We start from the raw sequence: 72,089 nt of genomic DNA, 5'->3' as shown, positions 1-72,089 counted from the left end.
TCTCCCTCTTATTTTCAGTTCTTCTTCCAAGATCTACACCATGATAGCCGTCACAACAACCCCTTTCTTCTGGTGGTGTAAAAACAGAGGGCAGATTGCAAAGCTGTTCCAATTTCTGTAGTCCTGGTAAAGCAAAATTATTCAATCCTGCTGTTTGTCAAAATTCTACACAATGGAACTGGGAAGTTCTGCCTAACACTTGCAACTTGACCTTCTAAAGACCTACATATCAAGCACCTGACAACTAGTTCCTCAACATTATCAAAGCCACAATACGTGGATATTTTTGCCTTTCATTATGCATGTTTGCTATAAAATGGCCAGTTGAAAGCAGCCCTCCTGTACAGGGGTATAGCTATAATTGGGTGGATGGGTTCAAAGAACCTGGGCCGCCAAGCTCCTGAAAACCCTCCAGCTCCACCCCTCCCTAATTTCTTCATTGTCTCCCTCACTCCAAGGGGCCTCCAGAGAGAGGGGCAAACACAGGACTCTTTTTGCCTAGCTATGCCCCTGCTCCTGTAAAATTATTTTGCTGTATGATTCTATATACCAAGTAAAATGAATGGATATTATTATGAATACAACTGGAGGTCTTCAGGGTCATTTTCTTGGGCATCATTTACTGGGGAACAAACCACAAGCAATCTCTCTTCTGTTATGTCTGCTGCAAAGATACTTTTATTTACTAAAGCTTTGAAGTGCAGGGAATCTAACATGGCTTGCCATCACTTCTTAGTCAGAATAGCAATAGCAATAGCAATAGCACTTACATTTATATACCGCTCTATAGCCGGAGCTCTCTAAGCGGTTTTACAATGATTTAGCATATTGCCCCCCAACATTCTGGGTACTCATTTTACCGACCTCAGAAGGATGGAAGGCTGAGCCAACCTTGAGCCCCTGGTTAGGATCGAACTTGTAACCTTGTGGTTACAGAGCGGCAGTTTTACCACTGCGCCACCAGGGGCTCTTATATGCAAATAAAATAATTTCAGCAGGTACAGAGGTTGCAGAACAAATCTGTCTATTCTCATATTGACTATAAATTAAGAAATCTGATCAGCTACTAACCAGATTAGTTTCTGTTTATAGACTGAATGATAGGATGGGAGGGCACAGTCCTTTTTGTTGTGCATTTCATGGATTTTTATTTCAGTCTTCCACAAGATAAATCTTTCATGGAATGGACTTTACTGAAATAATGTAATATACATTACACATGTTTGAATGAATGACCAGAACAAATTGAAAAAAAAGGAAGGCTTTTGCCCTTGAAGGAATACACTGAAACACATGGAAGAATTGTATTTTTCAAATAAGCATTTTCATGCACAGCATCTTTTTGAGGACTTGCATCCCCCTTTTCTGGCTTTAAGAAAAACCCTATTCAGATATTTTGTTGCACCTGCATATAGGTCCCTCAAATGCATGGCATAGATATGAGGTTTACTGATAGCTATGGCTGTGCTCAACATAACATGTGGATAACTGTACCTGCATACCTACGTACACTCGACATAAATGGTGCAAACACTGAACATACATGTGAATAGGGATTTCAGTGTTTCAGTCATCATAATAAAGAGTTGGAAAAAGCAATATACAAATGAGATGTTGGTTGAGTAACATAGATTTACAGTGCATCCACCTTCACATGATGGTCTCCTTCACCAGCTTTCTGATTTGATGTGTGTATTTCTCTCCTATTGAAATCAATGGGATTTAAAAGTAGCTGAATCATCTCCCAAGTCAAATGTGTAACTAGCCCTAAATATTAATGGTTCCTTGGAAATCTATTTCTTCACCACATATTGGGGCCATTCACACAACTGGGAGGGCAGGGGAGCGGGCGGGCAGTGGGGAAAGCTGGTCCAACTCACTTTCCCCCCTGATGAGCACCTGATTGTTGCTGGGAGTGCAGACCAGACTCCCAGACAATCCACACTGTGTGGTGCAGCATGGATCTCCGGAGGCCACAATGATGCATCCTGGCCTCCGGATACCTCACAATGCACAACGTGCAAAGTGCATTAGGGGATTCCCTTAGGGAATGGGTGCTCTATGCACCCATCTCTGTGTCTGCTGGGGCTGAACATAGTAGCCCCAGCAAACACACAAGGGGTCTCAAAGCTGGGCTAGGTGGCACAGCCCTGCTGGGATCAGGTCCGATCGCGCCCATTCTCACGCCCAGCCTAACCCAGGCTAGGTTATGGTATGCATGAGAACAGCCACATTAAATCATTGTATTATATAATATAAATATATCATTTATATTATTTTTTCATGAATGTCATTATTTTTCTATCTTTAGTAATAATATTCATCTTATATCAGCAGGTTACCTCTTAAGATATTTGGAGACAAAGCACAGTGTGGGATTAATGAATGCCTGTTACTTTGCATATAATTTCCTTGAATAGTCCCACTGAATTCAGTGGGTTTACACATATACATAGTATTGCAACCACTGTATACGTTTCTTCTTACTACACTTCCCAATAATTGTGCTCAAATAATGTTTAGACAGGTTGTACAGAGAAAATTATTAACTATAGATTCATTTGTTTATGCAGCTGAAGCAAAACCAAAACAGAGTTGTTATAGTTGCATGTGTTTTCCATCTCAATCAAGATAGGAAATGACTGGTTATTTTCCAAAATGGTTTGCACATCAATGCCCAAATTCGCATTTCACATAGAAGACTGACAGAGAAGACATGTTTTGATTTTGTTTTTTAAAGGGCCTGGCTTATTAAAAAGCCCTTGCTTGCTACTGCAGGGGAGGAAAAGGTTTGACATTTCACATTGATTCAAATAGTCTCCAATACAGCCAGATGTCAGAACTGCAAAAGGCTCACACAGAGTACTGCAGCTCCACTGCCTCAGACAGCATGTCAGCATCAGCTGCTGAGAGTAAAGCCTTCTTTCCAATTGACACTGTGTGGAGGAGTGCAGCACAAAGGTAGCTGTACAAACAGTTCTGTCATACCTGTAAGAGTTCTTGGTTTTAGGGCTGTCTCCTCAGATTGAGAGACCCAAAAAGCCATTCTGTAGGTGACTTAGAAGTGAATAATAGACCCACCTAGCAGAAGCATAACACGTGGGCCCCAGAACAGGAAGCAAAGATGCCCCCCTTGGCCCTCTGCATTCTTTTCCTCTCCCTTCTGGTGCCTTTGCTGAAGGAGAACTGTAAGGACACAGTGAAAAACAACACATTCTTGGCATGCCCTGCCTCTCACTTCTATGCCTATAAGCTCATACACTCCTCATGCATGCAGATGCTTTCACACACTTGCACACACATTCCCTTGGCTCAGAAACACCTGTGAACATAGATGCCTACTACAATCACCTAATATAGTCATACAACATCAGTGAAGGGTGGGTTGTCATCCAGCTGGTGGGCTCCCCTCCCTCAGGATGAGGACTCCAGGAACATTCTCCCCTCCCTGCCTGTTCAATTAGAGCTACCTCCCTGCCATGCAGCATTTATGTTTTCCTCCTCTCTTATTTGCTTTCCTAAAAAGATATTCAAAAAAAGCAGAATGCTAATGGTCAAAGTGCATCCCAAGGAGCCAATGGAATCTGATGGAAATGGGGTTCCAGAGTACTTATATAGCCTGAGATTAAATGTTCCTATTCAAAGGGCATGATATTGCCAGGCTCAGTGCAACAACCACACAGAGCACAGCTGTATGCTTTTTTAAAAATCAAATGTTTAAGCTGCATTCAGTTTACTGCATTCCTGCTGATGGCTGACAAAACGTGGCTGACGTTAGAGTATCATCCCACCCTGCCCAGACATTTTTAAGCAATAAGTACTAAATAACTGTTAGAGGGGGAAAGTTTGGCTAACCCCAGTTAAAACAGAGTCGTATGAGTAGTAAAGGTTGAGTCCATTGAACATAAGCTTGAGACATGTCTTCATGACACCCTTCATGACTACACTTTGCTTGAAGTGGGGAAAATTAGATTGAAATGGGTGCAGACTAGCCAACAGCTGTATTACCCTTACTTTGGGAAAGTTGGTCACAGCGTGAACATGTTAGAAAGGACAAAAGAGAGTTGACATGTGCCTTGAAAACAGAGAGTTGCTTTATTGAGGGGCAATAGGAGTACAGAATGTGAAAAGAGGGTGATTAACCCTGAAGGACACTCACCCACTCATAGTGCTGGGAAGGGGGGCAGAGATTTGAGGGTGAAAGACAGAAAAAGAGAAAAGCTGTTTTTCATAGCTACCTTCTCTAGCTGGGGTCTTCTCCCCAGTTGGCTCAAGCACATGGGGATCGGGCGCAGCATGCACTTATGCAGTGTGGGGTGCAGAGTTCAGTGGTAAGGTGCAAATGCAAGGGTATGAGCTCGCAAGTTGGCAAGAGTATATAATGCAAGAGACTGATGCCTTCCTTGAGCAGGGGAGGGTTATAGGCAAAAATATACCCTGGGGCATGACTGAAGAGTTTTGTGTAAGTCTGAAATGTTTCACAAAGGATTTCTAAAAGCAGTCACCTGAATAGAGATGGAAGGGGGACATATTGTGCTTTCTGGCATTACTCGTTAACAGCTGGGAGGAAACAAGGTGATAAGTTCAATTTAGCCTTGGGACTTCTTATCAATGTATATGGGAGGAAGAGAGCTAGCATTCGTTTGCTTCTTTCTCCTTTATTCTTCTAATTTGGTCTGCCCAAATCTCTCTGTATATGCTCAGATGCAATGAGAGGGGCATTTCCTTTGGTCCACTACAGTCTTGGAATGTCCTGAAGGCACCATAGGGAAATACCTTATCAGAACAACCTGGCATTTTTGGAATTCAGCCAGTTACAGTTTCTCATCCAAACAGGCTAGAAAAATGGTGAAGTTTCTCTTATTTGAGGGGTGCATCGAAGCATCCCGAAGAGAGGAGAGGAGAGCTGGTCTTGTGGTAGCAAGCATGACTTGTCCCCATAGCTAAGCAGGGTCTGCCCTGGTTGCATATGAATGGGAGACTTGATGTGTGAGCACTGCAAGATATTCCCATAAGGGGATGAAGCTGCTCTGGGAAGAGCAGAAGGTTTCAAGTTCCCTCCCTGGCTTCTCCAAGATAGGGCTGAGAGAGATTCCTTCCTGCAACCTTGGAGAAGCTGCTGCCTGTCTGTGAAGACAATACTGAGCTAGATAGACCAATGGTCTGACTCAGTATATGGCAGCTTCCTATGAAATGGCATAACGACCGGGGCTTGTAACAAGCATATTGGAAACAAGGAATAACCTGCATCTTTGTTTCTGTAACCCAGCTAAGCAGGGTCATTCAGAAAAGCTATTCTCACACACAGTGGAAACCAGGCTAAGGGAGCCCAGCCTGGTTTCCACTGCACGTGTGAACCGCCGGGAGCCATGCAGCTTCCGGTGGCAAGCCCACTTAATTGCACTCCCCAACAAGGTTTGCAGAGCACATGCTTCGCTAACCCTGTTGGTTTGATCGTGTGTCAGCACAGCGCAGCTCCACATCACTGTGGCTCACAAGTGTTCCCCCAACCAGGAGGCTACAACAAGCATTGGAGGGCTCCCCAAAAATGCCCCATGCACTTGCACAGGAAATGCTGGGACTTCCAATGGCTGAGAGGCCCCTGATCCCCACCACCCCAACCGGCTCCATGAAAGAACTGGTGATCATGTGGGTGGCTGATCCAGCCACCCAAGGAAAGCTGCCTGCTTGTCGGCGGGGAAAGCAAGTCAAGCCTGCTTTCTCCGAACCCTCTTAGGTTCTCCACACTGCTAGTGTGGCGGAGAGCCTCAGAGCATAGCAGAAAAAATATATATAATCACCTTTCTTTTCCTCTGATTGCACACTCTCTTTCTTTGTACTTTCTGACAGCTGTACAGGTACCTCATGCCATGATTCTTAACACTGATAGATTATAAATGCCTTTTAAACCTCATTTAGCATTTAGCAACACAGGTTTTTCAGGTTTTACATGAATCAATTACAATGGAATGTGAGACATTCCAGCCTGGGAGACCCACTGGAGCAGAGAGAAAGTAAATCTAAGCAGGCCAGATTCTCTCCTTGCCATCCCTGTGAACTGTTACCAGAATACTTAGGTAATGCCTGGCTCCTAACCACAGAAAGCATAATTCAGGTTTTTGAATACTTAAAGACAATAAGAGCTCAACACAATTACCTTTAATCACTCCACCCTTCCACTTAAGCTCATTTTGATGGAGGGGGCATCATCTCTCTCATAATTACAACGTAAGAACTACCAATATTTTTAACGACTACACTACTATAACCACTACTACCAGAAAAAGTTGGAAGCAAAACTGTTCCTTCTGAAAATGACCTTGATGATAATGTCTCCAGGGGAATGAGATTAGACTTCAGTAAACAACCAGCAAATGACTCTGCTAAACTCAACCAGACTCAGCAAACCAACCCTTTATGGCCTGGAAAGACTGAAAGTCATAAATCCATAAACTTGGGTCTTGCAGAACTGAAAAAACTACTCACGGCTGTTCAAGTCCGGACACAGTCACTGAAAACACTCTTCTTCCGCACAGATTCTGAACTAACAGACAGTGATAATGAAATGGTTACATATCCTCTTCAGGCCACACCAGAAGGACTCAATAGCACAACCAATCCAAATGCAAAGATTGCAACCCCACCCAGATCAAGGAGGAAACTGTCATTTTACTTCTCTGACCATAATTCTAACTCCAACTCTGATTCAGAGGTCAATGACAGTGGTATTACTGAGGCCACTCCCTCAACACTAGCCACCCTGAGGAGTGGGGTTACCTCTGTCCTTGCCCAGCCCCCACTTACAACACCTTCATGCTTGCTTCCTTCTGATGCTGAAAAGCCACAGGCAGGCCATACAGAGACAGCCTCTCCAAAGGAAGGGGCACCCACACCACCTGCAACACCTCAAGAGCCACAGTTTCCTCACTCAAGTCCTGAGGATCTGAGAAAGGAGATGCATGCCCATCATCAACTTCACTTCCTCAAGACACAGATATAGCTACTCCCTACAAAGGTAGGGACCCCTATATCATCCATTCAATCTCAAGAGCCCCAGTTGCCACACATATCCCCTGCGGGCCCTATGGAATCATCTACATGAGCAGCAGCCACCCGATACACGCCCTGGAGTTTTATAGGAACCACACGAGCAGCAGTTGGCCATTGTGCCCTCCAAAGAATCATCAGAGCTGACTGCATCAGAAACCTCCCAAGAGACTTTCACTCTGATGCAGTCAAATTACCATTCCTCAAGACACCCCACTGGGAACCTCTACAAAGATCCCTGCTAATGTAACCACAGACTGATGCTCAAAAGACTAGCATAAGGTCTCTCTCCTGACTTGGAATGTGGCAGGTTGGCACTCCAGCTGCAGGGATGTCTCCTTTATAGATGTCCTCTCCATTATTCCATGATATGATGTCATAATGGGGCAGGAAACCTGGACATCTGAGGACTTCACACTCAATGGCTTCAGCTCATACTCAATGGGAGCAGTAGCCAGTCCAGGAAGGGGGAAATCTAAAGGTGGACTAGGAGTATTAGTCTCTACTACCCTGTGTGAAATATCAGTAAGACCCTCCTCATTTAAGCAATACACTATGGCTGTAACAACCAGCCATACACTTCAGACACTGTACACTATGGCTGTAACAATCAGCCAAACACTTCAGACACTGTACCTTGCTAGTAATCAACATCTACCTACCTCCACTGAGGTGGAAATCCCTGGTCAGGTAACTGTGGTCTGATCTGGAAAGCTACCTAACTGACCTTTCTACTTTCCTCAGTGTGTAAACAGTAGTAGGCAGCAATCTTAATGCCAGACTAGGCCCATATTTAATAGGGTAGAATGTGAGGGTAGAATGATGCCACTGAGTACCAGTTGCAGGGGATTAACAGCAGGAGGGAGGGCATGCCCTCAACTCCTGCCTGTAGGCTTCCTGTGGCATCTGGTGGGCCATTGTGTGAAACAGGATGTTAGACTAGATGGTCCTTGGGCCTGATCCAGCAAGGCTGTTCTTATGTTCTTAAGAATCCCACCACTCATTGAGATCATCAGGAGAAGTCTGTCTGTAGTGTCATCGGCTTATCTGGTGGCAACTCGAGGATGGGCTTTCTCAGCTGCTGCCCCAAAGCTTTGGAATGCACTCTTTGATGAAATAAGAGCCTCCCCATCCCTGACAACTTTTAAATTTTTTAAAAGACACATCTGTTCTCCCAGCCTTTTAATTAAATACTGTTTTAATAGTTTAAACATTGTTTGAAAATTTTGAATTGTAATGTTTTAACTTTTTCTGTTATTTATTTTGTTTTATTGTAAACCGCACAGAGATGTAAGTTTTGGGCAGTATAACATATGATAAATAAATAAATATGATGATACTCTATATGCATACTATCAGTGCTACCCACCCAGCCCCGTACTACATTTACTCCTCTTCACACACCACTCGAAGGACAGGACTCTGCCTCACTTCAAACAGTACCTGTGCCTCTCCAAACCATGGTTTGACTCTGAATGTGTTGAAGCAAAAAAACAATGAACACCTCTTTGCCATCTACGACACCTACAAAGCCAATGTAGGACCTTCATCTGCACATGACCTCCTTAAGCACAAGAGGCAATATAAACAACTTCTCAAACACAAGAAATGAAATGACATGGAAGAAACCTGGTCAGGTGTCCTCCAAGCAGTTAGAACCAATGTTTCATTCCTATTCTGGCGCATCACTGTGGATCACCCCGGCAATGACCTGATGCATTTGGACAGCTTCATTACACCAGAGGTCTAGGAAAGACACTTTAGCGAACTGTACAGAAATGAAATAGGCAACCACAGATGCCCTCAGTGCGACATAGCAGACCTGCCTTGCTGGCTGCTGGTGACATCCGCAGAGGTCAAGTATCTGAACTCTCATCTTAGATCTGAGAAGGCTCCTGGAGTTGACCTAATCCCTCCTGAGCTAATAAAAATGACTCAGCATGGTGGGCTCCCATTCTGGCCTCACTGTTCATATGATTGACAAGCACAGACTCGTCCCTAGGGACTAGGGGCTAGCAGTTATTGTTCCCATCTTCAGAAAAAAGGTGGGAGATGACCGAGAAAACTAGAGACCCATCAGCCTGCTCAGCACAATCAGCAAGCTCTACACCAGACACCTATATTGGAACTGAGAGACTGGCTGGAACAAGAAAGCCTCCTAGCGGAGGAGCAGGGCAGATTCAGAGAGGAGCAGGGTGGATACACCATTGACCAGTGCTTAGTACTTCAGCACCTAATTGAGAAATACTCCACCCACAACACAGTCTCTGTGTATGCTGCCTTCATAGACCTCAAGTCTGCATTTGACTCCATCTCGCAAGCTAAATTGTGCGATAAACTGGAAGCCTCTTCGATTGATCAGTGCCTGTTATCTCTCATTCACATTAAGCAAGGTTGCATAGTTGCCCTGCTTCTATTCAACGTCTACATAAACACCATAGTGGGCAACTTAAATAACCTGGGCTTTAATCCCCGCAAGCTGGCAGAGAAACACATCTCCATCCTGCTTTAGGCAGATGACACAGCAATTCTCCCTAGGACCCCCACATAGGTCTCAGGAGAACACTGTGCTCTTGCGTGATATTGTAAATAGGACTATCTGGAAACAAACTACCATAAAAGTAAAATCATGGCCTTTGCTAGGAGCTCAAAGACACCCTTCTGGCACATAAATGGGAACACAATCGAGCAAGTCTTATGCTTAAAATACTTGGGGGTGGTTTTTCACACATCTAGCACCAGGAAGGCTCACAGCATCTACATTACCCCAAACAGTCAGAGGAGCACTGGTGCCATCTTAAAAAAAAATTCTGGTCAAAAAGAGGCCACTATATACCTGCAGCCCTCAAACTATTTGAAGCTAACTCACTGGTGTAACTCCTCTATGGAGCGTAACTGGGCCCTTTCTCCAACTTTGGCCCTCCGTTGCTTGTCCAGTCCAAATTCCCAGGAGCATTAATCCAGGTATCCCGCTGTGTCTCCAATGCTCGCTTATGACTGTCGGCAGGCCTGGAGAAAGTGGAGGAGAGAATATGGCTATCCATACTTAATTTTTGGATAAGACTATCCTTCTCAATGGGCCTAGCCCTCTTAATGCTGAGGATGGATACCAATCCACCTGGAAGCAAACCTTGCTGGTGAAACTAACATCTTGGGATCCCCCCACCCCCGCACTACTTTCCCTGTGTTATGAGTAGGCCAGGACACTTCTCAAACAGCGCATAATGGATGTAGAATGCCAAACTGACCTAGGCAGGTGCCCAAACCTCTCTATCGCTGAAACTCTTCGGTACATAGTGGCACTTGCTGCATATCTAACACAGCTAGAGGCCTCTAAACACAGAAGAGCTTTCAGCTTAGCTTGTTGCAGCACCCACCCATCAGCTGGGTTAGATGGAAGATTCAAGAAGATCCCCTTCTTGGAATGTCTGTGCCCCTGCGACACTGGACAAGTTGAAACCACTGAGCACATCCTCCTACACTGCCTATTTTACAGAGACATCTTCAGCACCCTCATCCTCCCTCCACTTACAAGTTTACCAGGCTGCACAAGCCAGCTCTATGTCTCCTTACTACATTCTAATTACAACCATTTTATAATTCCTAGAAAATCAAGCCATTTGATTTTCTAGGAATACAAAATGTTTTTCATAATGTCACCAGTGTTTTATGTCCTCATTCCATGAAATGTATTCACACTTGACTTTTTTTTTCTAAAGCAAATGCTTTTCGATGAGAAAGTCACACCATCTTTGTCAAAAGGAAAAGTGCTGAGGAGCAAAGACCTGCAGACTTTACAAGAATGCTGCCAGAATCTGGAGTGGAAAAGGACCCTGAAATTCTAGCATATTGGTGAAATTCAAATATACTTCCTAGACAGTCTATTCTCTGGCATGACTAGAACACACACTGGTTAATGGCCGTATCCTGAAGTGCTTTTGGCAGGGACACTATAGCTAGATCCTTCTAATGGCTAGTTCATTTGAATGAATATTACAGTGAATATTTTGGCAAGTTCTCTCCTCACTCTGCTTTTCATCTCTTTTCCATGAACACAGCATCAAGAATAAGCTGTCCTCAAGACACTGTTTGTTGATTATGACTTTTCTGTTTTGATATATTGCCAGTAGTTTGAGCTTGATCCTAGCAGGCTTGTGTATATCCATCTAAAATGATAGAAGCGCTATCACTCATGATACCAGTCTGATACCAGGCTCCAGATACCAGTCTGGCTGCCACATTCTGCACCATCCGTAGTTTCCTAATGTTTTCAAGGGCATGATTATATGCATTCAGTAATCCAAATGTATCATGACTAAGGCATGGGTGACAAACAGAATTCTTAAGGAAGGGATGTAGCTGGCGCAACAAATGAAGCTGTGAAAGGCACTCCTGGCTGCCACCACTTGATTTTTCCAGGAATAGCACCAGATACTGGAGGCTCCCCAACTTGAATTCTGCCAGTGGTGGTGATTTTTCATTAAATGTAGCTCACCATTACACCTGTTCCAAGTAATTCAATGCTGCTAGGTGATGACTGGCAGGGAGGGGGGCAGGGCAAGGGGAGAGACTGCCATTGCCACTGTTGGTGGAGAAGCGGTTGGAGAGCTGCATGACAATGCAGTTCTGAGTCAAGGCCAACAGGGTCCCATTCAGGTTGTTATTACCTAGTGCCTGACATGTTGAGCTGTGCAGTTCAGGTTATACTGATCCATCCGCACCACTGCAGGCTCACAGCGGATCTACCCACACGGCTGTGGGCTCACAGTGAAGCCCCAGTGGTCTTACAAATATTTCAGGTAGTGTGTTTGCACTCCAGAAGCATTCTTTATATTGGAAACATACCACTGAGAGTCAAGTGGTGTGTTTCTGATCTAACTAGCACCTCTGGTTGGATAAGGGACTACCCATGTTATACTGCTCAATATGTCAGCTTGTGTTCATGAAGCACCATACTGTCCCCCTTTCCCAGCAATGCTTAGCACTAACCTCTCCTATGCAGATGGTCCCCTTCTCCTCCTGTCCAACAAAAAGGTGGCAGCAGTGCAATGCATACTGAGCAGCATCCAAATTTGTAAGAGCTGCCCTCCAGGTCCCATTATGTGTGTTGAATGCCACTCTGTGATTAGAGACAGGAATGATGAAGGTGTAGGCTAGAGTATGGCTGGCCACCCTTATCTGTGGGGTTAAATGAGCCCTCCTTCCTTATGGACTGCCCCCGCTGACTCTAGAGAACTCCTTCCTATCTTCTTGGAAAAGGTGTATCCAGACCAAAATGTCAAGCTTGGGACAATCCCTTGCCCTTCTACTGCCACACCCTCCACCAGCTGTTCTAGAAGGCAGGTTCCGGAAGATTCCACCTGCAGAGAGACTATGTCCTTGTGACACAGGGCAGGTCGAAACCACTGTGCATGTTCTCCTCTTTTGCCCCTTTTGCAGAGATAGTCACGCCAACCTTATTCTGCCAGTACTTTCCAAGTATCCTGGTCGGTCAAGTAAATTTTATATCTTGCTGCTGCTCTTGGATGAAGACACCACCATCACACACAACACTGTAAAGTTCTGTGCCACAGCATGCAGAATCCGCAGGGCCATGACAGCTCCTGCCTAGAGGGACTGTGGACTGAGCCTACAAAATTCAGCTTTAGCCTATTGTAACCTGTAAAGCTATTGTAATTGCATACTTTTAAATTTTTCTCTGTAATTTTAAACACTCTTAACTATTTTTAAGTATTCTTAAATACCTTTCAGGCCCATTGTTTACTAGGATGTAGACTTCCCTCTCGTAGACAGTGTCAGTTCTATTTTAAATTTTATATCTTAAACTTTTTTAAAAAAATTGTCAACCTTATTACTACCCCATACTTTTATAGTTTCACCACAGTAGTTTTATATTGTATCTCCCATCCTCTGCTTGCATCTCATGTATTTTATTGTTTTTATGCTGGTCTAAGACCAAATAAAGGTGGTTGATTTATTGATATTGAGCCGCAGTGCTATGCACTACACATCCTTGTCTGTACTGGAGATACAGTTGAATGTGCATCAACACTTCTATCCTATTGACCACGAGGGGCATTGGGAATAGAGATAGTAAGCCTCTATTCTCTTTGTTTCCCCACTCTCTTGTTGTTTGTGTCTCTCTCTGCTCTGGCTTCGGAATGGTTGACTAATACTCTCATGTTTCCCCTCTCCCCTTTGTACCAGTTTGCTGCATGTTTACCTTTCCTTCCTTCCTTGTTCCGCACATAAAGCTTTATATCCAAGTAGGTAACTTCCTTAATAAACCTTTACAAGTATTTGGACCTTAAATGTCTATCTCAAGATACTCTTAATGGGCTTGGTTCTTCTTCTTGCTTTGTTATAATTGGGATCACTGAAATCCCTTCCCTACAACAGTCTATACGTGCCACAGCTGAAATAATGGTATCGCCTCACTTGCTCCATTTCCTTAGTCTGTGAGGCTAACATTATTGCAAAGATTCTGAGTCACTTTTTTAGGCATTCTTCCAAAATCTGCTGTAGTATGTATCAATGATTTCTCTATCCCTGCTTTCATCTCTTATTGAATAATGCTCCTTTAGGACCCACACCTGAAAGGAAATATTGGGCCAGATTTATTCAGATCACTATGCATGACTGTAATTATAACTCGCCAGGACTAATCACATTATTTTGTTATTTCCTACAGAAATGTGATTAATGGGTGGAAAGCAACATTCACCTAAAGGCAGTAAGTATGAAAAAGAACACCAAACTATGGATATTAACTTCAATTCAATGAGGCGGGGGGGGGGACCCATGTTCCCTAGTTATTAAAAATGTAAAATCTTGTTAGGAAGAAGTAGAAAACTTTTCCAATCTTGGATCACGGAGACATATTTAAAATGTATTTATAGGAAAACTGCTGGAGATTCCTCTCTTTTTAACCTCTTGATGCCTGGACCTGCAAATGGGAACCCAGAGTTCTGATAGGCACTAAGGTGGGTCAGAATAGTAGAGCCATAGAGAGTTCCAAGTCAGCGAGTTGCTCCAAGGGCCAGAGTTGGACTAAGACCTTAAATCCCTCCAGGATCAGAATATCTCCTCCAAGCTCCACCTCCCTGTCTGGAGATTGGAGATTGATTTAAAGAGGCACTCCTGTGGCCTGGATTTCCCTGTGGAAGAGACGCTTGATAGGGGTTTGGAGAAAAGCCCAAAAGTTACAATGAGTTTAAAAGGGGCAATCAACTTTCAGTGCTTGAGAAATATTGACAAACTATCTTAAGGCTCAGTCCTCTGAACTGCTGCAGTGATGCAGGGACTCAACCGCAGCTCAAGCACAGATACAGCAGCAAGAGCAGTTGGCTGCACTTCTGATGCAGCATTATTGTTTCATATTTCCTGCATGCCCCTATCTTTTTTAGGGCATGGATGGGGATAGGTATAGGTCAGTTATAGACCTTAAGCAGTAAATTGTTGTTTTTATTTCTAATTGTATCCTGCTTTTCCACAAAAATGTATGCCCAAAGGGACTTACAGAAAGACAAGAAAAAGTAATCAATAAAATGTATTAAAAAGACACTGTCAAATTCTCTGGGATCCTCTATTCATCACAGCAAAGTAATCCTATGTCACAGTTCCCTATTAATAAGGAGGCTTTGTGCCAAATATAGATGTTACTTCTAACTTTACAATAAAGAATTTACACTTTTGGAATGTAAATTTGTCTCTCTGCTTTGAAGATGAAGATCAATTCATAACAAGGTTGGGTTTCTCATTATATGGAAATCAATGGGACAAAATTGAAAGCACATTAGTTTAGGTGGCAAAAGTTGGGACAACTGAATAGATTTGGAATTGTTCACCTTCAGATGCAAGAAAGCAATTATCTTGGTACATTTTGAAGCTATTCCCACGATCAGTAGAAAGTGGGCTAAGGGAACCTAACCCACTTTCTACTGGTTGTCGGAACCACCGGGCTCGTAGGTGAGCCTGGTGGTTCCAAGGTGGCTAGCCCGCCTAACCCTGCGAGTGCTCCATTAACTCATTGTTTTGCTCATGTGCTGCTGTGCTATGACACATAAGTAGACCCCCAACCGGGAGGCTGCAGCCAGCCTCCCGGCCTTGGGGGTATCTCCAGACTGCCCCCCGCACTCACTGAAACTTCCAGAAGTCCTGAAACTTCTGGGGGCCGAGCAGATCCCAATCCCCACAGCCTCCAACGGCTCAGTGACAGAGCCAGCAGTCATGTGGGTGGCCGATCCGGCCACCCAGGGCTTGGGGCTGCTTGTCTCTCCCCATAGACCCCACAGCTAAGCCTGCTCTCCCCACAGACCCTCCAGAAGCTCTTCTCACTAATTGTGAGAAGAGCTTCTCTGAGTTCCAGCCATAACCAATATCCCTATTTCATTTATTGTTACTGCATTTTAAAAATAAACAAAACTTTTTTGGTGGGAAGCATAGAATACGGGGTGAACCAGCAGCCCAGATGGATAACATGTTGAAGGGTGGGTTTTATTTAAATGATCTTGTACATCTTATCTGACAGTGAAACCTTTCTCATGCTCAACAGTGAGCAATTACATTACTGCTGATTTTGTCCCAACAGCGAGTTTTCATACTAATTCTAGAATTAATCTATACAGCTACTGGCAAGTGCCCCATCATTTGTCTTAAATACACACTTCTATCTCATTAATGCTTGTGCTTATTAAATCTCCATCTTTGCATGCAATCATGGGGGGAAAAACCCTGTGAATATTTACACCATTAAGCCCAAAATAAAGTTCTCGATGTCTTATTGATGCCTCTGTTTCAAACTCTGTATGGCAGACAAAACATTTATTTATTATTTATTTGATTTGTATACCGCCCTTCCAAAATGGCTCAGGGCGGTTTACAATTAAAACATACCACTGAAACAGTAAAGAGCTAAAAGGAATTTAAAAACAATATAACAATTAACAATTTAAAAACATTTTAAAACAACAATTAAATAATTACAGTGATTAAACATCCCGAAATCAGGTTTTGAATTTTAAAATAAACCAGAAATTAAAACCCCCACAATTTAGGAAGCTGAGAAAGCTTGGGTGAAAAGAAGGGTTTTCGGGTGTTTTTTGAAAATTGCCAGAGATGGGGAGGATCGTATCTCAGCAGGGAGCACATTCCATAATCTCGGGGCAGCAGCCGAGAAGGCCCATCTCTGTGTAACCACCAAACAAGTTGGTGGTAACTGGAGACGGACCTCCTCAAGTGACCTCAATGGGCGGTAGGGCTCATAACGAAGAAGACGCTCTCTTAAAAGCCCAGGGCCTACGCCATTTAGGGCTTTATAAGTTATAACTAGCACTTTGTATTTTGTCCGAAAACCTTTTGACAGCCAGTGTAACTCCATCAGTAAAGGAGTAACATGGTCTCTCCAAGATGACCCAGAGACCAACCTGGCAGCTGCGTTCTGAACCAACTGAAGTTTCCGGACTACGTACAAAGGCAGCCCCATATAGAGCGCATTACAAAAGTCAAGTCTGCAGGTTACCAGCAGATGTACCACAGTTTTGAGGTCATTGATCTCGAGAAACAGGCGCAGCTGGCAAATCAGCCGGAGCTGATAGAAAGCACACCTGGCCACCGCCTCAACCTGAGAAACCAGAGAGAGGTGTGAATCCAGAAGTACTCCCAGACTGCGAACCTGTTCCTTTTGGGGAAGTGTGACCTCATCTAGAACAGGCAGATCAAAATTGTCTCTAGAGTTCTGACCCCGCACAATAAGTAGCTCCGTCTTATCTGGATTCAGCTTCAGTTTATTCTCCCGCATCTAGCCCATTACTGCTTCCAGACAGGCATTTAGGGAGAATATGTCATCTCCTGAAGAAGTTGACATGGAGAAGTAGATCTGGGTGTCATCAGCATACTGGTAACACCCAGCTCCAAATCCCCTGATGATCTCTCCCAGCGGTTTCATGTAGATGTTAAAAAGCATTGGAGAAAGCACGGAGGCTTGAGGGACACCATACTTAAACTCAGATTTTGAAGAGCAGCAGTCTCCAATCGACACCATCTGGAATATATCCAAGAGGTAGGAGCGGAGCCACTGTAAAACAGTGTCCCCCCAACACCCTCAGACGTTCCAGAAGGATACTATGGTCAATAGTATCAAAAGCTGCCGAGAGATCCAAAAGGTCCAACAGAGTCACACTTCCTCTGTCAATTGCCAATTGGAGATGCCCAATGATGTCCAAAATATTGACATCCATCAATTTCAACCAATATTCAATCTATTTTTCTAGAATGGTGAACATACAATCCCTCTTGGCTGAAGTATTTTCCATGGTATATTAATAGGAAACAGGCAGCTATTAGGAGAAGTCCTTTACCTGCAACTGCTCATTTCAGTTTCTTTAATGAAAAAGTTTGAATTTTTATTACCTGTCAAACCTTGACAAGGAAGTGCTAATGTGAGTTACTAAAATAGCACTCAGTATCTTATAATTTTCCAACTGTCATTTCTTATTTTTAAATATTCCAAACTTATAACAGATTGTCAACTTGGTAAATCTTTCACATCAAGCAGATCCACAAGCAAGAAGAGATATACTAAGAGGTGGGAGTCTCAAAGAGTTAATGTAATAATATTTCACCCTAGAGACCAAGGCTGAAACATGTCTTAAATCACTATTCATAAAGTTAATGTGACTCAGCCTATGCTACTGAACACCAGTTAAAGTTTTATAGTCACCACACAATGCATGACCCTCAACAACCTCTACACTGCAAAGATGTAGAGCGAAACCTACAGGTAATAGCACAGGTCAAAGGTACTGTGTTTCTCCAGCTGACAGACCTGTTAAAAATAATTTGGGTTAAGCAGAATGCTTTGAGTGCTACAAAGAACTGAGTAGTACTTCCTTTGCTCTCTCAACAGTTCCGATCGTGATTACACTGAACTATAATCACCAGGACAGTGGGTATAGTTCAGCTATGTCAACAAATACCGTCACCAACCATCTGCTAGACCTTATTTTTAAAATCTAAAACATAATATATAGTTGTTTTAAATTGTGTACGCCACCTAGAGATACACATATCAAGCAGTTTATAATGATAGATAGATAGATAGATAGATAGATAGATAGATAGATAGATAGATAGATAGATAGATTATAAAGCTGAATATAAAAGAGAGCTGGGGAGTATGTCAGGGGGTGAAACAATGGACATATATAAAGCAGGGACAGTTTCCCATTCAGTTCCAGCTCCAATTCAGCTGCAACTGTTCCAGTTTGGTTCCATTACAGGCCAATAAATGTTCAGTAACCGGTTTTGCACACCTAAGCAGACAGTTCTGTTCCAGTTCACATGAGAACATTTATATAAGGCACACTGTTTAGAATTATCATTTACACAGTGGGCTGGAGTAAGTGAATAGGTCTAAAACTGTTGCAACTAAAGCCCTATCCAGATGCTATGTTCAACACTTGTATGAGTGCATACAGTGTACACAGATGCAGATCTGTACAGGCACACTTATTCACATGATTTTTGAACACAGGGACAGCAGTACACTTCATATCTGTACCATGCATTTGCGGAACCTGTACCCAGGTTTACTTTTAAAATGAATGCAGGTGCAACCATTCACACAAACACATATAAAAGTGTGCCAACATCTGTACACTCATACAACAGAATATCTAAACAGGGCTTTAGTGTCAGTAATAATTGCTATGAAGCATTCAATGAATAAAGATAAACTAGCTGACCCGCACAGAGCATCTGTGAGCTCTTTGGGGCTGGAGGGTTACCTCTCCCCGCCCCCGCCTCTGCCCCAGTCTCTGCTTCCTGACCATGGCCAGCCCATTCCGGGCCCAGCCACCAATCCTCCCCACCGCCACGTCTTGCCCCCACACTTCCTTTCCCCCATCCTGGGCCTTGCCTCCGTGGCCGGGCCGGGCTCACCACTGCATCTGGCCTCTGCAGCCAGGCCTGCCGCCACGGCAACCAATCCTCCTGGGTGTGCTTCAGCCAATCAGGCGCCTCTACCACCCAGCCAATCAGTTGGGCACCAGGACGCACATTTTAAGGCGCACCCAGGAGAATTAATTAAAGATAAATTTGAAGTACTTAAGAAATAAATGCTTATTTTATTTGTGGTGTTCAGTTTTAATTGTACAATCAGAGGTTGGCTGAGCACTATAGTATGGAGGAGGTACTCTGCAGTTCACAGCCGTGATGTCCTTCCTGCCTCCTTTATGTCCTGCAAGACAACTTGGGGCACCGTTGCTGGTGCCAGGCATTCCATCTTCTCCATCTTAATTTGGGCCTCAAAGGTCAAGGAAAAGTGTGCATTCCAACTTGCATGCTAGGCAAGTTGGAAGCAAACACAATTTGTGACATTACACAACATCATTGGTGATCTTGTGGCATGTCCAGTGGTGCAACTAGGTAATTTTGGAGCCTGGACCTAAAGGCCTTCGGAGCCCCCCACCCCACCCTGCAGCAAGTTAAGCATCATTCCCCTGCACGCGCACACACACACACACACACACACACACACACACACACACACAACGTGGCAGCAACTGAACTCACAAGAATGTAATAATATAAAACAAGCATATTCATGCAAATATGCATTAGCAGAAACATTTCAACACACAGCTTAACATATTCCCATCCTGCATAATTCGTTACCCACTCCCCACCCCCGTCCCTAAAGGATCCAATATTTAAACAATTGAATTTGCAAGCATATAAAGATGTAAAAAAATATGCGAATGACTTGTTTGGGGGGGGGTTGAGATGGGGAGACCTTGGAATTTTTGTTATTTTTTAATGCAATTTGGGGGCTGGGTGGGAAAGAGGACCCACCATTCGGAAAAGCAGACAAGAAGTTAGATTTGCCTAGCTGCTTCCTTGCGCCTCTCTCTCCTTGCACTCTTTCCCTCTGCATAGCTGAGTGCTTGCAGGGAAGGCATTCCCCCGCCCTCTCCCAGCTTCCCTCCTGCTTTTGCTTTTTCGGGACTTTTGCAGAGTTCAGGAGTTTTGCAAGCACAGAGAGCAGACACCGGTACAAAAAATGAAACATAAACAGACAGACTTGATCTCCACAAGGGTGCTCCATGCTCCACACACCCCCACACACGAAACTCTTCCCCTTCCCCCTTTGTCTACAGGAATCCAAGCCCAAGTGCTTCTGTCTCCAAGGTCTCCACAATTTGCAAAAAAAAAAAAAAAAGGTGGGGGGATGGGGGGACTTGCTTTTTCATGTCTTTTTTGTGATATCTCCTACCTACTCCCACCTCCTGGTGCAATCTTGGGAGATAGAAGGGAGATACAACCACCCCCCTCCTCCAAGCTGGTTCTGGTTCTGATGGAGCCAGGGAGAGTACCACATCTGGTGTCCTGTCTGGTTGAAACCTTATTCTGGAATGGTAACCTAAATATTCTTTAGCATTTCTGTTCCACTAGTTCAAGTTCTGTTCAGTTCAGGGTGGGGGGGGGATCATGTATCATTTTAATTTTTGGTTCAGGTTCAGTTTGACTACCTGATAAAAAGGGAGTCAAAGTCTCTTTTAAGTTGCACAAAGGGAGTTAGGAACATAGGAAGCTGCCATATACTGAGTCAGACCATAGGTCCATATAGCTTAGTATTGTCTTCACTGACTAGCAGTGGCTTCTCCAAGGTTGCAGGCAGGAATCTCTCTCAGCCCTATCTTGGAGATGCCAGGGAGGGAACTTGGAACCTAGATGCTCTTCCCAGAGTGGCTTCATTCCCTGAGGAGAAGACCTTACAGTGCTCATGGTGTAGGCCTGAACCAGACCAAATCTGCAGATAATCAGACTCTGTAGAGGGGGGCTAGGGGATTCCTAAGAAGGAGTTGTTTTTCTGTGCCAAGGAGGGCCAGGAGACACTAGATAAGAAGAAGTTTTGTGTATTGACTTAGGTACATGCACAGAAGTTAGCTGGAAATTTACAGAAAGTAGCAGAAAGTACAGACAAAGAAGATGGGCAGTACCTATGTACATGACTCCTAGGCCATAAATACATCCTGCTTGTGTATGTTTGGGGTCTTGGATTTGAGCGATAGCTGGCCAAGACCATTTGCTACTATAGAGCAAATAAAGCCTTTTAAAACCTTCTCGACTGGTGATGTGTTTGGCTCGCTAACCCAGAAAAGAATCTCTCTTTGTTGGGGTACAACACTCACACATGCTGTCTCCCATTCATATGCGACCAGGTCAGACACTGCTTAGCTAAGAGGACAAGTCATGCTTGCTACCACAAGACCAGTTTTCCTCCGTTTAATAACTCCCTTTGTGATTAAACATAATCTGATTGCACAGATTTTTAGAAATGATACATCTATCAGGTACGAGTGCCTCTGTCTATGATATATGTGTCAGTCTCCCAGGGGACAAGGTGGGCTCCTAGCCCTTCTTGAACTCCAGAATGACTGGAGCACCGCCAAAAAGGTCAGCCTCAGGAACAGCCAGGTTTTTTTTTCTGATTTTAAATTTTTATTGGTTTTTACAATAGCTTTTACATTTCAAATTACATTCATTTATTTAATTCTACATAAGTATTATTGACTTCCCACTTGCCTATCTGCGCAGTTCACAATAACTATACATATAAACCGTTGCTATAATAATTCAAAACATACATACTCACAATGCTACTCGATTTTACCCAACCCAACCTGCTGTTATTACTATATTTCAAACCCTACTGAAAAGTCCATATTAGAAAAATAATTCTTTAAGTAAAGCAAAAATAGTTCCCAATCTTCTTTAAAACATTTCAAATTTTTGTCTCTTATAAGTGTTGTAAGCTTTGCCATCTCAGCATATTCCAAAATTTTTATCAACCAGTCTTCTATTGAGGGCATTTTAGTGTCTTTCCATTTCTGCGCATATACTATTCTAGCTGCCGTGGTTGCATACATTAAAAATGGTAAATTTCTGCTGGAGAACTCTCCTTGAGTTATTCCCAGCAGGAAGAATTCTGGCCTCTTAGGAAATATCTCTTTAAACATTTTCTTCAACTCATTATATACCATATCCCCAAAAGCCTTTGCCTTCCCGCATGACCACCACATATGGAAAAAAGTTCCTTCACATTGTCCACATTTCCAACATCTGTTTGAAACATTTTTATACATTAATGCTAATTTTTTCGGTGTCAGATACCACCTATATACATCATCTTATAATAATTTTCTTTTAAAATATAACATGCAGTGAACTTTAAATCAGTTTTCCATAATTTTTCCCAAGCAGCCATATCTATATTATGACCCACATCTTGAGCCCATTTTATCATAGCCGTTTTAACCACGTCATCTTGTCTCCTCCAAAAGTACAACTTATACATCTTAGAGACTCATCTTTTATCATTTTCACACAGCTCCTTATCAAATCTCGACATTTGATCCACAAACCCAACCTTGAGATCCTTTTTATAAATTTCATTTAGCTGATGATACTGAAACCAATTACTAACCAAGTTTTGTACTTCAGTTAATTTTTTAAATGTACAGCCCTTCTCTTGAAAACATAACAAAGGACTATAAGTACCCCATTCAGATTGCATATTTGTCTCTTTACGTGCCAGAGCCTCAATCAGGGATACCCATAGTGGAGTTTTACACTCCAACCATTTTTTTTATATTTTACCCATATGCCCATTAGACTCCTTCTTACATAGTGATTAAGAAAGTCTTTATGCACTTTGCTTTTATCACACCACAAATATGAGTGCCAGCCAGACCTTCTATTGAATCCTTCCAAATCAAGTATTCTGGGATTTTTTTAATGTTATTCATTCCTTCAACCATGTCAAACAGCATCAAAATATAACCTTAAATCAGGCAGGGTAAGACCACCTCTTTCTTTCGCATCTGTTAAACTTTTAAATTTAATTCTTGGTCTTTTTCCTGACCAAACAAACTTAGTTATGTCCTTTTGCCATTGCTTGAAACAGGTTAGTGTATTAATTATAGGAATAGTCTGAAAAAGAAACAACATTTTAGGTAAAACATTCATCTTCACAACTGAGATTCTTCCCATTAAGGATAAGTTCATTCTAGTCCATCTTTGCAAATAAATTCGTACTGTATTCCATATTTTAATATAATTATTTGATAACAACAAAGAGTTTTTATTTGTTAACCAGACGCCCAAATATTTGATTTTTCTTCTCCACTTTCAATTCACTTATCTCATAAAGTCTATCATTTGATTTCTGATCCATATTTTTTGTCAACACCTTCGTTTTACTCTTTCCCCCCCACCTTTCCAAATTCATTTTTTATTAATTTTAACAATAGCAATATTGTCATTCATTACAAATACACACATAAAAGATGGACTTCCCGCTCACATTTCTTCGTGAATCATCAACTATAAGATTTTCCCTTGCTATAATAATAATTCAAAACATAAGTTCAAGCCCTTACGAACATAATTAAACTAACCAACCTGCGATTTATACTAAATTTCAAACCCTGCTGTCAAGTCCATAGTAGGGAAGTAATTTTTTAAATACAACAAAAACGGTTTCCAATCTTCTTTAAAACATTCCAAGTTTTGATCTCTTAATAGTGCTGTAAGTTTTGCCATCTCCGCATATTCCAGATTTTTTATCAGCCAGTCTTCTTTTGAAGGCAGTTCACTAGACTTCCATTTCTGTGCATATATAATTCTAGCTGCCGTAGAGGCATACATAAAAAATGTTAAATTGGTTGTAGAAATAGCTCCTTGTGTTATTCCCAGCAGGAAGGATTCTGGCTTCTTAGGAAATGTCATTTTAAATATTTTCTTTAGTTTATTATATATCATATCGTTTTACTCTTATTAATATAAAACCCGGCCAATTGGCCAAATTGTTCTATTTTTTCCAAGAGCCTTCCAACCTTTCCTAATGGATTTTCTAGAAAAGACACCAGCCAGGGGATGTGGTTAGCTGGTCACCTGAGTCCTCGTCCTGGCTTGCTGCATTCAGCCAGTTCCCTCTCCTGGAGAACTCCTGGTCTCCATACTCAGAAGCAGCTCCTCATCGTCAGCTGCCTTGTCTTTAAATACCCCAGCGCAGAGCTTACAGGGCTTAAAGCCTACTTCCAGCCCCGCCCCCTTCCTGACCTTGCTTCCTGTTTCCTGCCATACCCAACCTAGTTATCTCCCTAGAGCTGTTTCCTGCAGCTCTCCCTGCCTTGCTCTCTCAACCCTACTGCCCCCTGAACAAACGCCTCAGAGGAGGGATGCCACGCCCTTCTTCAAACTCCACAGGGCCACACAAGTGACCAAGTATGGCAGTGAGAGGAATAGGATGAGGGCAGACACTCAAGGGAACTTAGAATGGAAACACTGGGAATAAAGAGTGAACAAATGGGTATGAAAGTGTACATGCTGATTCTTTTGGGTGTGACATTATGTCAACATACTGAGGCACTTCACACAGAAGCTTAGCCCACTCTGCCCGCACACGAGCAGTCACTCATTGCTGGGCAGCTGGATTTGCCGCCCGGATACGCGGCAGCTCCGGTCAGGTGCTCCCACGCCCAGCTGCCGCTCCGTCGGGGAGCTCTGGTGGTTGGGGGAAGGGGAGCGCCACCGTGCAGCACCCCGAACCCCAGGAAGGCACTGTACAAGTGTGCAATGCCTTCCTGGGGTCTCCCCTCCACTCTCCTCCCCACCGCTAGTGTGTGGCAACCAGGCAACCGCGGCTGACACACGATCAAAAGGATAAGGTTAATGGAGCACTCACTCTGATAATCTCCTTTAGGGGTAGGGGTTTTTAGGCAGGCTAGCCACCGTGGAACCACCAGGCTCACCTGTGAGCCCTGTGGTTCTGATGATCACTGAAAACCAAGCTGGGCTCCCCTTGCCTGTTTTTCAGTGATCGTCAGAATAGCTTCACTGTTTATGAGCATGTCCTATTTGATTCCAGGTGTCTCTATTCAATTTTTAAAATTATTTTGTTATGTGTTGTGATGATTTCAGTTTGGAAGCTCAAGGCAAAGTACAGTACTGGTATAATCTCTAGTGACCAAATTGATCATAAGCCAAGACAGCATCAGTGTATGCCCAAGCCAGGAACCAGGTTGCTGCTAACATTCTCTAGAATTTTTATCAATGCAGTTCCCACAGCTGATGTCAAGTTTTAAAAGTAATTTGTCCAATGGGTGTGGAAACTGGAAGTGAAGGAAACTACTGCGAATGCTGGCAATGCATTTGTGCTTGTTTGTGTGAGTGTGGTTTTCTCACAGATATGTAAAAGACTCCTTTCCACAACCAGCTTTAGTTTAAAATTTAAACAATTGTTTACTTCAAGGTTTCGTTCTCTGCCTTTTCCCAGAACCATTTTTCTTTGTAGTATTTGTAGCGATACATTCCATGTTGACAGTATGACTTTTGGCATCTGAAGATCTGAAGAATGACATGCATCACAGTGTCCAGTCTTTATTAACAGTGAGTCCAGTAGTTCGTTTCCTGATTACAATACCTCCTTGTGGAACAATCCTTAATAGAAAAAATATTTGATTGTGTTCATTCACTTTGGTTTACAAAAAATAAAGTTTATAGTACACAGATGAGTTGGCAACAGTAGAAAAAACACACAATTAGTAATTAGGTTAAACTGCAGAGAATGGAAGATATTTATGTAATAATTTAAGACTATGTATGCTTTGATCATACCAATATATATTACAAAATGAAAACATCATGTAAACTAATATAATTAAGCAAAAAGCAACACAAAAGATCACTCCCTGGGAGATTCAGAAATAATATTTGGAGGGGAAAAAGTAATTATGGTAAACAGATCTGAGGGCAACAAATCAATATCGCACAATTACAAGTTGCAATGAAGTGACATATACACATCATACTGAGTTATTTCAGAGCCTTATGGCCCCGTCTTTTGTTTGGGATGACTAGAAAATAAGATGTGCCTAACAGTCACCTCCATGGGCTTGAGTGGCCCACAAAGCTCACTAAGGGGAGGCATGATAGAGGTTTATAAAATTATGCATGGTGTGGAAATAGTGGATAGGGAGAAGTTCTTCTCCCTCTCTCACAGCACTAGGACCAAGATTCATCCCATGAAACTGAATGCCAGGAAATTTAGGACAGACAAGAAGTACTTCTTCATACAGCGCATACTTAATCTATGGAATTCTCTGCCATGGGATATAGTGATGGTCACCAGCTCGGATAGTTTTAAGCGGGACTTAGACAAATGGAGGATGAGTATCAATGGCTATTAGTCTTGATGATTATAGGCTACCTAATCTTGATGGCTATCTCCAGGTTCAGAGGCAAGATGCCTCTGAACATCAGCTTCAGGGGAGCAACAACAGGAGAGGGGGCATCCTTTCATCTCCTGCTTGTGGGCTTCCCAGAGGCATCTGGTGGGCCACTGTAGGAAACAGGGTGATGGACTAGATGGGGCTTGGGCCTAATCCAGCAGGGCTATTCTTATGTTCTTATGAGGGGAGCAAGGTTCTTCTTAAGTAACAGCTAAGAAGTGAGTGCAGATAAGGTGAAGGCTCATGATAGAACACAGTGACAGTAACAATGCTCAAGTCCTTAAAGCACCTTAGGGAAACAATGGGATCATAATGTCTATTATTTTGAGTTATTTACATATTTTCATTATGCAGATTCAATTATTAGTTATCTGACAGCAATATTTATAACTTAAGTTAGTCATTTATTCTTCTGGGACTGAGCTGCTAAATGATTACTTGCTGAAATTATCGACTCTAAATTAAGCTTAATTATGAGTAAGGATTATTATTCTTTTAATAAAAGTGTTAAAGAGTTGATTCCATGAATTTGGTCTTGGTTGGAAGCAATGCTGGGAGACTTGGATGACTCAAAGAGGGAATGGAGAAGCAGGTTGATGTCTGAAATGTAATATCTCCATTCATGGTTTCTTTCTTTTGAAGGATCAACATGAAATGCTACCACACATTTATATATAATTTGTTTCATGTCAATATGTTACATTCTTCAAAGAATGGATGAAAGGATAAAAGAGACATAGGAAGTAGCCTGCAGAGACAAAATACTGCAGAGTTGGCTCCTGGAAGATTAAACAGAAAGAACTGGTTGCAAATAATGCTAGGAACAAGTGGAATGGGTGAAATGATTCAACAGGGACAACTGAAGCAGAGATGAAGTAAAATGACAGGCTTGGTACAGGGTGAGTAGCAGCAAAAGGCCACAGTCTACTTCCTGAAAGATAGGCAAATCTAAATAAAAAATAAAAAAATGTTTTGTTCAAAATAGCAAAAATAAAACAAAGAGGTTGAACACACAACCTTACAGAAGGGTGGAGAGGACACACCGGAGAAGGATTTATTTATTTATTTGGTTTTTTAAAAATTAAAATATTTATACCCCGCCCCTCCAGTACACTACTGCTCAGGGCAGTTCACAACAGTTATGATACAATGTAAATCAAGACTAATAAAATTAACTAACACAAGATAGATACCAGCAACAGTCACTGGAAGTACTGTGCTGGGGGTGGATAGGGCCAGTTACTCTCCCACTGCTAAATAAAGAGAATCACTACGTTAAAAGGTCAGGTGCCTTTTGCCAAGTTAGCAGTCTTTCCTTCTTCTCTCCCTGGCTGCCACCCGTCCCTGTTACCTTAGGCCCTCTCATCACTCCGTCCTCGTCCTCGGAGGTAAGGATAGCCGGCCTCACTGGGACACTTCCATTCATATGCAGCTTTTCTGTGAGGCTCCTGCTGGGTAGGAGGGATCCAACAGCAGTTGTACCCAGCTGTTTAATGAGGTAGGAGCCCTCATACCCCGCACAAGCCTCACAGAGTATCACATCCCCCACTCCTATCTTTTTTTTAAAGCACAAAAAGGGAGTATGCACAACTCTCAAATTTGGGTAGGATACTTATCCTACACTATTAAAGATCATGTAAACTAGCCTTATGTCTCCTTGTTTTCATATGCTGCTGCAATTAAAGCATGGCTATTCTTGGTTTAAAGAGATGCAGCACAAATTTGTGCATTTATAGACTACCATTTTATTCAAAATAAAAGGTTCTGAGATTTACTGAGTACAGTTTTCATAGGTGTGCAAGATAAGAAGACAAGCCATCATTTAGGTGAAGAGAGCCTGTTCCCCCCCCCCCCACTTGTCTTGCACTTTGAGTCATCCCTGAACCTATGTAAATGCAGAGAGATAGCACTGGGGATTGTGAAAGTGAATATATCTCTCTGTCATAAAGCTATTCATTCCTGCAGGTTAAATGTAGTAATTCTACTGGAACTATTGAGAGATTTTGCAGTGTAGGGTATAGGGATGGGATGCTGCATTTAGAAGAGTCATTAAAGGAAATGATATTATAGCCAAAAAAAAAAAAAATCTTATCAGATCTTTACTTATCTGCAACTCCTTGTTATCCAAATTTATTGTGGTTTTCCTTTGTGTTTCACCCTATCAATCCAACCCAATGCAAACAGTAATTTCCTTTCATAAACAGGACCTTCTTGAATACTTACGTTTGACTAACCTGTGTCAGGGGTGGTCAACTTGAGGACCTCCAGCTGTTGTTGGAGTACAACTTCCATCAATAAATGGCAGCTAGAGATGATAGGAGCGGTAGTCTGGAGAACCTCAAGTTGGCTACTCCTGACCTGCCATGAGAAAGTTAGAGCTTATCTGCAGGAAGTGCTAGGGCAGTGCTTTTCACTCTCAGAATTGTGAGTGTGTGGGTATTTTATAGCCATGCTGTTTCCCTCTCCCTTTCTGAAATATTGATAGCTCAGAGGTATTTAGCAGGGAACACTGGCAAGCATGCTGTCTCTCCCATTTGTTGCCATAGGATGGGTTGGGGTGCTCTTGAGTGTGCTGCAGCCGCTGTGGTTCCAGTGTCAATGTTTCCACCAGTGTGCAAAGGCAAAAGCAGATACCATTTGTCTTCAAGAGAAGCACCACTCAACTTTGCCAGAAGCAAATTATCACATAACGTCAAGATCATCACATTAAATATTCTGTCCGTAGAATACTAGTCACTCCACATTTGCTACTCAGGTAAGAATAGCCAATTACAAAAGATATGTCTTCACTTAACTTTGTTAATGCTCTTTTTGCAGTCAAAGTGTGATTCATCCATTCCCACATGTGGTTCTCAGAAACAAGAAGAAAATATGCATACTTAACTTTACAATCTTTTCCCCTTACGTTTCTAAGACAGCAAATATATTTGATCTTAGGCTTTTCATTCCTCCCCCCCCCCCCCGACAGATGAGGGAGAAAGAGATGACTCAAGCCAGCTAAAACTCAAGGATTTCTTTTTCTTCATGTTGAGGAATGGACATATTTATTTGCCACTCTTGAGAGCTGGTTGGCTTGCTTTATCCCTGTGGCTTTTCCTGCCATTTTGCAGATGTTCCTAATTGCTATAAAAGAAGATTCAAAATAATCTCATTTCTATGCAAGCTCAGTTCTGGTTTTCTCTCAAGGAGGAACCTGCTGATACTATGAAATTATTTTCTTATGACTTTGTGAAGTGCTGTCCCTAAAGGGCCAAGATAATATCACTAAACTAATTTCTCTTCGTTTTTGACTCTCCTGAGTTATAGAGCTTTTGTCCCCAACTGCAAAAGTCATAACATATTTGAACATTATTTCAGGTGTCAGTGCACTCTGCTAATTATATAAGTTCCAGTTCATAGGTTATAATTCTAGAAATCTAAGCAATGGAGAGAGAGGAGTTGTGTGTCAAAGATTAAAAGAAGACTACCAAACACTCCTGCTGCAGTCTAGCAGTGATAAGTCATTACAAAGCAACTGAATCAGTCCTACCATCTGCTCTAACCTGTCACTTCACTGAATTTAACCAAGCTATTTTATTCACAGCAAAAGTTGCAAAACCATTAGTGTTTTACTGAGGTTACCCAAACTTGTCTGTAGAACTTTTGTAACACAAGTGATTAGTTGGAATATATAGTTAAGTACACATTCTCCTCACAAGATAAAGCAGAGATACTGGGAGCATGCTAGGTCCAAAGTGAATTTTCTTGCCCATAACACATACACACACCCCTGGGAAGAGTGCTCCAAAGCAATGGCACTGGCACTGAAAAAGCTCTGCTCCTCATAACCACTAACCCCTGCTAACTTGGCAAAGAGGCACCTTTAATGTGGTGATTCTCTTTATTAAGCAGGGGGGAGTAACTGGCCCTGTCCACCCCCAGCACAGTACCTCCAGTGACTGTTGCTCGTATCTATCTTGTGTTTCTTTTTAGATTGTGAGCCCTTTGGGGACAGGGCTCCATCTTATTTGTTTGTTAATTCTCTGTGTAAACCACCCTGAATCATTTTTGGAAGGGTGGTTTAGAAATAGAATTAATCATCATCTTCATCATCATCATCATCCCCCAGTGAGGCACTACCTTGGCGTGGTTGTGGGGCTTGTGTGCTCTGAGAAAGGTGAGAACTATGCCAGAGGTCCAACCATACTGGACAGGTCTCACCAGAGGAGCCAGATGAAGAGTGCCTCTCCCATCAACAATATGGTGAGATGTAACTTTAATAAATCAATACTGAATTGGTCATCGCCTGGGTCAACAAGGACCGTGCCAGGTGCTGGAGTCCCTGGACATCTGGTGGCAAGTGGGCTACAGGACTCAAGATCTTCAGTTGAGCAACCAGGGCTGGAGACTGCAAGGTTACTGGAAGAAACGTCTCTTAACCAGAAAAAATATACGAAAAATGACAACAAGGAAATAATGATCTGCTATTACAAGTCCAGTCCAACTAGAAGAGGTTATTTAAAAAGAATGTTACAAATTTGGAAAGAGACGCATCCAGATACAGAAATAACAGAACAAAGGCTAGCAGACCAGAGAAGATTCATAATAAGAAATAAAGTATTCACAGAAGTTGAGCTGGAAGAACTGCAAAGAGCAACACAGGCTCAAGATATGGAAGAAGAATTACCACCAACTGAAGAAGTTGCTCAGGCGCAGGTGGAGGAGGTGTTGGAAATCGAGGATGCCATTGGTGCTGAACTGTTTCAAAATCAAAACCAGGCAACTTCCCCTTTGACTTCACCTCAAAAACTCAAATGCCGTTTAACAAAAAAGCAACAAGAACTAAAGCAAAATATAACTGAGCACATGAACCAAACAACCACCAGGGTTCGACTTCCAGCTCTAAAAACAGTTGCCAAAAAACAACTTGCTCAGGCATTAAGATGTCAATGCTGCACTTGCAGAAATAACAACCAATAACTTGCAAGAAAAAAACCAACTAATGTACAGTGCGGCAACAATAACAACACAAGAGCTCGGATATAAGATCAGTGGACCTGTCAAAAAAGAAAGTAGTACATCACCTAAATGGCAGATTAGGTTAGAAAATAAAATCGCCAGGCTTAGATCAGATGCTAGTAAATTGAAAGATACGAAAGACAAGAAGCTGAAGAATGAAAACACCAAACAGTATCTGATCCAAAAATACCACCTAGATTCAAGGAAAATTAGAGAAGTCCTGGAAATAATAAAATAGCAAATAACAACAATGTCAAAGAAGATTACCAGATACGAAGCCAGAATTACACAACACAGGCAGAATCTCCAATTCCAATCGAATCAGAGACGTTTCTACCAAAGCATAGAAGGAGAAACTACAAGAAACATAGAAACACCAAATAAAAAAGAAACAGTGCAATTCTGGGGGAAATTATGGGACAATCCAATAGACTATAATAAAAAAGCAGGTTGGGTGAAAGAGGTCAAAAAAATGTAACCAACAAATGCAAGATCTAATAATAACACCAGAATTAATAAGTGAAAGAGCAAAGAAAATTAAAAATTGGACTGCTCCAGGCGACGATGAACTGCATGGCTTTTGGCTTAAACACCTAACAAGCCTTCATAAACAACTATCAAAACAGTTCAATCACATTTTGCAAGGAGGTGATATTGAACAATGGCTAACAACTGGGAAAATTCATCTCATCATGAAAGACCCAGCAAAAGGTGCAGTTCCAAGTAATTATAGACCGATAACCTCTCTGCCAACCATGTTCAAATTATTAACTGGAATAATGGCAGATGAAGTCATGCAACACTTATTAACTAACAAACAGCTTCCAGTTGAACAGAAAGGAAATTGCCCGAACACCAGAGGCACAAAAGACCAGCTGCTCATTGACAAAATGATTTTAGAAAATTGCAAGAGAAGAAAAACTAATCTAAGTGTTGCATGGATTGACTACAAGAAAGCCTTTGACTCATGGCCTCACACATGGATACTAAAATGTTTAGAAACAACTGGTGTCAGAAAAAACATTCAGATATTTATTTTAAAAAAGCAATGAGCATGTGGAGTACACAGTTAACAATCAATGGCGAGACACTTGGACAAGTTAGCATTAGAAGAGGCATTTTCCAAGGGGGCTCACTATCCCCTCTATTTTTTGTAATCATCATGACTCCACATTCACAAATACTAAACAAAACAGGCCTCGGATACCAAACATCTAAAACATCAAGTAAAATCAACCATCTGCTGTACATGGACGATCTGAAGTTGTATGGAAAGACCCAGTCAGAAATCGAATCACTGCTAAACACTGTCCGTATATTCAGTAGCGATATAGCAATGGCGTTTGGACTAGACAAGTGTGCTACATTAATAATGAACAGAGGGAAAATAAGAAAAACAGAAGGAATAGAACTGCCCAATGGAAGCAAGATCAAGAACCTGGAAGAGAAAGAACCTTACAAATACTTGGGCATTCTCCAGGCTGATAACATTGCACACACTGAAGTTAAAAGAAAAATGGGAAGTGAATACATCAGGAGAGTTAGAAAAATCCTCAAGTCCAAACTCAATGGCGGGAACACCATACAAGCCATAAACACCTGGGCTGTACCTGTTATCAGATACACTGCAGGAATAATAGACTGGACCCAGGCAGAGCTAGAGACGCTAGATCGTAAGACCAGGAAAATAATGATCATCAATCATGCTCTGCACCCCCACAGTGATGTTGATAGGCTATACCTCCCTCGCAGCTCAGGTGGAAGAGGAATGCTGCAAGTCCATCAAACAGTAGAGAAAAAGAAAAGAGGCCTTGAAGAATATATCAAGGACAGTGAAGAAGATGCACTTCAAATGGTCAATAACAAGAAACTATTCAACACCAATGAAACAAAGCAGGCCTACAAGAAAGAACAAGTTAAGAACTGAGCAGAAAAATGGAGAAATAAGTCATTGCATGGTCAATATTTGCACAATATAAGTGGAAAAGCAGACATCACCAAGACCTGGCAATGGCTTAAGAATGGCAACTTGAAAAAAGAAACAGAGGGTTTAATACTGGCTGCACAAGAACAGGCACTAAGAACAAATGCAATAAGAGCAAAAGTAGAAAAGTCAACAACAACAAGCAAGTGCCACCTTTGTAAAGAAGCAGATGAAACAGTGGACCACCTAATCAGCTGTTGTAAAAAGATCGCACAGACTGACTACAAACAAAGGCATGACAAGGTAGCAAGGATGATACACTGGAACATCTGCAAAAAATACAAGCTACCTGTAGCCAAACATTGGTGGGACCATAACATTGAAAAAGTTGAAGCAAATGAAGATGTAAAAATATTATGGGACTTCCGACTACAAACAGACAAACATCTGCCACACAATACACCAGATATAACTGTAGTCGAGAAGAAAGAAAAACAAGTGAAAATAATCGACATAGCAATACCAGGGGATAGCAGATTAGAAGAAAAAGAAATAGAAAAAAACCACCAAATACAAAGATCTACAAATTGAAATTGAAAGGCTGTGGCAGAAAAAGACCCAAATAATCCCAGTGGTCATTGGCGCCCTGGGAGCAGTTCCAAAAGACCTTGAAGAGCACCTCAACACCATAGGGGCCACAGAAATCACCATCAGCCAATTACAAAAAGCAGCTTTACTGGGAACAGCCTATATTCTGCGACGATATCTATAACAACTGCAACAACATTGACAATAAAATTCTGGCATCCCAGGTCCTTGGGAAGGACTCGATGTCTGGATAAAACAAACCAGTCAATAACACCTGTCTGACTGTGTAAAATAATAATAATAAATAAAGCAAACAAATTGAGGCCAGATTTCAAACGTGATTGAGTGTGGCACCACTTTTCCCAGCCTTTTGCAATTAGGTGGTCAAACTGCATAAAAACCACTTACTCCCTCAGAGTGTGAATTAGTGGGAGAATGAATACCTTATTTGTTACTATAGACTTCAGTGATAGAAGTCTGCTCGTACTTTAGCCAAAAAGAGTTTTATTGCGGAGGGGTTGAAAATGTTTCTTTCTTATAATCATCACAAGGTGTTCCCCTCCGCAAAAAAACTTTTTGGCTAAAGTACGAGCACAGCTCCTATATGGAGCTCAACTTGGCACATACTCCAACTTCTCTAAACTGGAAACTGTGCAATCTAAGTTCCTGTGGAACATTTTTACCTTGGTATGTGCCCAGTGCTGTCCTACATCTGGAAGCAGGACTGCTTAAAGTAGAGACCAGAACATGGATCAATATCTTTGAATTCTGGCTGAAGCTGGTTTTCCACCCGCCAGATCTAGCTCCACTTGTGCTAAAGGACATCTATCACTCCAGGTGGAAAAGAGAGCTGGAGGAAAGGCTGCAACATTATGGTTTCTCCCATTTCATACTGATTACTTTGGGATATGACAATGCCAGGGTCAGACTCAGACAAAGAATATATGACATGGAGCATCAAATTGATCAGGGCTCCATTCCTGTTGGTGTCCAGTTGGGCAACCAAGTTTCAACCCTGCCAGATACCTAAACCAGATAACTGTGCCAAAATACCGCAGAATTTTGACACAGGCACGATGCAATGCCTTGCAAACAGCAGTCCTGGATGGGAGATATTGAAAAATCTCCTACAAAGAATGCACTTGTCTCTGCAAATTGGGAGATACCGAAAATACGGCCCATGTGCTCCTTTATTGTCAATTTTACTGAGATATACGGCATAAACATATAACCCCTTTTATTAGCTGCCATTCAGATTGTACAAATTCTTTTTTTCTTGATTATCTTTTAACAGACCAGAATGATCTGAGATCTTATAATGTGGCTAAGTTCTGTTTAATAGTCAATAAAATTTGCCAGGAGTTCATTAAGAATCATTGTTAACTGTGTTTAACTGTGTGTTTAATTATTGTATCATAACCTTGTAGGTTTATTTTGTTGGGCTTCTGTTTATATATTGTGCTGGTCGGTGACAGTAATAAAGGAACGGATTGATTGATTGATTGATTGACTGACCACAAGGTGATGTACAACAAAACATAAACAATGGAGTAAGAAAACAGTCTTAAGATGTTTGTAGTGCTGTAATTTGAGAGGAGAGATCTGATTGAAAAATCCCAACTCAGCCATGAAGCTTAGTGGGTGACTTTGGCCCAGTTCATCCCTTGGCCTAATCTACCTCACAAGGTTATTGTGAGTATGGTATGAAGGAGAGGAATCCAAGTATGCCACCTTGAGCTCTTTGAAAGAAGAGCAGACTAAAACAATACTGTAAATAAATACAGCTAAGTAAAGGCAGCTTATTTTAGGCCTGGCTGGCTGTACAGTATATAACTGCTGCCTGAAGCCTGGTGGTTTCTCAATGCAAGCAACTTTTCAGGCAGAGATGTTGAACTCTGAACTTCTTTATCTCACCTTGCCTCCTTTTCCCTAGACTGCTGCCATTTGGAGCCTGCCTGCCTTGGATGATATCATCTGCCTTTGGGAGATGACCTCTTGCCTATTGTAGTGGAAATGTTATCTGCCTCTGGTTCCCTTGACTGCTGCCTCTGGAAACTGACCCATGCTTGCCCTTGACTGTGCTACTTGTCTCTGGCACCTCTAAACTGGCAACATTGTTCTCCTGTAGTCCTGAAATCTGACTGACAGCAGGCGTATCTAGGGAAAATAGCGCCTAGGGCAAGCACTGAAATTGCGCCCCCTGTCCAAACATCTGACACCCATCTTTCACATAACTTTACTATAATATCAGCTGAAAAATATAAGTCAAGCTCTTAAATCTTTTAAAATTTCAAAAACTATTTAGCAGTGGATGTAGCCAGACCAAAAAATGCTGGGAAACTACAAATTTCAGTATGCTGGGGCTCATGAAATACCCAAATACTATTTGGAGGTGTACTTGGAAAACTAAACAGAAGTGCCTGTCTAATTGTCTACTATGCATTGTAGCATCACTATTACATATGTTTTAAAAATAAATGGAGAATTTGGCTTTTCCCAGATACTCGGAAAATAATTAAAGGATATGCAGATTAAACTGTGTCACTGCTTGGAATATATTCTGGTATTTCAGAAAGACAGTTAAAATGAGAGAAAGAGAGCAAGAAACTCCCAGTGGGCCTTAATACTAAGGATTTCACACTGATTCAAAGACAAACTCACCATTAATAGCCATATTATTAAGACGCCACATTTAACTCACTTATCATAAGAAGCAAAGTAAGAGCAAATGAATACAATCCTAGCTCATAAGGTTCAGCTCAGTATTCACTAGCCCTGATTCTCTGTACATAGTGCCAAATTGAATATGTGTACAGTGACTTATTTTAAATTGTTATTTTTTAACCTGTAGCCCCTTCGGGGTGCTTCCTATAGGCCGTGGGAGGGGGGCATCTGCAAAGGTTACCCCTCCCCCCGCTGGCCTCTAGGGCCTTGCAGAGACCATTTGAGCATGTGCTGTGGCCATTTTTTAAAATAATTGTGTTTTTTAACAAAATGACTGCTGGAAACAAAATGGCCACCGTGCATGCTCAAATGGCCTCTGCGAGGCCTGGCATGGCCTAGGGCCTCACAGAGGCCATTTGAGCATGTGCAGTGGCCATTTTGTTTTTGGTGACCATTTTAAAAATAATTAATTTTAAGAATTTGCGCCCCCCTTCAAGTGGCGCCCAGGGCATGTGCCTTGCCTGCCCTACCCTAGATATGCCCCTGTCCCTAACTTGTACCAGACAAGCAACACTTGCCCTATTATATCTTCTTAACCACCAGAATGTATAGAGCATTTTCTGAGTTGTTCTGATGCAGGGCTGCTCAACTTTGGCCCTCCTGTAGATGTTGGCCTTCAGCTCCCACAATCCTAGGCTATTGGCCACTGTGGCTGAGGATTATGGGAGTTGTAGTCCAAAAACAGATGGGGGGAGCTAAGTTGAGCAAGCCTGTTCTAATGGAAACCATTTTCTGCTTCTAACATGGTAACTCTTCCCTAGGATCTCCATCTATGTGATGTGAATTTTGGTTTCTGTCTGACTGTCACCAAAGGGGTGGTGAGTAGCTGTTATCTTGAAACAACATGGGAAAATAAATATATATCTCTGTCATGGGATCCTGTCCCATGTGCTGTGTGAATTTGATTTGTATTCAACTCACAGCCCACAGGTTACAAAAGTGTCTATACAGTCATCCCTCCAACTGCTAGTGTGCCATTCCAGGACAACCTTGTGGCTGGCGAATTTGCGGTTGGCAAGCCATTGAAATCAATGGCAAACAGAGGGTATGGAGAATGGCATTCGTGAAAGGACCACAAAATACAGTAAAAGACAGGGGGAATCCCTGAAAATCACCCCTGACCCCCATAAATCACCCTTTGCCCTCCAAAAATCATGGGGGGTGGAAACCCCAAATTCCCCCCCCCCCCAAAAGCCAATCCATGAATACTCAGGTCACAGTTGGCGAGACCTGCCACAATTTCCCAGTTGCAAATACTCAAAACTACAGCTGGAAAACCAGCAGTTGGCAAGGAATAACTGTACTGTGAGTAACATCTTGATACAAGATGGTGGATTGACTAAAAATATATACCACTGTTGGCATCCTCTAGGATCCCCCTCATGTGCTTGAATGGTGTTTGTGTTTAATTGTGAACATGAAAGTTATTAGAAGAGGACACACACACACCTTCAGACATGAGCCCTATTCAGACATTATGTTGTACATGTGCACGGATGTCTGTACTAGGGATATTAGATTTGCGTATGAATCAATTCACGCTGAATCGGGGGCAATTTGCAGATTCGACCATGAATCAACTTGCCCTTTAAATGAAGGGGCTAATCAAAGGTTGAATTGAATCAGACCCAATTCAGTGTGAATCAATTCGCATGATTCGTATGGCCATTTTGGTGGACCTTTCCCCCTTGCTGATTGGTTTTCTGGCAATGGCTTTTAATTGGCTTCAGATTTCCTTGCTTCTTGTTGTCATTAAAATCAAGTGTTGGCATGGGCAACTGTGTCCCCATTGGCTGGGGGGAGGTAAGAGGGAGGGTGAAACACTCTTGGGGGGAATTTAAAAATGTATTCTAAGGGACTGGGAGGCAGAGGGAGAGAGCTCTTGTGCAAGAAGAGGATATATGAGGAAGGAAGGAAGGAAGGAAGGAAGGAAGGAAGGAAGGAAGGAAGGAAGGAAGGAAGGAAGGAAGGAAGGAAGGAAGGAAGGAAGGAAGGAAGGAAGGAAGGTTGGTTTGATTTTGTGGTTTTATTTCCTCAGCACTGAGTATATTATTGCTGTTCCTGCTAGAACTATTTTTGTTGGATCTCAGATTGACAATCTCTCCCGCCAAGTCCTAGTAAGAAAGTGGGTCGGAAGAGGGATAGGTCAGGGGGAGTTCTAGAGAGTAAATGGAAGGTTCCGATCTATGTTTTTTGGTTAACCAGTTTGTATATCATGCATGCTATGTTCCTCCATCGCAATGGGGAAGTGAAAAGGGACTATGAGATCGGAGCAGGGAAGACAATGCAATTGGCCTGGAAGAGGTTATATGGTTTTGTCCAAAAAGAATGGGGCTCCTTATCGAGGGCGGAATGGGAAATACGCTGGAAATGGATGATCGATGTCCCTCCCCCGATTACATGAGAGTCCGACGTGTTGTATTTCTTTGCTTGTAAGGACTATTCTGTATTTCTTGGGTTTTGCTTGATGTATCCTGGTCTATATTGCTAACCTGTGGATTTCTGATCTTGTAAATGTGTCGTAATGTAAAATTCTAGTAGTTTGTTTATTCAATAAAGAAAACCTCCCTCAGATTGACAAAGAGGGAACAAAAAAGGAGGGAATTTCAAAATGTATTCAAAGGGACTGGGAGGCAGAGAGAACCCTAACATCAGGAGAGAAGGGAGGAATCAAGGAAGGTTTGACTGTGTGGTTTTATTTTCTCAGCACTGAGTATAATATGCTTGCAGTGCTATTGTTGCTATTACTACCTGTTTTTGCTGGACTGCAGATTGACAAAGGCAGAACTTGAGTGCCTGCCTGTCTTCCTTGAGCCATGGCTTGGTCTGTTTGTAAGATGGTGTTGTGGTGAGAAATGTGGCAGCTCTCTATGTTATTACTCAGGGATTGCTGTGAATGAGCTCCATGTCTGGCCTTGACTAACTTGTGCTTCACTCAGTGCTTTGGTCTGCTCTGCAATCTACATTGCAAGGTGTGGCTGAAGACCAGGCAAAATGTGGCTGAAGACCTTTTCTGATTGAGCTTATGGCTATACTTGCTGGCTGCTAAGAGTGCTGCTGTGCTGTGGCAGTTGTTGCAAATAAGTACGGAGTCATAATTATGTGTGAGAGAGCAACTTAGGCCAATGATGTTACCGCAGCACAGGCATTGTGGCTGGCAGTGGTTTCTGGGTCAGTGGTTTTTGTTTTTGTTTTCTGGCCGTCTTCAGACTGTGTTTGGCAAAATAAGATGTTATATGTTGGGAGGGACTGTGTGTGCTTCTGTTCTACAGTGTTGTTTTTCAAGAAACAGTTGCAAAATATGTGCAGTACACTCTGCTAGTAGGGATATGCACAAAACCAGTTTGCCCAGTTCTGAACTGTGTATGTTCAATTTTATGCCCCCCGAACAGACCCCCAGCTTGTCTCTAATTCAAACATGTTCAGGGGTTCTAAAGTTTAAAAAAAAATTAAACACTCATCACCAGGTCAGGTGGTCTTGGAGGTGCTGCTGCAGCCACAGGGGGTGGTGGTTTCTGCCATCTCCCCTCACCCCACCAGAATCTTCCCGCTCTTCCAAGGACCATTTTGACCCATTCTGGGGGTCTTCTAAACCTTTTTCCAGTGGCAGTGGCCATTTTGGAGGGTGCCACACATGCACACTGGCCATTTGGCCATTTAAAAAAGCATTAGAAGCCCCGAACCGGCTCAAAGCCAGCCCGGGTGGTTCGGCTCAAGGGTTCAAGGGGGCTCAAGGGGGTTCAGCTCAAGGGGCCTTGAGCCGGACCAGTTTGATTGCAAACTGGCTCAACCTCAAGCTGGTTCACACATCCCTATCTGCTTGTTTCATCCATAGAGAACAATGGGGAACTCAAATCACCTTCAGCATAACATGTGAATAACTGTACTTGTGTACAGATCTGTACCTGTGTACACTGCACACTTGCATAAGTGTTCAACAAAATATCTGAATTGGGCTATGGAGATCACATAAGCCTTCATCCCTTTGAAAAGTAGGCTATAATGACTTATTGATTTCAGTAAAACAACTAAGCATGTGTTTGCTCTTCACTAGTCTCCATTTAAAACAATGAGACCAGAAAGTGCTTAACTTTGGCTAGATTGTATCCTTGCTCTGTTTCTTGACCTGCTTTTTGTATTAGTACACAATCTGCATTTGATCTGTATGGTGTATTGCTCTTAGCATATTGGCATTTTAATATTGAAATCAAAGAAGAATAATGAAATAAAGCAAACCCAGAATATTTGAGAAAATAAACAGCACCTACTTTTTCAACTAGCATAAAACAACTTGCTTATTTTACACCATTTGGTACCCTTTGTTGATTGTGTGATACTGACATATTTAATTCTTATGAAACACAAAATATACCAGATATTTACTTCAAAGTGTTTTAAAATTAATTTTCTATTACACTCAATTTTCATACAGCCTTCATAAACTTTGCTTTTCCCATGAGCTGTTTGTTTATTTTTAGGAAAATGCTCATTATAAGGAGGTGAAAGTTGTTGAACTTAAAAATAACTGTCCTTATTCAATGTATGGCAGCCTTTGGACATAACGGTAAACAGTAGGCCCAACTGACCCACAGTTTGCCTCCATTCCCCCACCGTACTCCCAAATGATCCCGATCTGCAGTCTGGAAGACTGCAAGGAGGGAGGAACAGGCTGTGTGGGCTTTCTCCTTTGCATGAAAGACAGCTGCTGCAGCCAATCACGAAGAAGAGAGGGAGGAGCTTCCTAACCTTAACTCTGGTTTGTGCAGCTTGCACAAACCGGAGGTGCCGGCAGCAGAGGCCAAACGACATGATGCTGCCTTCAAACCCAAAGTTTTAGTGGCAAAAAGATTCACCCTGACAGCATTGTTTGCGATGATGTCATCCACCCCAAACATGAAGGCTGAAGAAGGCTGAAGTGGACTAACATGAGGGTGGTAATCATCAATTAAGATTATAGTGAAAGGAAAGTAGGTAGATTAGTTCTTACAAGAACAACTTGTTTCTGTTTGTATTCTTCATTAGCATGTTGGAAAATCAGTGCTCTGACCTAAGATAAGGAATGAGACTAGGGATTTATTTAAGGATTTCCAGGAGGACACACAACGGGGAACCATTCATCCCTTTCCAGTGAATGCTGGTAGAGCACATATCTTCGTTTACAATGCACCAGTTGTGTAATGCGCTTAACTTACAATGAGGTCATTTACACAACCAAAAACTGTGTTCTACCTGGGTTTGGGAGCTGTATGTGCTTCCAGTTGTCAGTTTTGAGGAAGCAAGGTAGGAGGAAAACCTGGGTAGCTTTTCCTCCTATCTTGCTCCCACACAATCATTTCTACCCAATGGGAGGCTGGGAGCACATCAAAAATTGGGAGCACAACTGAAAATTAGGAGCACACACAGCTCCCAAACCCAGGTAGAACGCAGTTTTTGATTGTGTGAATGACCCCATTGTCTTTAACTTATATGAAGCTTCCCCCGCCCCCGGTGTGGCTAAAAATGGTGGAACTGAGATGAATACATTTCATTTCACCTTTGTCCAGCTTTTGCAACTGGATATAAGATGCAGTTATTGTACAAGTGTTGTCTAATGTGTATAAGCAGGTCTTTTCTTACTTTTTAGAAAAATGGAAGTATCATAAATATGGTAAAGCAACTTCCTCTTCTGTTATGATTTTGCCCCCTCTTTCTTTAAAAGCCTTTTCACATATTCAAAAGAGTGTGCTCAAACATTCTTATATGATTTTCATGATACTTTCTCAAACTCTTATCCAGTGGCATAGCATGATGTATCCATTTTGTGTGGATGAGACAACAAGATAGCCTTGCTGTGGGAACTATGAGAGGGAGAGAGATTTGCTGTTTATCCCTGAAAACCTGGCTTGATGGGCACTTCAGCAAAGGAGTATATACAGTTCCTCCTTAGCACAGACCTAATACCTTGAGGCCATTCACATGACCTGCTGGGCAGGCGGGTGGGAAGGGGGAAGGGTTCCCATAACTTGCCTTTCCCCCCAGACCAGCATTCTTAACTTGTCTGGTGGGAGCACACTCCATACTCCAACACAATCTCCACTGCTCTGTGCAGTATGGGGCAGGGCAGGATATCTCTGAGGCTGGGACCCGTTATCCTGGCTTCTGGGTATCCCACAGTGCACTGAGCACCGAGTACAGTACACTGGGGGATTCCCCCAGGGGACAGGTGCTCTAGGTGCCCATCTCTGTGTCAGCATGAGTACAAGTCACCCGCATTGACCCACGATCCCAGGAGTCAGGTTAAGGGTGCGTTTGCACCCTTAACCGCAGCTAAAAGGCAGGCTTCAGCTCTGGGTTTGGCACCACAGCACTGCCTGGATTTCCGCAGATGCCAGCAATTTTCACGTGCAGTCAAGCCTGGGCTTAGCTGCTCACGAGAACAGCCCCCTTGTCTTTAAAAATATGAATTGGCTTCTTGTTTGTTTCTGGGCACAACTCAAACTGCTGGTTTTAAATCTTAAAGTACAGCCTGGGACCGTACAGTCTTGGACCAGGTACCTGAAGGAGTACTTGCTCCCACATAAACCTGCCAAGCAACTAAGATCATCAGCTCCTATCTGGCAGTCCCCCTTTCTGGGAGTCCCCATCAGTGAAGGTTAGGAAGTGGCTACTGGCCTTTTCTGTATTTGCACTTAATTTGGGAAGCTCCCTCTTGCAAGAGTTTTGCTTGATGTATACTTTATTCTCTTGAAGGTGCCAGGCAAAGGCAGTCTGGTTTATCAGGGCTTTTGATATTTAGTTTAATCTCATTGTCACATTTGGTGTGGGGTTTTTTTTGTTTCCATGTAGTTCTTATTTTGAGTTAATACCTGCTGGGATTGTTTTAATTTTTGGTGGCTTATTATCCCCCTCATTTTATGCTTAGGGGTTCATAATGGCTTATTTTTACCATCATTCTATGCTATTATTTTTCTGTTACATTTGGTTTTGGTCTGTGGATAATTATATTCCATTGTAATGAAATATAATTATTTCCTTGCAGGGGAAGGGAAATAAGAAACTTAATAGAAGTTTCCCCTTCCGGCTGTCCTGCCAGCTCTTTGACCTTGGGGAGAAGAGCCAACGACCCACAGAACCTTGCCTTGCTCCTCTGTAATGCCAGGTCAATCCAAAACAAATTTGAAGTAATCCAGATTTGGGATGGATCAGGATGGATAATCCGGATCAGGGATGAACGGGCTGACCTGGTGTGTATCACAGAGACTTGGTTGGGGGAGGCTGGAAGCCCAGTTTGGGCCCAGCTTCTCCCTCCAGGGTACTCTGTGGAGGGGCAGGTAAGGGAGTGTGGGCGGGGAGGTGGAGTAGCTGTGGTCTTTAAGGATAATATCTCCCTTACCAGGATCCCTATCAGAGTGTCTGATCATATTTAATGTGTGTACCTATGTTTGGGGATCAGGGATAGATTGAGACTTCTGTTGGTGTACCGATCACCCTGATGCCCAATAAAGTCCCTAACTGAGCTCACGGACTTGGTCTTGGGTTTGGTGTTGGAGTCCCCCAGGCTTATGGTGCTGGGGGACTTCAATATCCCCTTCAGGACCAGGTTGTCTGGTGCAGCTCAGGAGTTCATAGTGAGCGGAACCACTGCAAAGCAGTGCCTCACACCCCAAACACTCTCAGACGTTCCAGAAGGATACTATGGCCGATAGTATCGAAAGCTCCACTCCTACCTTTCTGGCAGATTCCAAATGGTGTCACTTGGAGGCTGTTGCTCTTCAAAATCTGAGTTTTTATAAGGGGTCCCTCAAGGCTCCATACTGTCTCCAATGCTTTTTAACATCTACATGAAACCATTGGGAGAGATCATCTGGAGATTTGGTGCTGGGTGCTATCAGCACGCTGATGACACCCAAATATTTCTCCATGTCAACATCATCAGGGAATGGCATATCCTCCCTAAACGCCTGCCTGGAGGCAGTAATGGGCTGGATGAGGGATAACAAACTGAGACTGAATCTAAACAAGATGGAGATACTTATTGTGCAGGGTCATCACTCAGGAAGCAATATTGATCTACCTGTTCTAGATAAGATCACACCTCTTCAGAAGGAACAGGTATGCATTCTGGGAGAGCTTCTGGATTCACACCTTTCCCTGGTTCCCTAAGATGAGGCATGGCCAGAAGCACTTTCTATCAGCTTCGTTTGATACGCCAGCTGCGTCTGTTTCTTGAGGTTCATGATCTCAGAACAGTAGTACACTGCTGGTAACCTCAAGACTTGAGTACTGCAATGCATTCTATGTGGGGCTGCCTTTGTACGTAGTCCAGAAACTACAATTAGTACAAAATGCGGCAGCCAGGTTGGTCTCCAGGTCATCTCAAAGAGATCATATTACTCCTGTATTACAGGAGTTGCACTGACTGTCAGTACATTTGGGAAGCTCCCAGCTGAGAAGACCACACAGGATGGGATACAACTGGCTGAGAGGCGATCCCAGAGATATACAGGTGCTAATCCCATAAGGGTTTTGTAGGTGAGAACCAGCACCTTGAATTAGACCTGGAAGCGAACAGGCAACCAGTGCAGCAGCTGTAAGAGAGGCGTGACACTATCAAATCTATGGCCACCCATGAGAAGGTGGACCACTGCATACTGGACTAGTTGAAGCTTCTGAATTGTTTTCAAAGGCAACCCTAGGTAGAGTGCACTACAGTAATCCAAACGAGAGGTAACAAAGGCATGAGTTACTGTTGCCAGGGCCTGCCAGTCTAGGAAAGGCTGTAACTGGCAAACCAGCTGAAGCTGGGCAAAGGAACTCCTGGTCATGGCCTCCACCTGCTGTTCAAGCAGGAGCCGTGAGTCCAGGAGGAGCCCCAGATCACGAACCGTCTCTCTCAAGGGAAGCACAACCCTGTCAAGAGATAAACTCACACACGGCAATTGGCCAGATCATAAACTGAACAAGAGCAACTCGGTCTTGGAGGGATTGAGCCTGAACTTGTTTTGGCCCATCCAGGTCCTGACAGCCTCTAGGAACTGAGCCAGCACACAAATGGCATCACCTGTTTGGCCAGTGGTAGAGAGATAAAGCTGAGTATTGTTAGCATATTGATGAAAACTTACCCCAAAAGATGGATGACCAAGCCCAGCGGCTTCATGTAGATGTGAAAAAGTGGGGAACCCCACAAGAAAGGGGCCAGGTGCAGAATACTCACCCCCAGTCAACTTCGACTAGAATCACCCAGTGAGGTAGGACCAGAACCACTGAATAACAGTTCCCCCAAGACCCAGCCTACTTAAGCACTCAAGAAGGATAGCGTGGTCAATGGTATCAAAGGCCGCTAGAGATCAAGAAGAACCAAAGGGAGGTGTGCTTCCCACATCAAGGTTATGATACAGGTCATCCAACAGGGCAGCCAATGCCATTTCAGTGCTGTGCTGCAGCCTAAAACCTGACTGGCAAGGATCCAGGAAATCAGTCTCCTCCAAGACTCCCATCAACTGAGCACAAACCACCTTCTCCAAAGGGTCCAGGCTAGAGGTCGCTGTGCCCACGTTGGCGAGAATCCTGTCCACATCATCAATCTCAACAAGCTCAAAGGTATCCCAGATAGTATCACAAGACCCAGCCTCTATTACCTCAGTGGATACTGAGCAATTGAAATCCAACTCTGAACAAAGGTGAGCAACTTTATCAGCGAAAAACCTAGCAAACATGTCACAGTGGCCAGGCGGAAGGTCACCAGAATCAACCCTCCCCAACAAAGAACAGGTGATTCAGAAAAGGGCCACCGGACCGGAATCCACTGACACAATAAGCATGGAGAAATGAGAAGATTTCACCACCCTTATCACCACTGTATACTTCCGAACATGGGCAAGCAACCATGCTCGGTCGGCTTCTGTCTTAGTATGCCTCCAGCAGCACACTAGGCGTCTTTGATTTGCTTCATCTCTCAAAGTTCCTCAGAAAAACAAGGAAGCCGAGATCCATGAGCCCTAAGAGGCTGCTCAGGAGCAATCTTGTCAAGCGCCCTCGTAGCCCCGAAGTTCCAGGCCTCAACGCGTAGCACTGGCGAGTTGCCTAACAGATTGCATATGAATGTTTTAGGACATTTTTAATAAATAATATGTTTAAGCCTTATGTCTACACAGATCGTCTTTTGTTCCACAGCAGTTTCAAACTCCAAGCCCTTTTATTAAAAACTCTTTGTTCCTCTTTGTTCCTCTGTCCAGTAATGTTTCTTCTATAATCTTATGGGCTGTGGTCTCTGTTTTCTTTTTAGAGGTGAAATGGATCTGGGCAATAAAAGCCTGAAGCAAATTCTCCTAATACAAATTGGCTTGCAAACATTTTTTTGTTTTGTTTGATTCCCGTCCCCTCTCCCGCCCCCACCAATATACCCAGTTATGAAAATTGTTGGTTCTGTGGGCTTAAAAAAAGATATAAACATATTGGAAGTTGCAAGTCCTTACTCAACATCATGGCCTTGAAGTAAATCATCAGCCACAATCTAACACAGAAGTAAGCCTGCTTAAGCTCATTGAAATGATGGGGTTTAAAATGGTTTAACTCAGTGTTGAATTGTAGTCACCATTTTAAAGTGTTTTTATGCATAGCTCTCAAAGACAGTTTTCAAAAGTGAAATTTCAAAATGCATGACATTTAAAATGTTGAATTCAAATCCTGAAATTTTGCCAAGGTTTGAATTCGTGCAATATTCCATTTTGGCTTTACTCTGCCTCAAGTGTGGTTGGTTGTTTGTTTGTTTGTTTACATGTAGTAACTTACCGAAGTGGACAGAGCTGAATATGTCTCTCCTGCATACTTTGTTCAGGTCTAGTCCCTACCACAGAACATTAGGCTGTTAAACTGTAGGTCACCTATGCTAACTGTGTTGTTTCTATGTTTAATATAGAACCTAGTATACTACTGTAGTAAACCAATTAAACCGATGTGTAGTTAAATCCATGTGGAATATTGGCAATCACAGAGTTTTGTTTTTGTCATTTTGAATTTGAGATAACTTTTTGAATAAAAGCTAGCAGGTGTTTGATGAAACTCCTGCAAAGCAAAATTCATTAGTATCACACAGCTATCCTATAAAAAGTCCTACCTGAGAAATCAAGATGGGGTAATAGAAAGGCCACAAAACACTTCAATTTGGTTTGATGAGTGACTGACTTATTGTTTGTTCTCTGTCAGGTTAAGTATTTTAAAGGATTAAATTTACATCTCATTAAGTTTTTTCACTTTTAAATCACAACAGACCATCAGCTATTCAGAAGTCCCATTTTTAATCTCTTAGGAGCATAAAGTATTATGTGTAGTCCCTTTATGTTCTGCATGAAATTAACAGGCAAATATAAGATATTAAACATTTTTCCCCTGCATAATCCAGCAATGGTTATTTGCTTAGCAGTATCCTCATTCCAACATTTTCTTTCTGTTAACCCACTGTTAGGCAATAATGGGGCTATTGACTACTTAGTTGCTGCCTTAGAATATAATTTAAACTCAATGATGCTCTATGACGTTTGTCAATGTACTTTCGGATGCTCCTAATGATGAAACTTAATATAGGTATAAGAACTCTTTTACAATCATATGTATTGGAACTGTGCCCCAGTTCTATCTGTCTATTTATTTATCATATTTTTATACTGCCTGATATGTAAATCTCTAGGTGGTGTACAGATGCTAACATTAAAATCACAGGTTAAAATACATAACACAATAAAACAGTATATAACTTATTAAAATTATTAAAATTCTAATTAAAAGCTTGGGAGAACAGGAAAGTCTTGAGGGTCTTCCTGAAAACAATCAGAGAAGGAAATGCTCTTATTTCAGCAGGGAGAAAGAATTAACCTGGGAGATGATTCAGCTGTTCCCAAGAACTTTAAACTGCACTTAGAGTAGCCTATCATGAATGCTAACCTCAAGCTATGTCCCATGAAAAGCACAGCTCAAGAGGCAATTGTCAACCACGCATCATCCTTGCACCAATGACAACCTAATGAACAAGGTGCGAAAATGCACCATACCATAAAGAAACCGAATATGTACATGTGAAAGAAACCGAAAGAGAGACACACCAACCCAAACCATATGTAAAATACTACCCCAAGCGAGGAGCTAAATGACTAGCAAGCTGTGACAGGGCAGAAAAAGGGGGAACATCCTTTTTTTCATCCTCTAATTCATCCTCTAAACATTTTTTTCATCCTCTAATGAAAAAAAAAAGGATGAAAAACCCTAATGAAGAAGATCCTATAGGAAACAGGACAAATCATTGGCAGAGTTCAGACCTTGAGGTGCTACAGTCGAATACTAATGAATGAAAAAAGCTTCTTTCTGAAGAAGGGTCCGACAGACATCTGCTAGAGCAAAAGAAGATCCACAGTACTTATACAAAATGAAAAACCGAATATCATCAGCAGAATGTTGTTTATCAATATAATGCATCACAAGGGGAGCCTCTACCACCTTATGCAAAATACGAGAACAGTGTTCAGCAATCTAAACTTTGGCACTTTTTCTAATTTACCAATGTACCAAAGATTGCATGGGCATTGAATCACATAAACAATGGCTTTAGAACTGCAATTAGCAAAAACCCGAAGCGGAAATGATTTGTGAGTAAAAGGATGATGTATGGACTTGGTAGGAACAACTAATGAGCATACCGAACAGTAGCCACAGGAAAAAAGCCGAATGGTTCAGAACCATGCTTGTTCGCAGATGAAAAGTCAGTACTTATTAACATATCTCGAATACTGGAAGTTTTACGGTAGGTAATCAGGGGTGAGGTTTCGCACCCTGGTAACTGAGCCACTATATGCCAATGCCTTTTGATGATATTTTTTATTTTATAAGCCAACGGAGTGTACTGAACAGACTAGAAATGATGAGAATTGGAACTACGGGCCGCAGTGTGAAACAAGGACCGGCGATCTACAGAATTAGCACAGGAATGTGCCTGCTGAATAATATGTCGTGGGTACACGCGATCAATTAATTGTGATTCCAACAGTTTGGACTCCCTAACATAATCTGATGTAGTAATTGTAAAATTTCACTTAATCCTAAGGAATTGGCTATAAGGGATACTTCACTTAAGATGTTCAGGATAAGAATCAAAATGAAGATAGGCATTAGTATGAAGAGGTTGAATGCTAGCTTATTGGAATGGTCTTTGAAGACCAAGGTTTCTAAATATGGGATGCGGTCTTCGTCCCACTGATAAGTGAGTTCAATATTGCTGTGAAGTTGATTGAGCCAAGAAACAAAAGGTTCAAGATTAGAAGGATTATTGTAAACCAGGAAGATATCATCAATATAGCCTTTGTACATTAATATATCCTGACAGAAAGGATTAAATGTTGACTTCAGAACAAACTTATCTTCCAATAATGCCATGAACAAACAAGCAACAGAGGGAGCGAGGCTGCAGCCCATTGCCAATCCTTTGATTTGAACATAAAATTGATGTTGGTGTCTAAAAAAACTGTTTTCAAATACAATATCTACCAGTTCCATAAGAAAAAAGGTGGGAGGATGTGATGAGGGACGAGCTAACAAAATGTACTCAACCATCGTATGAGCTTTGTCCAGAGGTACTGACATATACAAGGAAACCACATCTAATGTGCATAAAGTGGCTGGTTGGAGAACTTCAAAACCTTCAACCTTCATAATGAAGTTGTTTGTATCTTTAATAAAAGATTGAGAATAGGAGACCGAAGGTTTAAGAAAATGATTGATATAGACGGAAAGAGGTTCAAGAATGGAATTGGAACCCGACACAATGGGGCGGCCTTTAGGAGGATGATCCGGCTTATGAATCTTAGGTAAAATATAAAAAAATAGGTACCCGAGGGTAAGGATTAAACAGAAATTTTTTTTCAGCATCAGTAATAAAACCTAAGAGATTAGCCTCACCCAGAACCACTTTGATGATAGACATGATTTTGGAAGTGGGATCTTTATCTAAAGGAAGATAAAAGGACCTGTCGTCCAATTGTATGGAAATTTCCTTTAAATAATCATTCTTGTTCATAACAACAATAGCACCGCCTTTATCTGCTGGTTTAAAGATCAAATCAGGATCCTGCTTAAGTGTGTTTAAAACAGAGTGGTCTTCTCTAAAGAAATTAACTGGATATCGGTGATGTCCAAGCATCTCTTTTTCTACTTTGACAATATCTCTTTCCACAAGTTGTTGAAAAACAGTGACATTGGGGGAATTAACAGGTGGAACAAAAGTAGATTTCTGTCTAAAGGGGGATCCCTCATCTATGGGATCACTTCCAAAGATAATTCTCAATTGTATCGATCTGATTAACCTAAAAAGGTCAACCTGAGTGTTGAAGTCATGGTACACAGGTGTAGGAACGAATCCCAAGCCGAGCTGTAAAACTTTAAGCTGATGTGGGGACAAAGATTTGTTACTAAGGTTAACAACTAAGGTCTGGGTCGGCCACGAGGGCAACAATTCCTGCGAAAAAAATGCTGGGAATCTTCTGATCTATTTTTAACAGTTCTGTCCAAAAGAGGACCTTCTTCCTTCTTCCTCAGAAGGAATAAACTCATCAGTATCAGTATATTCCGAAGAACTCACAGGATTCCTCCAAGAAACAGATTTACGTCGAAATCGAGGAGGGGATGTCCAGTTATAGACTTTGCCTGAATCATAATCATGTTCATCATGTGAATTTTTTTTATTTTTAAAAAGAAGTGGTTCCTTAAATTGCTTAATGTCCCCCTCAATTTCTCTCATTTTTGTGTCTAATACTTCAGAAGAGGTGCTAGACCTCAGATTGGTTTCACACTCGTCTAATTCCTGTTTAATATCAATTACAGCTTTAGAGGACCTTTGAATGATAAGAAGAATGGGGTCTAAACCACATTTATTTAGGATCAAAATCCATTTCTCACAAAATTCTGTGTCCTGTTGGAATAAAGTAGGAGGTTTAAACAACCATAAACCCCTCGGGATGCGAGAACTCTCATAATATTTTTCAAATATAAGGCATGGAGTTGAGTTCTAAGAAACTTCTTTTTTCAGATCAACAAATTCAGACCAATTGCGAGTAAAAGAAACCTGTTGAGTGTCATGCGAGTCAGTCATACAACTACCTAAAATCTCATTGATTTCATCAGCAGAAAAAGCAAAAGAGCTGGTGAGATACAACATGACTAAATCCCCAACAAAACAGAAAACTGGGGTCCACGGAATGGAGAATGGAAAAAAATGCAAAACCCATGAACAAAAAAACCCAAAGTAAATGATAAATGAAAAATAATGAATAGTAAATAGATAAATAACCAGATCTCAACACATGTGAAAATAATCAAACACATCTGTATAACACATATAAAAATACAATGGCATAATACCAAGTAGAATTACAAAATGCAATGAAAAAATGAGAAACCAGTATATACAGGTGTCCAAACAGAGTCCGAGATGTCTTCAAAATGAGAAATTGAAGAGTACATACAGTACAGGTAATGAGTCCTCAAATCCAGAAGAAGGAAATGATGTACTCAGTAAGATGTTGTGAATGCATGTAGTTCAAGGCATGAATCCTTCATTCGAGGAAAGCAAGCAACATGCTCTGTAATGACCGATAATAACTGGTGATGAAAGACAAAGCACACCAGGGAAAAACCACGACAGCTACCTCGGGATAAGGAGCTGTTTCGCCCAAAGCTTCATCAGGGGCTGGTTCCCATTAGTACAGGCTGGAACAATGAAATGAGAACATAAAACAATATCTATAACACTGTAAAGTATGAAAAACAGAACACAAAAAACACTCACAAAATATAAAATAAAGTTTGAATACATTTAAGCTTATCCAAGCTCATTAAAAGGCTCAGGATTCGCTTTACTAATGAAAAGCTAAACATAGGTCATAAACACAAGCAAAAATTAATCCAAAAGATTTTTTAGCTGTACCCAGGACCGCAAACTTCCTAAAAGATATAGTATATAATAGATGCAAACCTCAAACAATGTCATATCAAATAGGACATGAAACATAAAGAGTAAGTACTACCTGTAAATTGTCCCAGTAATGATTACAAGGGAACAAACTGAAATAGTGATATGAAAAACATAAACCAATATATATAATGCAATGAAGCATTGCTAATAAAATACTAAAGAATAACTTACGCAAAAGTAGAAAAGCATTTCTTATACATTTCTTTCTAAGGAAAACTACTCAAAGTAGTCCCATTGAAATTGAAAGAATTAGTTAGGCATTGCATAATTTAGGAACATAGGACGCTACCATATACTGAGTCAGACCATTGGTCCATCTAGCTCAGTATTGTCTACACAGACTGGCAGCGGCTTCTCCAAGGTTGCAGGCAGGAATCTCTCTCAGCTCTATCTTTAAGAAGCCAGGGAGGGAACTTGGAACCTAGATGCTCTTCCCAGAGTGGCTCCATTCCCTAAGGAGAATATCTTACAGTGCTCACACTTCTAGTCTCCCTTTCATATGCAACCAGGGTGGACCCTGCTTAGCTAAGGGGACAAGTCATGCTTGCTACCACGTGACCAGCTCTCCTACTTTGTCCTTTTAATTTCAAGGGGGTTCCAAGTAATTTTCCCTATGTCAGCCAGTGGCTACAAGCTATAGTAACATCTTGTAAGCCAAATTCTACAAATTTAGTGACCATTTTACTTTATTGAGGCCTAGCTCCACAAACTTTACGTGGTTCAGATTTTGAAAATAAACATAAAGCGTACATGGATCTTGTCTAGTGCTACCTTTCCATTAACAGGGAGGATGTTAACATAACAGCAGTGTAGAATCCAGAGAGGAAAGAGTTGTGGTATGCAAGGACAAAACAGTGGAGTTGAATCAGGGATATTAATAGTTTAATGAGTCAGATATTATTTACAAAGAGGCAAGTGCAATCTGCCTTCAGTGCTCTTGCTGCTGGCTGTTTGTTAGCTTTGCCTCTACTCCAGAACTAAAGCACCATTCAAAAGTGATACAATAAGGGGGTGGGCGCTGGTTGATCTGCCCCTTATCCTATCACATGCTGCCTACAAGATGCCTCAGTGTTCGTTTCTGAGATTCATGGGTGATTCTGGAAAAGGAAAGATCGATCACACACACACACACACACACACTCACAACTGTGAGTTTTAATGGGCTTTATTAAGGCTAATGATTACAAGTGTAGGTGATTAGGCATATAGGCAAGTAGTTATCCATTTCATTTTTCTATGATTGTAGTGTATTGTTCTGTAATAGCTAAAAGCATTATCATTTCCCCTTTTCTCAAAATGCAGAGCTGATAGCTAGGAAAGAGTTTTGGCCTCACCAAGAAGCAGGCAGCCTAAGAATTCAGTTCTGTGTGAGAAAAAGCATTTCTTTCTAAGCCTTCTACTAAATGCTGAATAGTTTGAAACAGTTTCATTTCATTAGGAGCACGTGGTGGCAGGCATTTTGCTATCTTCCGATTGTTCCCAAACATCCTAAAAGCTGTGTTAGCAGAGAGGGGGAAAAAAGCTAAAGTACAGTTTTCAAGGAGGGAGGGAGACCGGCAAGAGGAATGTCCATTAGGGCAGCTTAGAAAGAGGGGAGGAGGGGGGCCCGAAAGGAGGAGAGAGAGACAGACGTCATTTCCTGCCACCTGGCAAACAATGGCTGCAGCAGGGGCTTCGCTGGAGCTCAGGATAGGTAAGAGAGAAGATCCAGGGACAGAGAGGAAAAGAGGAGGGGGTGTTAGTCAGAAGTTGCTGGTTCGTGCAGGCATGGCTTTGGGCAATAATTACCAGTTTCCAGGTACGCTGGAATGAGATCTCTGCTGGCTTCTCCGGTGGGAGGGTGACTGGCTCTGGAGATACAGGGAGGGGATACATGGTGCTTCTTCCATGAAGAAGTCCATGCCTACCCTTCCACCATGGATGGCTGCCTGCAGCTTTTTATACATTTTTGGCCACCTATCAAAGCCAAAATAGTCACTTCATCTACTCCAGGGTATCTCCAATTTGATAAACAAATTCTGGCCCGGCTCTCCAAATTTCTCTCTCCCCCTGCAGGGAGGAGCCAGTTAGAAGCCTGGCCTGGCTTTTTGTTTGATCAGATTCAAGATAGAGACACTTTTTAATGTCCAGCTGGCCCTGGCTTGTAGCCATTTCAGATCTTTGTTGATGTTCTTCAGCCCAGAGAAATATGTTAGAAGGACAGAGAATGTTGCAAGCAAGAGGGGTTTCAGTGTTATATGAATGTAATGTCCCCCATAGCACAGCTTAGGCATTTTTATCTATATGTGGTTTCTTATAATTTCCTAAATCAGCTAGATATGATTATGCTTGACATGTCAGACTAGTTCTTATGACTGGTTTTTAGCATGGCAAGAAACTACCCAAGGCTCTTGGCAAGGCGGTAAACAGCTTCAAGGCTGGGAATGATTGTAAGGGAAAATTCCCCCTCTTTCTCAGACTCTCAAGAATAGCATGTCTTTTCACTGGCCTGGATTGCGGGGGGGGGGGGGGGGGGAATCAAAGTCAGGCTTCAGCTTCCTGCCAAAACAATAACTCAGTCACAGGCCTCAATCTAGCCTTTTGGCTTTTGGGGGTCTCAGAGCAGACCCTGGTTCTAAAAAGGGGTCCACCCACCTGGTCATATCAAAAGCTGGCCTGGATCAATGAACAGATTAACCAAAACACCACAAGCAGCTACTGTATACAGCCACATATACAGCCACAGCACAGTATCCCTCCCAGTGGCTGCTGCTGGTGGATTGTTGATAGGTGTGTGCCACAGGGCAAGGCTCCTGGAGAAATAGCTACTGTGTATGATTTTTGTCTATAGATGTTACTACAGTTTGCAGCCATTGGCTGGCTGATACATGGGGAATTACTTAAAGTAATCCTCTTGAAATGAAAAGGACAAAGTATGCAATGCCTAACTAATTCTTTCAATTTCAGTGGGACTACTTTGAGTAGTTTTCTGTGGTCAGCCATGGAAACCAGCTTCCAAGTATTCTCTTGCTGATGGATTGTAGTAGAACTGGGGCACAGCTCCAACAATATCAATGCATATGATTGCAAAAGAGTTCATATATAGATATAAATATAGATATATAGTCATTAATAAATTGATCATTAATAACATTCATCATCCAGACACAACTTTAATTGTCTTAAAGATAGGAAAGATACTTAATCATTCAGCTTAACTACTGAACCATTCCCTAGTTTACACCACCTACTATGACTCTGTCACAACCAGATGCTTAATAGGCTATTGTCCAGGCAGGCAAAGATGCCCAATTCTACCAATCAACCACACTTTAAAACACAAGACTATTGTGGGCTCGAGGTATTCTTCTCTCCTGTAATGCCAGGCTCTTTCCCATTTCAGTAGGGAGCTGGCTTATATTAGATTTAAAGCAAAAGTAGGGCTGAATGGCAAATCATTCTCTTTCCTTCTCACTTCTACTAATGCTTCTGCAGTGCTTGTTGGTGCTTATTGACTGCTTCTTTCCTATACCCCGTAGGAAATAGCATTGACCATAAAGTAGTAGTGATATCTTGAAGGTTGCTGAGATTTCAGATATTAGATTATAATTCAAGTGGTATCAGAGTATCCCAAACATTTTTGTGCCAAAATCTCAGTACCACAAATTAACATTCCGCAGGCCAGAAATAGTTCTGAAATGTTGTGGTGGTTTAGAAATATTTCCACCAAAGCACTTTAAATATGGACCGGTTCAAAGAAACATGGTCAAAACACGCAAAGAGGGGCAGGGATGCACTGAGAGTGTGCCTGCCCCAACATCACCAAAAGACATCCTGACACACTGTCAGGACATCCTTCAATTGTGTGTGGGGGCTGTTCATCCAAACAGCCCCTAAACGTGCACTCCAAAATCCTGTTTAAACATTGAAACCCCATGATCGCTTGAACTGACCCTGTGAGTATATTCACCTTTTAAAATCCTGTTTGCTGCCATTGTGTTATCTTACCTGCTGCAGTTTGGCTTCTTCCCCTAATTTCTGCTTCTTCTTGGAATAGTTAAATGGGCAAGCATGAGGATCATGTAGAGGGCAGGATGAGATCACAGATTTGGCTACATGATCATGTCACTGAGGACAAATTAAGTAAATTGAGGATGAGGGCAATATTTTCTGGATCAGACAAATGGATGAACCTGTTGTACCCTGCATCAGAGAGCCGTGAAGCATCCAGAGGACCCGCTGAGCAACCCTGGCCAAAGTTGCTACTGATGGCACCTTAAGCCACTGAATGCCTCCTTCAATGGCTTGCCCAGCTCTGCCCATTCTCCTTCTATCGGCCAGGAGCCCAGTCGATTGAAGGCGTGGGGTGCATATGAACTGCCACTGGGTGGGGGGGCACCACAGGAAGAAAGAATGCTGCCCATGTAGTGGACACGGGCCCACTCTTCCCTCACTATGCCCCTGGGCACTACATCGTCATATCTGGCTATGTCACAATGTCACCATGGGCACATAAAACCAACAGAGATACAGCAAGAGAAGATAAGATGTTTGCAGCTGTTGCTGAAAAGTCATTGAAAGAAGTAACACTTTTTGATGCTACCAAATTTCCCCCCAAATACAGAGTACTATACTCTGTCTAGCCCTGCTTAGAGTCGCCATTGAAGAACATAAGAACAGCCCTGCTGGATCAGGCCCAAGGCTCATCTAGTCCAGCATCCTGTTTCTCACAGTGGCCCACCAGATGCCGCTGGAAGCCACAGGCAGGAGTTGAGGGCATGCCCTCTCTCCTGCCATTACTCCCCTGCAACTGGTGCTCAGAGGCATCCAGCCTTTGAGGCTGGAGGTGGCCTATAGCCCTCCGACTAGTAGCCGTTGATAGACCTCTCCTCCATGACTCCATGAAGTAATTGCATGACTCTGATTTTCCAAATATACAAATCAAAGTCAGTGGCACTTACTTGTCAAATATTCACCAGTATTCCCCAGGGGACAAAATGAGGACAAGAGATGTTCAAACATGCACTACTAATCAGCTAAACTATGTCTGAACATTCAGAATGAAATCTTAATATTCAATCGGATGGTTTCAGCACCCTTCACTATCTTGAAAGGCCAATGTTGAACCATGATGAACTGAATCATTCCTGACTTCAGAACATGGAAAAAGGTTCTGGTCAGCCAACCATGCAGTGGTGCTTTTTGTGCTCCAGTGAACTGGAATTATGATGCAAGGATACTTACAACATTATGTTGCATTGCCAAGCTATATCAGTAGAATTAGCATCTCTTCAGGGTCAGGCAATACAAAGTAATTAACCTAACACACAACAGTATATCTTCCAAAAGACAAATGTCAGTAACGTGATAATAATTGATTCAGTAATACCACTTCTGAGCTTTGTTATTGAATACAGTGTTTTGGGGTACCCTCAAAGAACACAAAAGCTGACATCATAAGACTTCAAAATAAGCTTTGTGGTATTATGGTATATTGCTGTTAAAAAAAAAAAAGCTCTGTGCTGTTCGGGCTTTGTTGTATTAATTGTTCTAATTGTTATATGCCATTCTGATTTTTTTTCCCTTGAAAGGCAACGTATCTAATAATATGCACATTCCCAGATTTGCTGTCAGATAATTAGAAACTGAAACTAGAAATGCCATAACATAAGATATTTAAAATGGAATTCTGTAATAATTGTGACCCAAACATTTTAAATGTGTGACCCACACATTTTATATAATCAAAAGTACAAGGAACAGGGGGGAAAAAAACCCACAAAAATCTTAAAAGGGTTATCCAGATATAGACTATGATGCCATGACAGGTTGAACAGATGGATATTTTGTATGTGTGGCTTCCTTGGACTGGACCATCTTTCCTCAGGCTGACCAGGGAGCCAGACTCAGGCTGACTAGGTAGGAGCAGTTAAAAGGATCTCTGGTAGCTGGCCTGAAACTGGGGGTAATCTCATTTGGGGTGGACTATACTGAGCTTAATTGGCCCTCTATAAGGCACCTGAATATGTTGATCTGACACTTTCCCATTAAATAATTTGTCTGTGAAGCAGGTTCAGACAACATGAGAAATCATGGGTTAATTTAATTAAGCTTTATTTAACAAACCTGGATGTCATTCTGAATATGTTGATCTGACACTTTCCCATTAAATAATTTGTCTGTGAAGCAGGTTCAGACAACATGAGAAATCATGGGTTAATTTAATTAAGCTTTATTTAACAAACCTGGATGTCATTCACAGAATCAAAAACTGTGTTCTACCCAGGTTTGGGAGCTGTGTGTGCTCCCAATTTTCAGTTTTGTAAGAGGAAAACCTGGGTAGCTTTTCCTCCTACCTTCCTTCCACACAATCACTTCTAATCAGGTTTTCCTCCTACCTTCTTCCACACAAATGAAAATTGGGAGCACACACAGCTCCCAAACCAGGGTATAACACAGTTTTTGATTAGGTGAATGACCTGAATTGACAACACAGATGATCTTCAAATCATAGAGGCCATTCACACAATCAAAAACTGTGTTCTACCCAGGTTTGGGAGCTGTCTATGTTCCCAATTTTTGGTTGTGTGGAAGCAAGGTAGGAGGAAAACTTGGGCAGAAGTGATTGTTGGAAGCAAGGTAGCGGGGGAAAGCTCTCCAAGTTTTCCTCTTGTTTGCTTCCACACAACTGAAAATTGGGAGCACACACAGCTCCCAAACATGGGTAGAACACAGTTTTTAATTGTGTTCATAGTTTGTTTGGGTCTCATTACTTGATGATCTAGGCTTGTCTCTCTCTATGTGACAGCCCTGCGAGGGTGGAGCTGCTGAAACAAACCACGATTAAACCGTGATTGAAGGTTCAACTATTACATAAGACCATGGCCTTATCCACCATGGCTGCCACGTGGACCTCCGATAAAGGTGACATGCACAAGAGGCCCTCCCTGCTGGTATTTATCAGCCAGGTAGATTCATATGGGAGAAAATGGTCCTTCTAGCACCTTGGTCCCAAACTACTTAGGACTTTAAAGATTAGCATCTGAGTTAATAACTTAATGTTAACTTAATGTCCAGCTCACTTAATTCATCAAATCTAGAGCTGAGCCAAAAATGGGAGAGACTCTTCACAAACAGTTTTACCCCTGCAAATGACACCCCAATTTCAGTGCTTCATGGGAAGGATGTAAGAATTGGCAAGAGTGTTTGCAGGCACAGCATGCTATCTATCATTTAACCATGGCACTTTCCAGATTGCAAGCCCTACACCACAAAAAGTGGTGTAAACTGCAACATTTTGTAGTGCTGAATTCAAACCACATTAGAGATCTGTTGTAAAGGGGCAAGCCTCCTACATCAGGCAAATACAGCTATTTTTTTGCAACAGACTTGCAACATCGTAGTACTATAATGCAAAAGATAGACTCCGAAAGAAGGCATCAGAAATATGAACGGCACCTTCCTTACAATGTACGGGCTGCAATGTTAAAACACAGGCAATATAGAAGCACACTTAAGGGAACTATTGTGACTCTATGATAGTGTGCAATCTGGAAAGCGACAAGCCTCCTAATGCCACTTGTTATTGCTGTTAGCCGTGGAACTCATGGCACAGCTTCTACCAAGCTTTGTCTCTACCAGCAGATGCTCATATCATAGTGGTAGCAGTAGCGGTGGGCGGGGGGAGGGGGGCAGCAGAGCAGAGAAAAAATGTGGGAAGCATCAGTGGCAGTTCAGTTTTCGGTCTGTCATTTTAAAATCTCCCCTGCATTCCTTTGCTCCAGTCAATTTATACACAGCATTATCACAACAGGTTGGAGTTGGCTACTTTATGACATTTACAGTTGGGAGTGGGGGTGAGGAATGCTTCAAGCAGCTTGTTATTGCTTGGAGCTGGAATGGTCCATGGATTTGAAGCAGGCCTTGGACTCATCTGGAGCTCACTGAAAATAGGCAGACAATACCTCTGGCGTCTGAAGAAGCAACTTGACTAAATCCAGAAGCTTGCACCTGTTCGTGGCAGTTCCTAATGTGACCCCAAAGAGCTTGCACACATATGCAGCTGCTTCAGAAATGTAACTCTATCCAGATCTGTGTTTTCTTCTGGAATATATTAAGATCTGTGTACGTATTAAGCTAAAAACAGATGGGGGTATTTGTTCTTGCAATGCATAGAATCATGAAAAGGAAGTGCTGGAGATTGTTTTTAAAATCCCACAATATAAAAAATAGCATTTTGTGGAGAACTATGCAGTTATAACTGCAAAGCAAGTCTTGTTTAATACTATTAAGTTTATTTGCATTATTCATCCGAACTAAAAAAAAAACCCTCTGATTGTAAATAGGATATGTGAAATCTTGCCCATTTGGCTAATATTACATTGTCAAAAAGTGGCACTGTGTGTTTAGGACATTTTTAAAAAGATTAGACAGGTAATTTTTGTGAAGGTAGGATTTTCCAGTTGGTTTATTTGCACTTTAGATCTTAACATTAGTGCACTTTGTTCCACATTCATTTAATTCACAGAATAATTTAAAGTTTGTTTGCTTTACAGAGCTCATATATACATATATCCTTCCTCTTAGAAAACAAAAAGTATTAAAAAACACTTTTTAGCCCTTTAATAGATGGGCTGGTATTCATCTGCTTCCCTCTTTTAAGACTTCCCCAACTGCTAATGCTTTTGATGCGTTCAAATTTCAGTGCTGACTGGCTCCCTACTGCCCAGCTGGGACAGTTTTTGCTCTGCAGATCAAGCTTAAATATGCAACAAGGCACTGCTGGTTGTTTGGTGAACCTACCATAACTTTTTGGAAACCTGTTGTTACATTCATGATATTTTTCTGCAGCTGAGAATATCTCGTTTTTGCTCCTGCAGAACTTGATGCTCCTAATCTTTCTACCTGGAATCTACTACTTGTTTCTGCTCCCAGCATAGTTCCTATTTGGAAACTAAAGAGAGTGACACTATAGCACCCGGGGAGGACAGACACATTCTCCAAGTTCTGGGTCAAAATCAAACCAGATAGAAATTCTGCTTAAGATGCAGTCACCCATCTCATGTTTCCATACATGTTCCCAGGTGTTAGCTACAGGGGTGGGCTGCAGCTAAATAGTATTGAAGGAAACAGTGGGAAGAATTAGGAGTCTGGAGTCAAGGTAGAGATGAGGCTCTTAGACAGAGGCAATGGAGACAGAGGAAAGGAGGATCCTTATAGTGTGAAGAAGAAGAAAACTCCACGATAGTTAACTGCCTAGCTGCTGTATCACACAGCAGTGACACTGAGCACACACAGTGACAAAACTGGGTTTATAAAGGCAGAACAACATATCAAGAGTGCAACAGACACATTCAATTTTATCTTGGTTATAGAGAAGGGGCCTGGAAATGAAAATCTACTATTCAAAGCCTGGACTTCCTAGGTGGCATTGGATCAATAGAAGGCTGTCTTTAAAGCACACATCCAAGATGCCCAGGAAGGAAAGAATCCGATTGTGTGTCTAAATATAACTTCAGTTCCAACATAAACACTTTCATCGTTTGATTGCACTGGAGAGCTGGTACTATTATCTTGGCAAGAATTCTGGACATCAAAGCCTTTTCCTCCCTTTCAAGTAAGTCTCCCATTCTTATGGGTGTAGACAATAACTTGCACACATCATTACTCAAGGCCAGTTCCAAGTAACATTCTGAACCAGTAGTCATAGATGTGGCAAGATGCGACCACATACATCTACTGCCTGACATATTATGCAGGCTTACACTGGAATTTTCTATCGGCCCATGCTGCTGCATGCTTCTAAGGAAGCAATGGTGGTCTTACCTAAGAGTGCTCATGTATAAATACTTAAACCAGTGTGCACACAATTCAGGAGTGCAACTGACATTGAAAATGGTGGCTGAAATGTCCTGCGGCATAATGCATGTGGCGCAGAACTGCCCATGACACTGTGGGAAGATATACAAAAGGTTCACTACTTGTAATTGTATCACTTTGTTGAGACAGATTATGTCTAAGAATGTTGGTTTACATTCTGTGCAGCGGATTGGCAATGCAAGGGAGAGGTGTGCTTGCTGTTTCTGATCCACTGTACGCCCTGCCCACACTACTTCTGAAGCAACTTCCTTTGGGAATGACGGGAGTACCACTGGGAGTACCAATGAAACTTTGTTGGTTGCTTGGCTTATTTGAGTGTTCAGGGTTATGCTGTTTTTAAATTGACATGAAAATATCAGTAACGTATGTTTTGTTTTGTTTCATTCTCCATCCAAAGCAACATAAAACCTTAAGAACACGCCATTCTGTGCCATTTCCTGTCATTCCTTTGAATAACTGCTTGATTGTCCATTCCTGGAGCTGTGGGTTTGCTTGTGGGTGGTTATTTTTTTTCTTTCTCTTTTTTTCCTTTTCCTTTTCCTTTTTTTTTTTTTTAGCTAGCTAGTGGGTAGAGATGGGCCTTTTTTGGTGGCCATTTTAAAATGGCCTCTGCGAGGCCCTGGGCAATGCCAGGCCTTGCAGAGGCCATTTGCACATGCGTGGCGGCTTGCAAAATGGCCACTCTGCCAAGAAATGGAGGCCTGAATGGAACAGAAAAATCGGCCAGATGGGCCGTGGTGATGATGATGGAGGCCGGTAGGGGGAGGGGGAACCTTTGCGAACCAGGCCAGCCTGTTCCATGCACACTCCTATTTGTCATGATGTCATCCACCCCAATCCAAGATGGCGGACACAAACTTTTGAAGCGCAAATGGGCCAACTTGTGAACCACCTAACCAATTTGAACCAAATTTGCTACAGATGTAGGGACACATAGGGATGCCCAAAGGATGTGGTGTGTGTTTATGTCATCCACTTCAATTCAAGATGGCAGCTGTGTGAACATCTGAGGTGTAAACAAGCTAATTTGTGGCCTGTTTAACCAATTTAAACCAAACTAGGTACCGTTGCAGTGAGTGACCTCCATGGCATAGTTTGTGATAATGCCATCCACCCTGATCCAAGATAGCAGACGCATACACTTTGGAGGTGCAAGTGGGCTAACTTGTGAACTGCTTAAAGGATTTGAACCAAATTTGCTACAGCTGTAGGGAGACATAGGACACATAAGGAGCATAGATTGTGACAATGTCATCCAACCCAATTCAAGATGGCAGACACATACTTTTGAGGCGCAAGTGCACTTGTGAATAGTCTAACTGATTTGAACCAACTTTTCAACAGCTGTATGGACACACAGAGATGTCACAATGGTGTAGTTTGTGATGATGCCATCCACCTTGATCCAAGATGGTGTACATGTGAATTTTTGAGGTGCAAGTACACTAATTTGAGGACTGTCTAACCCGTTTGAACCAAATTTGATACAGCTGTAGTGAGTGACACACAGGGACACTTCAATGGTATAGTTTGTAATAATGTCATCCACCCTGGTCCAAAATGGTGGATGTATGAACATTTGAGGTGCAAGAGATCTAACTTGTGAACCTCGATTTGAACCAAATTAAGTCCAGTTGTAGAGGCAGTGAAAGGAAAGTAGGCTGATTAGTTCTTACTAGAACAACTTGTTTAAAAATGGTTTGATCCAGAGAGTACGAATGCCCCTATAATAGGCACAGTGTAAAATAACCTGTAAGACAGACTCATTGTCACCTGAACCACATGGACATAACCGGTTCCTTAGCAGTAAGTGTAAATTAGTAGATAACCTATCTCCCGTCCCACCACACCTGAAAGCTCTTCCCAGTAGTGGCGCGCCACCCAGCACCTGCTGCGTCGGAGGATTGAGACTGCCACTCAGCTGGCAGCAAATGGCCTCCACGCATGTGCGGAGGCCAGCTGAGTGGCAGAGTCAATCCTCCGCTACAGTGGGTGCTGGATGCAATGCCACTGCTGGGAAGAGCTTTCAGGTGTGGCTGCACAGGAGGTAAGCACCTACTAATTTACACTTAAAGGTGCCTCCCCCCATTTGTGCCAGCTGCCACTGCCACTATGGCTCACTGCTATTTGAGTTCTTTTTAATGGAAAAGGCATTGCAAGCTAACAGACAGGAAGTAGATGATGGGATAAACATGGGCCACACTTTATTTAACTATCTAAAAGATAACTGCAACAAAACAGCAAACAACATCTGACTTAACTAGAATGTGGGCAATTCCTCCCCCCACCACAAGGGTGACAGCCTCACTAAGGCCTTACACACTGATGGGTGAACAAACCAAGCTTGGAGGTGCCAGCAGTCTCCTTATTGCCTTATTGTTCTCCTCACTACACAATTTCCTGTGTCAAAGATGGAGTGACCTGAGTCAGCACCACCTGAGCCCCACAGCTCTGAGTGGTTGAGCTGAGCAATGCCCGAAAGGGATTTCCTTCTCCGACACCACCAAGCCACAAAACCCTGAGGCGCTGTTCCAAGGATACCCCTTTCACCCAGCTGGTGTTCCAATTGAACACCATGGATGGTCTACTTGCCCAAATCCACACTCACCTGTCAATGTGACCATGCTATACTATTTATATGGCCTGCACCCCTAATGACCGGCCCTAAAAATGCACTTCAGTGAAGAGTAGGACAAAAAGAAATCTTCACTAAAAGCCAACCAGCTAAGAATTAAAAAATCCTACTCAGCCCTGTTAGATGAGCGGCTAGTCCCTCAGTCCTGAGTGGACTAGTGTGCAGCAGACAACCATATAAGGCAACTATGCCACTTGCACTGGACTGGGCACCTCACTCATGCCTGGGCAGCCATGTCATGCCCATGTCATGCACATGGGCACAACTCTATCCCCTGATAACCGTGCTGAGCCATGAGTGGTTAAGAGTGGCTTAACCAACACAAAATGACATAAAGGGTAATGAATTGAAATAACAGAAAATATCTATGATATAACAACACAACACCACAAAACAATTTCTTCATATAAATCCCTATTCCTATTCTGAATCTCTTCTCTGCGTCCTTTCCCACTTATTTACATTTTTATGTAGAGACAGAATGCTCCAAAGAGCAGCACTGAACAGAACAGTGCTATTAGTTCATGAATCTTAAATATGATAGTTCTGTTGATACATTCTAAACTACACTGGCCTTTTGTACCACAATAAGGTTTGGTTGTCCTTGCAACTAATTCTGCTGGGCCTGGGAAAGGCTGGGAAGAAGGCAGGAGTCTACCTACCTTCCCCCACATGACCACCCTCTGATTCTCATGTGCCCACATGCTTGCCACTATGCATTATAGAAATTCCTGAGGCTGGGTCACTCCGTTCCCCAGCCTCTATGGTTGCAATGGCTTCTGGTAGCCTGAACAGAGCTGCCAGGAGCCCGTGCACCCACATAACTAGGTGGTGAGGGAGGGAGGTGTGCATGCACCCTCCTATCTTACTTTTATTCTTGGTACAAAACTTGGGCTACTCAGATAGAGTTCGAGACCAGCTCTACCCAGGTAGGGCTACACTAGCCTAGGCAGAGCTAGTAATGAGAACAACCTTTGTGTTCTGTACAACAGAACCTTGCAATGCCCTAGTTTGGCATATTAATTTGATATGCTCATAAAGTGTGCTGTTATTCTGACCAGGCCACCCCCTTAGCTCTTCTCTGCCTCAGATCTAAGCTGAAGTACTTCCTTCTCTCCCATTCACTTATCTGGCTATGAGAAGAGCAGAGAAGGAGACCAATCTCTCTCTTTTTCAATTTCTCCTCACTCTTGAGCTGTAGCAACATTTCAGTGCCAAGGATGCTGGGATATGTAGTTTTCCCTTCACACCTGGGAAAACTACATTTCCTGGTTTTCCTCACATTTGGAAAGCTTCCACTGCAATGTTCCTACTTCTAGTGCTGGACTAGGACCGGGGAGACCCCAGTTCAAATCCCCATGCAGCCATGATACTTGCTGGGTGACTCTGGACCAGTCATTTCCCTCTCAGCCTAACCTACTTCACAGGGTTGTTGTGAGGAGAAACTTAAGTAGTACACCGCTCTGGGCTCCTTCGAGGAAGAGCGGGATATAAATGTAATAAATAAATAAATAATCACTGGAGAAAAAGAGAGGTAGGAACACAGAGGGGGAAAGAGAGGGGAGAGAGGGCAGTCACAGAGATAGCAATTGCTGAGGATGCAGCAGCCATCACAGCAGGTAAAATGCCTCTTTTCTAAGGAGGAAAAGGAAGCATTCCAAAGCTTCCCGGAATCAAAGAAGGAAGCAATGAGAGCATGCTGTGTCTCATCAGATGAAAAATAAGGACTTTAATATTATTTTGCATGTTCCCACAGGCTCATCTAAGTGCCATGAAGAAAATCTTGAGTACATTCAAATCAATAGTTTTGTTTTGCCACTGATTTCAGCACCTGGCTAATGTAAAACAATGTGATGTGAATCAATAACTAATTACAGTTGCACTCTGTACAATGATGAAGAGTGCCTGTAATGTCTCAAGAACTTCCATAGATGTATGCCGTTTTGTAGGCAGCAAACCATGGTGATCATGCATTGCAGACTTGCATGTAATGCATAGTAATACATTTCAGAAGAAGCCAGAACAAACCCAACAATGATGCAGTATGGATCACCCATAGAGGTCACCTGTATTCACTTCTTTGATGTTTGGCTGATCAGAGGTACATCTGAAGCAACTAGAGGCACAAACTGTTTTGATTATGTTTATTTCTGCTCATTTAGGCAAAAAAGTCCACTAAGCTGAAGTCCATAAAGATGAATGGATGAGCTAGAGTGCCATAATCGCACATGCATGCACACAAACATGGACTCTGAACTATAAGTTACAAGTCAGAATGACTTGGTCCAGTCCCTAGAGGTTTTTCATCATATCTGTTTTTATAACTACTTTTATACTATGCACTGCTTTGAGACCATTTGGTGAAAGGCAAAATACAAATTTAACTATAAATAAATACCTGGTACATTTTTATGTTTGATGTTTTTCATGGAATACTTCGCTGTATTCCACTTTGGGAACTGAGGTTGAAGAGCTAGCCTCTGCTCAGTTTTGAAGTACAGTGGGCAACCTTGAGCAAATCACTGAGGTTGTTCTCACAACCAGCCCTTTCTGGGTAGGAGAGGATTAACTTGAGTACAGAGGCTTGCCTGGAGCCATGGAACCTCTACTACCCAGCTCCTTCCCAAGTGAGTAGCCTGCATTTTAAACCCAGATCAAACCCAGAAACAGTTCCTCTCCTACCTTTCCGTTTGGTCATCTGTACTGCCGCTGGTCCTGGGGCCATAGAGCCCAGTGAAAAGTGTGGCTAGGGAAAGGAGCCCCATTGCATTGATGAGGGTGGCCTCTCCGCTGCCTGCACAGTGCATTGTGGGATATGGGAGGACTTCCTCTTCCTGATCCCACTTCAGGAATCCACCACTGTGACAGTCGTGTGTGCACGTGATTGGCGGAGCTCTGAAGAAGCAGAGATCATGTGGGGGAAGGTAGGTAGTGTCCTGCCTTCCCCCCAGCCCTCTCCACTTTGGCTGTATGAATGACTTCACTGTCTCTCAGTCTTTCCTGCTTCATATGACTGCAGTAGGATAAATGAGATCAGAACTGTAAAGCACTTTGCACCCCAAAATGTATCATTATGGCACAACTGTGGTAATGTATCTAGATTTTTAGAATGTGAGCCCTTTGGGGACAGGGAGCCATCTTATTTGTTATTTCTCTTTGTAAACCACCCTGAGCCATTTTTGGAAGGGCGGTATAGAAATTGAATTATTATTATTATTATTATTATTATTATTATTATTATTATTATTATTATTTCTTGTTTGCACAGTCAGACAGGTGTTATTGACTGGTTTGTTTTATCCAGACATCGAGTCCTTCCCAAGGACCTGGGATGCCAGAATTTTATTGTCAATGTTGTTGCTGTTGTTATAGATATTGTCGCAGAATATAGGCTGTTCCCAGTAAAGCTTCTTTTTGTAATTGGCTGATGGTGATTTCTGTGGCCCCTATGGTGTTGAGGTGCTCTTCAAGGTCTTTTGGAACTGCACCCAGGGCGCCAATTACCACTGGGATTATTTGGGTCTTTTTCTGTCACAGCCTTTCAATTTCAATTTGTAGATCTTTGTATTTGGTGATTTTTTTCTATTTCTTTTTCTTCTAATCTGCTATCCCCTGGTATTGCTATGTCAATTATTTTGACTTGTTTTTCTTTCTTCTTGACTACAGTGATATCTGGTGAATTGTGTGGCAGATGTGTGGCAGATTATTATTATTATTATTATTATTAGCAGAGCTGTAAGCCAATCTTATTTGCTAGGCTGGGGTACCACATTTTCAGATTCACTCAAATCTGAAATAAGTGATTTCCTTAGAATTAAAAGAAACTTCTAGCCGCCATGTGCACAGTCGGGGTGGGGATGAGCCTGAGCAGGCCTATCCCCATGGCAGCAGCAGCGAGCAGACTGGGAGAGGCCGCCGAGCTGACCAACCACCTCAGCAACCCTTGAGTGGATGGTCAGCCCAGCAGCCACTCCTGCTCTGCCAGTGTGGTGATTATGGGCTGGGTGCTATACTTACACAGATACATGAGAGGAATGTGGAGAAAACTGTTGCATTTGCATCTAGAACACTTACTGATGTGGAAAGGAAATATTCAGCTACTGAAAAGGAAGCACTTGCCTGTGTGTGGCTTGTTGAAAAATGGAGAACTCATTTTTGGGGTCAGATGTTTAAGTTACGTACTGATCATAAGCCATTAACAGCATTATTGATAAAAAAGGAATGGGTTGAGCAGGTAGTAGTATTGCTAGGTGGTCTGCAAAATTGCTTGCTTTTACTTATGAGATGGAATATAGACCAGGAATACATAATGTCACAGCTGATTGTTTATCTCAATTGCCTTTGCCATCTTCAGAGGTAATGGCTGATAGTGGTGATGAGGAAGTAGTCACAGTTATCTCTAATGCACTTATGGCAGTGACACAAGATCAACTTTGGACTGCATGCAAGACGTGTCCAGTTCAGCAGAAATTGTGAGAATATATGATTGGCAAGTGGCCTAAGGCTAAGAGGAAGATTGAGCCTGCCTTATTATAGGATTTGGGAGGAACTTTCAGTGCAGGATGAATATGTGCTGTGGGGGAACATACTGGCTGCTTGTGCCAGAAGAATTACAGCAAATGTTTATACAGTTGGCACATGATACTCATCAAGGAATGGTGAAAACTAAACAAAGATTGCGGGATTTATATTGGTGGCCAGGAATGGATTCCCAAGTGGAAGCAGGCAGCAATAATGCACTATTTGCCAGTCACATGATAAAATGGCAGTAACAAGGGCCATGCCATTACAGCCAGTGCCACTTCCAGAAGCTGCTTGGGATAAGGTAGCCATCGATATAGTAGGCCCTTTGGATGGAGCTTCTGTGGATTGCCAAGACGCCATTACTTTAATTGATTATTATGATAAATGGCCTGAAGTAGCATTTTCATCACAAGCTACTTCTGCTGCTGTCATAAAAATTCTCTCCAGCGTTTTCAGTAGGGAAGGAAACCCTAAAGAGATACTTTCTGGTAATGGGACTCAATTTATGTCTTTGGAATCCAAAACGTTTCTAGAAGAACTTAACATTATACATAGGAGAACACCAGTATAACCCCCCCAAGCAAATGGGGAGATTGAAATGTTCAATAGAACCTTTAAAAATAGCTTACAAACAGCAAGACTAGAAGGGGAAGCATGTAAAACCTTTACTACTGAAATCTTGCAGGTATATAGAGCTACATGTCATGCAATAACACAAAAATCACCTGCAGAATTGTTGCATGGGAGAGAGATGTGGACTAAATTAAATGTAGCTGGGGTAGTAAAATCAAGACCAGAGATTTATTCAGCGCAAGATATGAGGAGAAGGGTGGAAAAGAAACAGAAAGAGTTCAAAATGTATATAGATCAGTCTTTTGGGGGTGTGCACTAAGGCACAATAATTTAAATGTGGTTCATATGGATGGGTCAAGAAACCAGGAATTAGAGGAAAAGGAAAGGGTAGATTTACATCTCCTCCTCTTAAAGTCATTGAAAGGAAGGGAAAGTATACCTATCAATTGTTGGATGGAAGAGTGTGGAATGCTTCCCATTTGGCTCCTGTGAGTAAGGAGGAGGGTGGTATTTCACAGACAGCACCCAATAACTCCGATTCAGTGGTTGGATTCCAATCGAGAGAAGAGGTCCAAAGGACCCAAAGGGGAAATGAGCAGGATCAAAAGGAAGGGGAAGCTGAAAGGCATTCAGTTCATGCAAAACATTTACCAGTCTGGACTAAGGATTGTATAATGTAAAATTCTGTGTTAATCTTATTTAAGAAGGAGAGAAATGTGGTGATGTGATTTTAAGGTACTGGCCCTTTAAGGAGTTGAGAGTAAGAAACCAGCTGAAAGGGATCAGTGTTTTTCTAATGTATAAAAGAGAACAGAGAGCAATGGGAGTTAGTCTTACTCTGCTTTGACTGACTGCTTGCTCTGCTCTTATGATGTTTGTACTGTCTTGAGAAGACTGCTTACAATAAGGATTTTTTTTTTGGACCTTATCGCTTGTGTGTCCCAGGAGCCTGCTGCCACCATGGGGGGAGGCCTGCTCAGGCTCACACCCCCACCCCCACCGCACACATGGCAGCTAGAATACTTGGTGGTTTGGCCTTACAGTGGCAGCAGGAGGGGAGGCTCTCAGTGGTGAGAGGCCCCCTGGACCTTGATGGCCATGATCTGGGGGCCCTATTGTCCAGGGGTAAGAGCACCTCTGAATGTGGGTGTTCTCACGACCAGAGCTACCTGGGTTAACCCTCTTATACTCAGGTAGCTCTGGCTGTATGGAGCAGAAAAGGTTCTACCAAGCCAGAAGCTCAACCCTGGGTAGCCCAGATTGGCTGCCCAGGTTAAAAGTGAGGAAGGAGGAGAACAAACCCCTTCCTGCCTCACTCTCTGGTTGTCTGTGCCCCTGCTGCTTCCAGCACTGCTCCCTGACAGCCAGTGGCCATGTTTTTCAAAAGCTCAAGAGGAAAGGGGGCCAGGCAGAGTGGAGCTGCTGCAAAGCTGAGAGCAGCAGCTCCACTGCTCATGCATTGCATTGTGGGATCCTGGAGAAGTTCTTCTTCTCCTGTGGGTGCCTACCTACCCAATGGGTTGCCTATTCTACAGGTTATGGTGTTTTGTATGCATGGTACTTCCCTACCTGTAAACAAATGTGTGTTCAAAGTACATGTTTCCCATCAACATGATTAAGGATAACCCTCCAGTGCAAAACATTCTGAGAGGCAACGTAAAATAATGCAAGTGCAATCCGTTATATAATCCAGTGCCAGAAATGTAAACATATAATTTATTTCCTTTTGTCCTCCCTGGAAATATGCTATAACAAATACAACATAAATTTCACAGTGACAAACACTTTATTCCTCCATTCCTGGGATTAAAGTTCCCAGTTGAAAAAAAACCCATTAGGCCCACACAAACATAATAATGCAATTGTTTCTTTCCCTCTCCGCATAAAACATTTCTCAGCTAAGTCAGTTGGTATCTGCTGGCATTTCAG

At 42.3% G+C, this 72,089-nt stretch overlaps 1 long non-coding RNA gene across 1 annotated transcript; it reads right to left on the bottom strand.

Annotated features, from left to right (window-relative positions):
- Positions 1 to 25,328: 25,328 nt before the first annotated feature.
- Positions 25,329 to 56,955, bottom strand: LOC128346738 (uncharacterized). The gene is made up of 2 exons (XR_008317163.1): positions 56,558 to 56,955; positions 25,329 to 25,551 (listed from the first exon to the last, which is right to left on the bottom strand). It is a non-coding gene; the product is annotated as an uncharacterized LOC128346738 (long non-coding RNA).
- Between the last annotated feature and the right edge of the window lie 15,134 nt (positions 56,956 to 72,089).

This window comes from Hemicordylus capensis, chromosome 1 (genome assembly GCF_027244095.1).
Source record: "Hemicordylus capensis ecotype Gifberg chromosome 1, rHemCap1.1.pri, whole genome shotgun sequence".
Lineage (NCBI taxonomy): Eukaryota > Metazoa > Chordata > Lepidosauria > Squamata > Cordylidae > Hemicordylus > Hemicordylus capensis.
The sequence above is the reverse complement of the archived record's forward strand: the minus strand, read 5'-3'. Positions and strand labels throughout refer to the sequence as shown.